The sequence below is a fragment of the Vigna umbellata genome, chromosome 6 (genome assembly GCF_029865625.1).
Source record: "Vigna umbellata cultivar VRB3 chromosome 6, Vumbellata_1.0, whole genome shotgun sequence".
In the NCBI taxonomy this organism is placed as follows: Eukaryota; Viridiplantae; Streptophyta; class Magnoliopsida; order Fabales; family Fabaceae; genus Vigna; species Vigna umbellata.
Genome location: NC_142170.1, coordinates 21,869,508 through 21,941,596, shown reverse-complemented (window position 1 = coordinate 21,941,596; position 72,089 = coordinate 21,869,508). Strand labels below are relative to the sequence as shown.

The 72,089-nt window shown below is 38.4% G+C and overlaps 5 protein-coding genes across 5 annotated transcripts in view; 3 read left to right on the top strand and 2 right to left on the bottom strand.

Moving 5' to 3' along the window:
- Positions 1 to 4,338, bottom strand: part of LOC148196982 (uncharacterized) — a 9,349-nt gene extending 5,011 nt beyond the window's left edge. The window contains exons 1-4 of the mRNA XM_088093560.1: positions 3,922 to 4,338; positions 1,980 to 2,066; positions 1,823 to 1,897; positions 1,632 to 1,712 (exon numbers count right to left, since the gene is read on the bottom strand). Of these exons, the coding sequence (XP_087949686.1) occupies positions 1,632 to 1,712; positions 1,823 to 1,897; positions 1,980 to 2,066; positions 3,922 to 4,338 (660 nt within the window). The remainder of the gene's footprint in view (positions 1 to 1,631; positions 1,713 to 1,822; positions 1,898 to 1,979; positions 2,067 to 3,921) is intronic.
- Positions 4,339 to 38,736: 34,398 nt separating this feature from the next.
- Positions 38,737 to 39,618, top strand: LOC148196981 (uncharacterized). Its single transcript, XM_088093559.1, has 2 exons — positions 38,737 to 39,325; positions 39,425 to 39,618. Exons 1-2 carry the CDS (start codon positions 38,737 to 38,739, stop codon positions 39,616 to 39,618), a joined length of 783 nt encoding a protein of 260 aa, XP_087949685.1.
- Positions 39,619 to 47,851: 8,233 nt separating this feature from the next.
- Positions 47,852 to 48,805, bottom strand: LOC148196980 (uncharacterized). Its single transcript, XM_088093557.1, has one exon. The coding sequence runs from the start codon at positions 48,803 to 48,805 to the stop codon at positions 47,852 to 47,854; it is 954 nt and encodes a 317-aa protein (XP_087949683.1).
- Positions 48,806 to 49,865: 1,060 nt separating this feature from the next.
- On the top strand, positions 49,866 to 51,675 carry LOC148196979 (uncharacterized). The gene is made up of 2 exons (XM_088093556.1): positions 49,866 to 50,764; positions 50,961 to 51,675. Exons 1-2 carry the CDS (start codon positions 49,866 to 49,868, stop codon positions 51,673 to 51,675), a joined length of 1,614 nt encoding a protein of 537 aa, XP_087949682.1.
- A 7,534-nt stretch (positions 51,676 to 59,209) lies between these two features.
- On the top strand, positions 59,210 to 66,926 carry LOC148196978 (uncharacterized). Its single transcript, XM_088093555.1, is given in 6 exon segments — positions 59,210 to 62,233; positions 62,351 to 62,716; positions 63,002 to 64,252; positions 64,254 to 65,382; positions 65,458 to 65,645; positions 66,771 to 66,926. Coding segments are annotated over 6 exon segments (6,114 nt in total).
- The last annotated feature ends 5,163 nt before the right edge of the window (positions 66,927 to 72,089 follow it).

Below are 72,089 nucleotides of genomic sequence, written 5' to 3'. Positions count from 1 at the left end.
AAAGAATGAAAGATAAAACCCTAGAAAGGTGAAGAGGTAGCCTGAGCATCCAAGATCCTCCTTCAAAGGGGTGGAAGAGAGAGTGTTTGCTTCGTTTCTGCCAAAGATACAAACCCTAGGACGTCCTAAAGCTTATATACTATTCTAAAATTACAAAAAATCTAGGTCCAAGCCCATAAGTGTGCCGCTCAGCGGTAAAGTGCCGCTCAGCGGTAAGTGCGTGAGTAGTTTCTTCCCCTCAGCGGCCATTTTGCCCCTCAGCGGTCCTCCCGTGAGCTCCTGAGTGCCGCTCAGCGGTAAACTGCCGCTCAGCGGTAAACTGCCGCTCAGCGGTAAACTGCCGCTCAGCGGTACTTGCGACTTCTCTTTTTTCACTTTTTGATGTTTTTTCTGATTCCATCTCTCTCCTTCTTCACTTCTTTCACTAAATTCACCTTAAAATCTGCACAAAAACACTGAAATCAAGCATAAACCTGTCCAGCTCTCTTATTTCTGAAAATATGGATAAAAGTATGATTTCAAGCTAGTTTCTAAGTATAAAGGTTGCTTTTAGTGTCAATTTTAAGCATGAAAATAACAGTTTTATAACTGTTATCATTATACCAGAAAAATAAAAACAAAGGCAGGAATAAAGGAGCTTACTTAACACCCTCGGAATTGTACTCAACTATAAAGAAATGTGTCATAAGAGAGTACAAAATTACAAGTGAAGGTCCAAGGATAAAAGGTGAAGAAAATAAAAGGATAGATCTTATCATATAAAAGAGGGAATGCTGAAAGCACCAGCTTCTAACCTATGTACATAATTTACTTATAACCTAAGAGCAAATCCTCACCAGCACTAAACACTGACACTTAGGCACACCTAATGTCTAAAATATAAGACACCATACGTGTGTTTGTGTTGGGAACATGTATTGAGAATTGAATTAAGAATTATATTTTCACCTTCGAAAATATAAACTTGTTATGCGTGACAATATTTATGATAATAACATGCAAAGAAAATATTACGAGGGAATGTGTGGTCACTTCACAGTGCAATCTTTTATCAAAAATTCAAGATGAAAACATATTTCTTAAGACAACTAGTTAAGCACACTAACAAGCAGCCTCACAAAAAAAAGTGGCATGAATTTCTAGTTGCTTCAAAAGTATCTAATCTAGAGTTGGTGACCTCCTACATCATCATTATTAAAAAACATACTCTCTAGTTCTGGCTCATCAAGTGACAAATTAGACACTATATTCTAATTTTCTATTTTTATGTTCATTACATTACATTAAATCATTTTAAAATTTTAACAATTGTTTTTACTTCAATACAATTTAAATTAATTTGTTAATTTTTTTTATAGTAGGAGTTTCCTAGAGGTATTGATACAGCATTTCTGAAACTTTTTGCTTTGATAAATATTTCTAACTTCTGGAAGGACAAAACACTACTTTTTAAGAGTTACATTGATTATCATACATTTTTTAAACACATCTTTAATAGAAAAACTTTCTTTTTCTATAAAGCACAGACAGTAATTTTGAAATATTGCACGATGAGGATTAGATTTAAAATTCTTAATAACGTGCGAAGTTGTAACCAGTTTTGAATACTTTATATAACGAAACAAACTTACCAATCCACCTTCATCATCATCTAAGTCTGCCGATTTTGCGGTGGTATCTTGACTTCCAACATGATCCGTTACACATGAGACCTGAATTTGATGAACAACATCAATCAGAAACACATGAACTAGCAGAATTGTCATCAACAAAACTTAAAGATACCAGGTTAAAACTAAAATGTACAACACAATAATTCCACCTTGATAGTCCTGCCAGAAATCTCCAATTTTCCATTTAAACTCTGAGCAGCCTTGGCATGTTCAAGATGGGTAAACTGCCCAGTGAAATTAATTAAAGAGATAAATACAATTATGTCATAGAGCAAAGTTTTGCAAATTTAGGTGTTAGAAACGAACTTGAACAAACCCAAAACCCTTGCAGTGGCCTGTTTCCAAGTCAAGAGGCAGTTGGACAACCTCAATAGGACCAAATGGCTCAAAAATCTAGAACAGAAAAAAAAAAGAATGTCAAGTGGTGATAAAACTGTAACAATAAAAATCAAATTGGTAACAATCTATCAACAAACTAGATCCAGTTTAGAGGAACTTAATTGAAACTACAATGTACTAGTTACCACAATCTAACAGAACAAACAACATCATCCCACCTAGTACAAAAGTATCTTAGTATATGTCTGTATACTGATGAAAATATTGGTCAAAGTAATTCTCCCAGCATTCCTATATTGGGAAAGTTCAAGTGAAGAGCTGACATTACCCCACCGAAAATTTACAATTATGTTGGAACTAAAGAATAAAACTATACATTACATACTTTTGTTATAAGAACCGGTCATTTCACAGGTGCAGATGATGTTGGAGATGAAACCTTGGGAACCGGTGATTTCACAGGTGCGGATGATGTTGGAGATGAAACCTTAGGAATTGGGGATTTTGCAGAACCTAGGGTTCAGGTGAGCGGAGTGAGCGGTCTGCAATCTAAACGAGAAATGAAAGAAGAGGGAGTGAGCGGATGGAATGAAGGGAGAAACTAGGGTTCAGGTGAAATGAAGGGAGAAATTGTCAGAAGATTTTTAGACGAAAATTAACTTTTAGAAAAATAATGGCTTTAGGCAGAGATGAGTTTTAGATCTGGAGGGAATAAAATTTTAATATTGCTAAAATGAAACTTAGTCTAAAATTTTTAGAGGGAAAAATGTAAAAGAATTAGAAGATGATGAATAAAAATATATTTTTATTTGAAGAGGTTATAAACCTCTCTTGAAAGAAATTAAAACCCCCATATATATTGTCAGTTAGATAATTTAAATTAAACATCTTAAAGTATGTTAATTTGAGGGGGTTTTCTATAACCTCCTCAAAATAACCCCCTCTAAATAACCTATTTTTTGTAGTGATAAAACCAAAATGGTAGGTGATCCTTCTTCCTCTTGAATCCTCTTTGCCATGGCTCTAGTAAGAGGTCCAATGTGTGTCTTAGATGGTCTTCCATCAGTTAGTGTAACGGTGACTGATGAATCAATTTCTTTTGGGTTTTCATTCCAGTAGCACATTTCATTTTTAAGTCACGAAAGTGAATATAGCTATCACGTCCAACTTTAGTAGGAGAAGGATTGAATTTTGGCTTTTAGAAAAGCGCTGACTTATTGCATTTTTGTTCTACTGTTCAAGCATTTATTTTTCTTGTTTAATCGATGGAGGTGCAGCGGTTCAACAATTGCAATTTAGTTCACTATTAACGCGTTTTCTTTATGCTATGATGAATTGCTTTTGATGTTTAGCTTACTCTTTGCCTTTAATTTCTATTCCAGCCGCAAGATGCATTTTCTTAATTATAACAACAAAACAGAAGCAGTAAATAGTTCTGGAATTTAACAACATGAAACCAACTTTGCATTGAATTCAAATTGTGCAATAATTTAGTACAGCAAACAAGAAATTAAAATTGAAACATGCACACCACTTTGCCTCAATCGTAGCCCTCCATCACAGTCACAAGCTCCTACTGTTCCAGCACTTTCACTGTCCAGCTCCCTACTGTCCAGCTGTGGACTTCCCCTCACGGCACCTCATCCTTCCAAGCTCTCTACTATCTACTTCTACACTATTCTCTAAGAAAGGAAAGACTCACTTCACGCTACTGAATAAAAAATGTGCACACCAATCCCTATCTAAATCTCCGTACACTCCTTTCTTTCAAGCCAAAATCCATTCTTTATTTTCTCACCAGGTGGCGGCTGGAACAGCTCCAGGCCGAGACACACACTCTTCATCCAGCGTCACGGGTTTTTAAAACACTTCTCCAAGCTGCTGGACGCGTCTGCTACTTCAGGGCCACGTGCTTCTCCTTCCTTCCAGTCAGCAGCCTTTGCTTTCTTCCGTGTGCACCTCCCATTCTCTCCAAGCACACACCTATTGGACCTGCTGTCCGCGCCTCTCCTCTCAAGCTGCTGGATGTTCCATAATTAATTCTCCATGGGCCCTCTCTAAGTGTTGTTGCTGTGCCACGTGAATCAGCTGGGAGCGTGAAGTCCAGCCCATTGAGATCAGCGTGTTGCTGCTGCTGGCTGCTGGTACTTTTCGGATGCAGCAAGTAGGATGTGGCATCAAGACTTGTATTGTTGGGCCGTTTGCTTTCCTTGTGCACCCCTCCAAGCTTGCGGACAGAGCTTCCTCTAGCTGCTGCTGTTGGACGCTGGACTGTGAGCGTTGACAGCACCACTTTCCTCGAGTTGCTGGACCGTTGCACATCCATTCTCTCCTGGATAAATTCAAGAGGTCCCAATAGAAGCCAAACCCGTGTGCTGGACGTGTGTTGCTGCTCATTTCCCTAGACGCTCACGTTGTTGGATCGTGGAAGAAGGTGTGGCCCGTGTTGCTTTGTTGGACGTGCAGCCTGCTGGATACGCTGCCCTCTCCTGGACCGTGCTTCTCTCGGTGTGGGCCGAATACGTGTGCTGATGGTGGGTGCGTGAAGATAGCTGGATGTCACTCCTTTCCTGCTGGACGTGCGCTGTCTTCTTCAGAGTTGCTGGACGTGCGTGCTCTTTCATTTTGCTAGACCGAATCAGCGTGGATCTTCCAATTGAAACACCCCCTTTTGCTGCTGTTACCAAGCTTTCTAATTCTTCATGTGCCAAGCTGCTGTGTGGACCGCTTCCTTGTGTGGGCCGTGGCTTCACTCTGCTGGACGTAGCTCTTCATTTCCCCCAAGTGCACCTTGCTTGTGTGAAGGCCGTGAGCCTCCTTTTTCTTCCAGCACCACTTCTTAGCTTCTCCAACCAAGCTCATCTCCATGTGCACTCCCATAATTTAAATCCACACCTCCTCACTCATTTTAGTTTAAAGTATATTTGATGTGGCATTTTCTTTTGACCTCCAAATGTCCCAAATATTATCCAACAATTTCCCTACAATCAATAATGCAAATAATAGCCTCAGATAATTCAAATTAATTAAAATAAGAATTTCTGATCAAATTAAGCACAATTAGGAAAAATGGGAAAATACTGGACATTCTAGCTCAATTCCCTGATTAAATCTAGGACAATAAGCTAAGTGAAATCGAGAAAATATTGACTCATCAGTATGGTATGTGTTTGGAGCCTCTAAGCTCAGAAAGCCTTCATACTAAGGAAGGAAGCTAGAGGAGAGTGGCTGAAATATAAATTCAGAGGAGACTTAGGGATATAAGAAGTTGAGCAAACAATTCTACAACATTTCATTACATCCAAAAGTGATTTTTACAAGGTATGGGTGATGAGAGGGTCGCACCTCCCAACAAAAGTTGTGCATAAAAGAATGCAGTATAGTACTAGGAAGTTACTCCTAGGTCGTCTCTCAAGGACCAATTTTGGTTCAGTCTCAGATCAAACACGTAGTGGGGGGGGGTTTGAAAGTGTTTTTGTGATTACAAAAGAACTAAATTAAAACTAGGAATTAAACACGATCGAACATAATTGAAAACATTAAAATAAATCGGCAAAGCATGAAGACCGAACGGTCGTACAACGAGATGTGCGAACTTATTAAAATTCAGCAGATAATAAAGAAATACATGGTATTGTATTTAACTACAACGATTAAACTAGAAAGTGAAGAACACGTTGCAGCTTGGAATGAAATTAAATGCAAGATTCCGTTAACCAATTTAATGCATAGAGCAACTTCACAAGCAGCAGGAATTGGAATAAGAAAATGAGACCTAATAAATGAAGTGCTACGAAAAAGTACAAAGAAAATAAATTAGAAAACATTATCATGGCAGCGGGAATAAAAAGAAATGCAACATGCTAATAAGTGAAAGGCACAAGAAACTCCATGCAACTAGAATAAAACTTCAAGAAAAAGTGTGTGAACTTCTCAAATTAAAATCACTGTGTGCTTACTGCTGGAAAAAAAAAACCCGAGAGACCCCTTTCTCCATGAATCATCACCATGTAGTTCTCGTGGATGTGCAGCTTGCACACCAACGCTGCACATTCATTGATAGACTGAAAAATCGTGTGCTTCTTAATTGAAAACGAAACTAGCGCCTTCAATGTGCCATCTCCTGCTTGGAGCTCTCTATTCAGCCGTAACACCCCTTTAAGCTTCTCCAAATTAAATCAGCTACACTTTTTCCTAAGCCAAAAGAATGAATTTCCTCTCCTGCCTGCTACCTCCTTCCCGTGAGCTTTACTAAGCCAATGTAAAATAATGTGAGTGGTGGCCCCCTCATTCCTTCCAGCTTCACGGACTCACACATTTAATTTTCCAAAGAAAAATTCTCCAATGTGGCAGCTTGCACTTTTTCCTCTTAAAGCACAATTATGAGATGTGGAGGCCGTGAGTGCCTCCCAAGCTGTTGGATTCCTTGTTTAAGAGTGTTGGGAGGTTTTAGCACTGTCCAATGATCAATTCCAGCCACCACAATTACTAAACAGCAAGCAAACAATGCAACAGATTAGAAATCACTCAAACAGTAATTACTGGACTGACATATGAGAGTAAAATAAATACTGGGAACAGCACAGAACGAATTTGAACAAAGTAAAAACTATACGTTAAAATAGACATCCAGACGAAACTATGAAAAAAAATTGCATGGAAAACGGATAAGAATTGAACTCAAACGAAGACACACAAGTTGACACAACATTCACGCGGCAGCCAGCGAAAATAAAAATGGCTAAGATGCATTGGCTCAATTTCCATTTCTCATTTAGCTTTCTAATGTCCCAAAAAGTTATCCAAAATTTTCCCATAATTAATAATGCAAAATAATAAGCTCAGATAATTCAAATTAGTTAAAATAAGAATTTCCGATCAAATTAAGCACAATTAGGAAAAACAGGAAAATACCGGACGTTTAAGCATAATTCCCCGACTAATTCTAGCACATTAAACTAAGTGAAGTGAGGAAAATATTGGTTCATCAAAATAGACCACACTTAGTCTTTTGCACTCCTGGGCAAAATCAAGACGCAGATCAAGGAATAGTTCAAAGGACTTTTAGGAAGGTGACACAGACTCAGCATACAGAAAACAAAGACTAACAAGGACAGAAACAGAATTTACACAGTCCTCAAGAAATCTGGACGGAGAAAAGAAGTAGACAATTCCAACACAGAATGAATCAGAGAAAGCAGATACTCATGAAATCATCCAAGCAATTCAAGACATGGCAAAATGATCAATCAGCTCAAGAGGTGAATCAAAAGTAACAAAACCTCACAGATGCACTATCAGTGTTTCTCTCAAGTGTTTAAGGTAAATCCATGTCACTCAATGCACTCAAGAAAGCAAACACAAATAGACTTGGCAAGCCTCTAATATCAACACTCAAAATACATGCATGTTCAAATCAAAAGGTCTTTCATGGATGTAATGGGGCCAAGGACAAGGGAGGATAAATATGGATGAGAAGTTACAAACCAAAAGAAATAGAGGAGCAATGGGGAACAAGTGTAAACACATTCAAACACACCCACAACCTCTACTTCCGTCCTCTTCTTGACTCCATTATTCACAATTATTCACAATTTTTTTTTCATTTTTTTATTGTTTTTCTGCTCTCTTTTTTTTTCATCCTGTCTCTTTTCTTTTCTTCTCTTTTCAAAACAAAACTGTAAAAGACAAGATACACATATATTTACCAAAACAAAACAAGAAGAGGAACCAACTAGCCAACTCATCAGAAACCCCTAAGAGACCACACTTGTTCCCAAAACACTTCCAAAGCTCCAAAATTCCCTAAGGTTAAGGTAATCATGGTTTTTCACTTAGGGCTAGTGTATGAGCTTCAAAACAAAGAAATAGGGGAAAGTATAGGCTCAAAAGGGGTTATCAAAGGATCAAAACAAGGTAAGCTTATTTGGCTAGAGAGGCTCAAGAACAAAATTGCCTTTATCACTTCCAAACATGCATATCAATCAAGAATCATCAAAAAGAGTCAAGCCAAGGCATATGCGCAAGCAATCAAGAGACATATCACACACAAGAAAGAACATAAAGTGGCTCAAATCTCACACAGGGTAATTCTGTCACAATCAATTCAACTCTCAAAAATCATAACCATCTTCCCAAGCAAAGAAAAGCAAGGATTTCAAACAAATCAGAGTATCAATGAAGTGAAAGACACATCTACAACCTAAACAAAGTCCAGAAATCAAGAGAAACATGTAAAACTGTACACAAGACACGACAAAAATAACCTAGAAAAGAAAAAATTTAACCAAGAAAACAAAAACTAACAAAGACAAATAAAAATCTCCCCCAATAGACCACACTTAAACTACACAGTGTCCTCAATGTGTCACAATCAGCAGATCAAACAATCAGAACAATCATCAGATATCGACAAAGTGCAATAAAAGTGAGGAAAAGGGGAGAAGAGAGAAAGAAAACTCCCCTGATCATGGTGGCAGTTGCCAATTTTGGACTTGCAGGGGGATGTCTTCCGCCATTGGATCCAGCCAGGAAGTTTTGAGGAAGAATTGCTTCATCCTCCAGATTTGATCTAGCAGGGAGATATCATCCACAGCTGGATCTAAGAAGCAAAGATTGTCGATGAGCAGGTTCAGCTGGTGCCTATTGATCTTGAAGCTTTTGTCAGTGTTAGCACCTTTATTTTCCACTGTGGGTGCATGTTGGTCAAATTCCTGTGTACCTCCTGCAACATGGTTAGTGCAATGTGGCTCCAAAGAAATGGCATGCAGAGGTATAACACCCAATCCCAATTTATCAGACTGAACCTCAGATACATCCTCAGAACATGAATCAATTTCAAAATCACAAGCAATATCAACTGCAGACTCAGATTCATGTTCAATGCATGGAGAATAAACATTCGGATGCGACAGCAAAAATTGGTTCTCATCATGCATAGAGGGGAAATTAAAATCAGACTCAACAACAATATAATCATCAGTATACCTCTCAACCACATAATCATCAACATAATCAAATTGAGGTATGCTTACCTCCTCTTCCTTGAAGATTGCAAAAGTGTGGGAAGATGAAGGTGGTCTACCTGGTTCAGGGTTACTGCTTATTTCTGCCTGCTCCTCAAAATACTCATCACTCTCCTCAGGTGCAAGAGTAGGGACATAGTATGATGGGAAAGTAGATGGCACAATAGTAAGTTCATGACTCTTCTCCCCATCTTCTATGTTGATGCCACTATCATCATCATCTGGAATCTGAACAGTCTGAAATGGTAACTCTGAATCTTGAGACTGTTCCTCAGTGAGTTGAGTGGCCATCTGCCCTATCTGATCAGTCATACTCTGAATGGCAGCTCCTATTTCTTGCTGGAACTGCATGTTCTCTTGCCGAAACTGAAGGTTCTGCATGGTCATCTGCTCCAACAACTCCTTCAATGTAGGCTGAGAAGTAGAAGGCTGAGGAGCTATTTCGGCAGGAGCACTATACTGCTGACTCTCGTATTGCTGGACTGGTGGAGGCATAAAAGTACTCTGGAATGGTGGTTCTTGATATTGATGTTGTGGACCATCATACCATCCCAAGGTAGGGTCATTCCATCCAAGACCGTTGCTGTAAGCATATTGCACAGGGGAAAATTTGCTCAGAAACTGATGCTCAAGATATCCCCAATCGGTAACGGATCTCAGAGGAAGAGAGTCTTTCCAATCCTTAGCTGCTCCTTGTAATGAATGCGGAAATGCGCTCAAGAAAATGTAATTAAGAGGGACATCTGGAGGCTTCATTGAAGAGCACGTGATGTGGAGCTCCTCCAAATGTCTGTGTGGGCATTCTCCTGCAAAACCATGAAACTTAGGCAGCAAATGTATCAGTCCAGGGGTGAGATCGCAATGAAGATCATCCTCCTTAAGTGAAACCGGCTCACAAAGAGCACTCTCAGAAATTAGAGGATGAGTCATATTGTTCTCAACATAGAAATCAGCAGAATATGAATTACAATCAGAGTAACATGCAGAAGGAGAATAATAATCAGAGGCACTAGCAAAACAAGCAGTATTCACGAAATCAAAATAGGTAGACATGGAAAAAGAAGAATACTAAAAATCACGAAACAAATAAAACACAACACATTTATACATGCAACACGCACACACAAAACAGAACATCACATCACATCACATCACATCACAACACAAGACAAAACACAACACACACAAACACAACAAAAACCTAAGACCGAACCATTGGTCCCCGGCAACGGCGCCATTTTGATGAGAGGGTCGCACCTCCCAACAAAAGTTGTGCATAAAAGAATGCAGTATAGTACTAGGAAGTTACTCCTAGGTCGTCTCTCAAGGACCAATTTTGGTTCAGTCTCAGATCAAACACGTAGTGGGGGGGGGGTTTGAAAGTGTTTTTGTGATTACAAAAGAACTAAATTAAAACTAGGAATTAAACACGATCGAACATAATTGAAAACATTAAAATAAATCGGCAAAGCGTGAAGACCGAACGGTCGTACAACGAGATGTGCGAACTAATTAAAATTCAGCAGATAATAAAGAAATACATGGTATTGTATTTAACTACAACGATTAAACTAGAAAGTGAAGAACACGTTGCAGCTTGGAATGAAATTAAATGCAAGATTCCGTTAACCAATTTAATGCATAGAGCAACTTCACAAGCAGCAGGAATTGGAATAAGAAAATGAGACCTAATAAATGAAGTGCTACGAAAAAGTACAAAGAAAATAAATTAGAAAACATTATCATGGCAGCGGGAATAAAAAGAAATGCAACATGCTAATAAGTGAAAGGCACAAGAAACTCCATGCAACTAGAATAAAACTTCAAGAAAAAGTGTGTGAACTTCTCAAATTAAAATCACTGTGTGCTTACTGCTGGAAAAAAAAAACCCGAGAGACCCCTTTCTCCATGAATCATCACCATGTAGTTCTCGTGGATGTGCAGCTTGCACACCAACGCTGCACATTCATTGATAGACTGAAAAATCGTGTGCTTCTTAATTGAAAACGAAACTAGCGCCTTCAATGTGCCATCTCCTGCTTGGAGCTCTCTATTCAGCCGTAACACCCCTTTAAGCTTCTCCAAATTAAATCAGCTACACTTTTTCCTAAGCCAAAAGAATGAATTTCCTCTCCTGCCTGCTACCTCCTTCCCGTGAGCTTTACTAAGCCAATGTAAAATAATGTGAGTGGTGGCCCCCTCATTCCTTCCAGCTTCACGGACTCACACATTTAATTTTCCAAAGAAAAATTCTCCAATGTGGCAGCTTGCACTTTTTCCTCTTAAAGCACAATTATGAGATGTGGAGGCCGTGAGTGCCTCCCAAGCTGTTGGATTCCTTGTTTAAGAGTGTTGGGAGGTTTTAGCACTGTCCAATGATCAATTCCAGCCACCACAATTACTAAACAGCAAGCAAACAATGCAACAGATTAGAAATCACTCAAACAGTAATTACTGGACTGACATATGAGAGTAAAATAAATACTGGGAACAGCACAGAACGAATTTGAACAAAGTAAAAACTATACGTTAAAATAGACATCCAGACGAAACTATGAAAAAAAGTTGCATGGAAAACGGATAAGAATTGAACTCAAACGAAGACACACAAGTTGACACAACATTCACGCGGCAGCCAGCGAAAATAAAAATGGCTAAGATGCATTGGCTCAATTTCCATTTCTCATTTAGCTTTCTAATGTCCCAAAAAGTTATCCAAAATTTTCCCATAATTAATAATGCAAAATAATAAGCTCAGATAATTCAAATTAGTTAAAATAAGAATTTCCGATCAAATTAAGCACAATTAGGAAAAACAGGAAAATACCGGACGTTTAAGCATAATTCCCCGACTAATTCTAGCACATTAAACTAAGTGAAGTGAGGAAAATATTGGTTCATCAATGGGCCCTCTTATTTATAGGTAAAGAGGATCCAATCTGACCAAGTTTCCCTCCAAAATTCAAATACATTTCGAGCCAAGAAGGCTAGCTAGCTGGTTCATGCATGCCATGCTTCAAACAGGTCAGCAAAGACCCATGGAAAACATGCCACTCGCGCGACTGGTCTTTAGAGGATTTTGGCTAGGCCAAAACCTGTTCCAGAAGTCATTATGCTTCCTATTTTCAATCCGAAAAGCTGGCTTCCAATCCAAAAGTTGTAACACCCCGATTTTTCTTTAATTTTTTTTAGATGTCACGGTGTAAAAATATTTTGCAAAGTATTTACATAAAATAATTCTTTCAGACAATCATACTTTATTTGATTAAAATGCGGAAGCAAAACGTAATTATAAACTTTGTCTATTCAAAACAAATATCTCAAAGAATCCTTTTTTATTAAAGATACAAAGTCTAAAAACTTTTAAATAGCATAATTCATCATTCCCGAAATATAAGTTCCTAACTCTCACGTCAGCTACTTCCATCCAATCTTATCTGCAAAGTCATCTACTCTCGTACAAGTATGATCATCATAGGTGGAAATCACAATCACAACATGCCAGGGTGAGCAACCAGAGATATCATACTACACAACATATCATATTCATATTAAACACAAAGTAATATAACCATGCAACTTATTTCATTATAGCGTTATCATCACAACTAATTCTTTCATGACCCAATGTCGTTTCCTTCTACTGTGTCGTCATAACCTGTTCCACAAAACAAGGCAATTCAAGTCATCTTCCATTGCAACTTCTGACCTATCTCCCCGACTTCTCAAGGAATTACGAGTAAAAACTTCGGTTAGGCGCACCCACCGAGCACTATACTCATACGAGCCGAAGTTAGTTTGGGCGAGACATCCACATCCCCCCGTAGAGGGAAGTGACACTCGAATCACTATCTCTAAACGAGAGTCCAACACATTATTATCGTACCGCAGTACACAAAGTTCATCCATGACCGGCCACAGTACAAGGAAATAACATAGTTTCATATTCACATCACAAATCGATACACATACTTAATAACATGCATTGCTCACCCATCACAAGTCTGATAACCCAATCTCATTACATTCCACCTTTAATCTTAATAACATGCATTAACTCACATTCACAAATCAATACGCATTCTCAACAACATGTATTATACAACCAATCATCAGGTTTAACCACAATTCTCTTTACACTTCACACTTAAAACTCTAAGTTATACACTAACTTATCAAACACAAAATTCTACTACATACCAAGCTTGATCACACACTCCGAGAGCAACAATAGGTAGATAGCATCTCAAATCATTTAATAAATGTATCCAGCGTCACCAATACATATAACATAGCATCTCAGACCTTTCAACTAATATATCCAACGTCAACCATACGTATGAAACAACGATGCTGATAAATATTGTATACCCATACCATCAAATAGTTTATGATTCTGAAACAATTTATACCATTAAATTATACACAACTCGCCATAACCTCTCTACCCATACCAACATTATTATTTAAACAACCCAAATCAGATTCTATTATTTTTCTAACCTAAAAGAAAATGTTTCGGTTTAATTGGGGTCTGAGATTGTCCATCTTCAATCCTAGCCTCTTCTGCCTGCAGATATGCCCTTCACTATGCCAATCCGGTCGTCCAGTGTTTAAGTTGTCAATTAATAAACAAAATAGTACAATCATACAATCAAACAATAATAAGCATTCAAATTATCAATTCAAACATTCAATCATACAATATTATTCATATTTAACCTAAAAAAATTAAAAATGCACAAAATGAAAATTAATAAACAGAATAATATGAACCTGGGAGCGTGAAAAACCACACAATAATGGAGAGATCAAACAACCCGTGTTCTGAACGGAACAAATTTAAAAGAAAAAACACAATACCTACAAAAAATACAACAAAACGTAAGTTTGATAATCCAAATCAATAAAAAAACGTATCAAACCAACGCAAAAACTCAAAACAAAAACGAAAAAACTTCGGCGACCAAAGCCAAATTTGATCGGATACAAACGTAGGTGATGAAAAATGAGGAAGGAAGTCCTTCTATAGTAACGGCGGCGGCGCAACAGTGGCGGAAGAAAGAATGGCGAAAGCTCGCGGCGGCAAAACCTCGTTGCAGAGAAAATGGCTGGATCGCGAAACTGTTTCAGGAAGACAAAATTGTTTCTGTAATATTTTTTTTTAACCTAGTCAAACGTTACTACCGCGGTTCATTAGAAAGCCGCTGTAAAAAGAGGTATACGGCCTTGGTTTCCAACATAACCGAGGTGCTTGTTAGAATTTTTCAGGGACAATAGGTCGCGGTTGCTTGGAGAACCGCGACCTAAATGTATATACGGCCTCGGTTGCTTTGTGAACCGCGGCCTATACTGTCGAAATAATTTCGAAAATGCCACCGCACATTATTATGCTTCGGTTTCTGGTTAACCGATGCATAATGTGGCGGTAATAGATCACTTTTTTACTAGTGATAGTACATTAAGCCCCCCCGAGGAGCTGCTTGCAGGTGCGAAGGGGTTTTATAAGTCAGGCAGTTAACTGGTGGTAGGAACAGCTGGATCGAATGCGATTACGGGTGATTGTCTTCTTCTACCAAGGAGCTTTGTGGTCGAAATAGATTCGTTTGTAGTGTCACTGAGTAAGTCGTCGTTCCGCTCTGAGTAGAGGTGATCTGTATGTGGAATCACCGAGCAGGTCGTAGTTTCGCTCTAGGTAGAGGTGATTCGTCTGTGGAATCACCGAGCAGTGCATTTGCTTCGCTCTTGGTTGAGATGATTCGTCTGTGGAATCACCGAGCGAGTCGTAGTTCCGCTCTGGGTAGAGGTGATTCGTTTGTGGAATCACCAAGCGGTGCATTTGCTTCGCTCTTGGTTGAGATGATTCGTCTGTGGAATCAACGAGCGAGTCGTAGTTCCGATCTGGGTAGAGGTGAGTTTTTGGCTGCAAACAATAAGCTAACAAATATCTAAAAACATCTGGTATCATTTCTTGAATATCATATTATTGTTTCGGTTAAATTGGTCTGAGGGTCGGTCGTTCTTCCGTGTTCTGCTCTCTTTTAATCTTCAATCCTTTCCTAGAATGCAATCCACTTTGATGAGTTGTTGACGTGCAGAAGACACTCCGACGCTCAAGTCAGATATGTTTCATAAAGAGAGGTCACTATTTTATTATGATAGAAAAAGATCCCTTTACCTGGACATTAACCCTATATAATGGCTTATGACAATCAAGCTCATTAATTCATATTGGATATGGCAATAATGTCGTATATTCATATTTGATACGACAATCAAACCATTAATATTTAATAATATACCTCCTAACTGCCCACAAAAATACCGTATATTTTCCACTGATATGGTCAACAAGTGTATTAATTGGTCTTTAACGACATCCATCTTACGTGACTCACAATTACCGGTCGGTGTAGATGGTCCTCTCCTAGGACGATCGGTGTAGATGGTCCTCTCCTAGGACGGTCGGTGTAGATGGTCCTCTCCTAGGACGGTCGGCTACCCATGTATAATACAGAAAATATTCTAAAAACTTAATTAAAATATTAACAATTCTAACAATACTGCCATTTGAACATATTCCACACATAAACCAAACTTTCTTACAATTAAAATCCCACGTGAACCTACTACGTAAGTCCCACTATATTATACCTATATGTAAATTCATACTATAATAATTTACGCACATTATTCCCTGTACTCAAACCAGTAAAATCTTCCCAATATTAAAGTATTAAATTATTTTATACAAAGGTTTCTCCCAGTTTACTAATTTTTTTTAAAATAATCTCCCTTCAATTCTTATTTCCTTTCCAACGTGAACAACCCCTTGTTTCCTCCCTTCTTCCAGGCATGGGCCCACCAGATATTACACCTCCCACAATTTGATTCTAACAGAAGCAAAAGGAAAAGATCTAGCTTCCTAGCTAAAACAAAAACCCAGGGCCTCATCTTCTCTCTAATTCTCTCGCGGATATCTTCTTTTCCTTTCCCCTTCTTTTCAAAACATAAACTTCCTTTCCCTCTCTCATGAACCCTTGGAACGTCACCTATTAATCCAAACTTCCAAAGACATTCTCCTCACTGTTCTTTATCTTCACACTACTAGTTAAGCAAAAGAGGATACCCTCATACTTAATCTAATTCATTATTTTACTTACTCTTATATAAAATCACGTAAACTTTCCCTCTGCAACAGAAACCCATGCAAAACAAACTCACTCACTTTCTCCTTCAATATCTTCCTACCCATGCATGCTACTATTTAACCAAATCTCAAAAACTTACTCGGCATTTAACCTTTACTTATCCCTCCTCTCTCTTATCCCTTTTTCCTTTAAACGTCATACTTCATTTTACTACTGCCAAGACTAAAACACTCCTAAGCTCACTCACCCTTTAATTCAACAACACACTATATCTCACACAACCCTATTCTTTCATTTCAACCCCAATCCAGTTTCTACTCACTCTTCCTCTTTATTCTCTTTCTCTACCCTCACGTGCATACACTTCTCTCGCCACACATCCTCGCTCACATAACAACTCACACTATGCATCCATCAAACACCTCGTAAGATCCTTGGACGTGAACTTTCCCAAACAAAACCTCACCATTCTAGAATTACTTTCAACAAACCCAAAAACACCCTCTACTCTCCTGGATATAAACCCGAAACCACAGCCCCTGTGAGACTCCCTTTCTCCTCTTCTTTCATTCCTATTATTCTTCGACAGAAAACCCACTACATATTGTTTCATTCTCTTACCGTAAGCACTGTACGCAACAGCCCATTCTTCTTCCACTTACTTACTATCCAACTCAACCAACACACACATTCTAACTCATCTATTGATCACCACCCTTTCGTCACTTCTTTCTCAAAGCTATTGACGTGAAATAACCCCATGCATGAATATCATTCCTCTTTCCTTCATTTTAACTACCAAGGAAGACATGTCCAACCTGTGCTTCAAAGGATTCCCTCACATTGTACAAACCCTGAAATACCCATGAACGTCTTCGGTGTGCACTCGATACATTGTTTGAAAATCTCCTTCATTGCTAGCCTCACTCACACTCAACTCACGCTTTCTCTTATCACCCTCCGGTCTACCTAGGGTAGAACCGTGACAATCACAAGATACAACTCATATGTAAAAGCCCTCACCATTCCAGCCAAAGCACACAGAAGGACAACGTACTTAGGGCAATGCATATATATCATCTCCAAAAGATGAAAACAGCAACGTAATCACCCGATACACATATGATATACTAGCCACTCCCCTTACCTAGGTGTTTAGAGAGTTCTCTACGGTTCTTTGGATTCCTAGAATGCTTGGAAGGCCTCCTCCCTCCCGTGGCAGTAGTAGAACCTCTCCCTGCGTCCACAGTTCACTCCACCAGGCGATAAGATCTCTCCCACTCCCTCACAAATATTTGGTGTTGAAGCAAGCATCTAGGGTTACCACTCTACGCTCGCGGCTGCTGCCCGTCCTCCCTTTCTATCTTAACCTAAAATACTATTTATATATCACTGCTCCTCTCTACTCACAGCCACGGCCCAACACCCTTTAAGTTTAGGGTTAAATACCTTTCCTAAAATAACCTGTGTGATTCATGGGATAATCATGTTGGTGGTGTACCTATGATGATGATCATGGTATTGAAGATGGTTATGCTATGTTATTAATGGTGTTACTATATGTGTCAATGAGTGGATAGACCAACGGTCCAAGTGTGAGATATTAGTGATGACATCAAGGGTTTGAGATCGAGGATCGAGGATCGAGAATTGAGGATCGAGGATCGAGGATCGAGAATTGAGGATCGAGGATCGAGGATCGAGAATTGAGGATCGAGAATTGAGGATCGAGGATTGAGTAATTCATTTGATTGATTTGATATGTTAGAGGATTAGGAATCTTATTGTTACTACTATTATGTATGCATTGTTTGATTATTGTTGATTTAATCAGTATGTTTATATCATGTTATTATGATTCTTTTACCGGTAGCTTACCCATACATGTTTGTGTATATGTATGTGAATACGATGATCGTATAATGTGTGATGTTATACGTGAACAAATCATATTGCAGATGTTCTAGAGGCATGATAGATTCGTGACATGACGAGTGTTAAGACATCGACAAGTGTACCGAATCGTATCAAGTAATAATAATTGGTAAGACCAAGTATCGTTTCCCAAGAGACTCACGACACTAAATAGTCATGTAATTACTTAACTAATTAAGACTTTGAAGAACAATTTAGGGTTTTTAAATGCAAAAACAGGAAAGTAAATTCACCTAATCACTTTCATGCATATATGAATTCTTCTTCTTTATTCTTCTTCTTCTTGTTTCAGTTCAAGATTTCATATCCCATCCCTGGCTTAATGAAACCCCAAAATCAAGTCATGAACGTCCCCATTACATGCAAGCTTTAAGATCGGAAACAAGAATACTAGTAATAGATAGAAAAGGCATTTATAAATACGGAACAATCATTCATTACACAAGAGTTCATAGGCTACATCTAACCCTAACAAGATGAATTTGGTTCTCCATTTCCATGGAGAACCCTAAAGCTTACAAACATGGAAGATGGAAGAAGAAGGAGACCCAAAGGAAGAGGAGGAGATGTTCCCACAAGCTCCTCGCGCCCTCCATGAGCTCCAAACGTGAAATCGCGCCTCCAAAGAACCAAAGACCCCTTTTTTCTTTTTGCCTCGTGAGTATATATACTGCCCGAATTCTCGCTTAAGCTAAATTATTCTCGCTTAAGTGAGAATAAACTTCTTGGAGAAGATAGATTCTCGCTTAAGCTAAATTATTCTCCGAGGCTCAAAATATAGATAAATACTAAAACTAAATAAAAGAGAGGATTTAAGCAAGTAATAAGCTAAAGAAGAGTTGATTTTGCTACTAAAATGATGCTTAGATAATGGTAAGAATTAGCATTATCACACGTTGCATATGGTATTTCCCAAGGCCGGGTAAGTGGAAAACTGAATTTATAATTTTTATTCTTTATTTTAAATACAATTTATATGAAATATCATTGTGGAGGATCAAGAAGTTGATCTCCCACGGTAAGAAAATAAATAAATTAGGACCATGCGATGAGGGAATTCAACGGATTGTGTTGAATTCTACTTTGATGCCTCTCTCGCACATTTCTTATGAGTACATTGATAAGGGATTATTGTTTGGATTCATTGAGAGATGTCTTTTCGAGACTAGTAGTTCTCATCTTCCTATAGGTGAGATGTTTATTACTCTTGACGATGTCTCGACGTTGCTTTACCTCACAGTGTTGGGATAATTTTGTGATGTGGAGTAGTTAGAGTTTGAAGAAGCTCATGCAACCCTTGTCCAACTTCTTGGAGTTTATCGTGGCACAGTTGGTGCTGAGATGGAAGAAGCACAAGGGCCGAAAGTCAAGCTCATTTGGTTGAGACAAATTTATCTTCAATGGTGTGAGGCACAATAGTACGAGTATGCAGCCAAAGCATATTTATTGCATGTGGTTAGATGCACAATATTTGCAAATAAGAGTGTAACCTCTATTTGTGTGTCATACTTCCTTTGTTTAGAAACATTCACACATGTGGCAGATATGCTTGGGGCATTGTTGCACTTTCCCATTTATACGAACAACTTGTGGATGCGAGCCTGGCTTCCACGAAGTAGATGGCGGGATGTCTGACTCTGGTATAGGTAAAATTATACCTTGATATTTCATTTCATGTACTTCTTTCCATGTTCTAAGATGAAAGATGTTTTATTGCAAAAAAAATTTTTAGAGTTGGATATACGAGCATTTCGCTAGGATGGAAAGGAGGCGATTGGATTCTACTTATGATGATACGACATCGCGTGCCTCCAGGTGGCAGATATCCAGGCATAGTTCCAGTCTTGCATAGGTTCGATCACAGTTGCATGACCTCACATATAGTGGAGTTATATGGTACCTTTATGAGGGACATCTAGGCAACCGTCCTTTCTTCGACATTTGTATGTATACTGGTTGGATTCAGATTGGTGACGTCCTATGCCGTCATCTACCAGAGCGTGTGCTTAGGCAGTTTGGGTTTCAGCAGGTCATTCCACGATCGATATATGTGGTTGCACTTCCAAGATCACGTTCTGAGGGATGTCAAACTTGCGACATGTCCTTTTGACTTTGTAAATGGATACATACAATGGTTCAGGAGGGTTTCACATCTGTATATTATTGCTATTGCGGATGGGGACCGTCCGAGTGTTGTTCCTACATAGCGTCAAGATGTTTCACGAGAGGCGTCACCTCCTCGTAGATAGTCTCCATCATCATCATCTGGCTTGGTGGTATGTTATCGTTCATTGTTTATGTTATATCATTTTTCTATGAATGTAAACTTAATTATTTTTTACAATTATAATGCATGCTATCAAGAAAGGCGTCAACATGCTCAAAATATGATGGCTTCCTTGTTGTACAGCTTTCTCTTCGTTGAACTTTACTTTTTTTATGCACCCTTTGTCTTGATTTTATGTAATAAAGGTGTCGCAACCGTGACCGCGATGGGGATTGGTGGAACTCTTAAAAATAATAAAGAGTTTGAAAATTAGAGTTTGGAGTCGCCACCATAGTTTATTCTGAAAAGCTACAAAAAAAAAGCATAAAATAAAGACATGGTCTACGAAACAAGAAATATGCATTCAAGAGTCGGTTACGCGTAGGGAAGGTATTAGCACCCTACAACGCCTGTCCTAAGGCAGAACCTATAATCAAATGTGAAAAATTGATGTGGTTTTCAAAATGGTTATTTTCCCCGAAAATAACAATGCAAGACAATACAAATAAAAGAAATATATTTTTTATTTTTAGGAAGCTCGACAAGGATTGACCTTGCTCCTATGTATTCTCATGTGAGAAATCAGGGGTACGTAGTTCTTTTGAAAATATGTTTGGAAAGATGTTTGAGAAATTGATTTGGGAAATTGTTTGGAATATTATTTTTGGATTTTTGGGAAGTGAACCTGACACGGACTGACTTTGGTCCTACGTATCTCCACTTTTGATGGAGAACCAAGGTTCACGTAGTTCTGGCTTCATCATTTGAAAAAGGTTGATATTTTCTATTTTATCATTTTATCATTTTTTTGGTATTTGTGAATTATGTAAAAAGTGTCACGACATGGACAATATGCTAGATACGAAAAGAATAAAAGATAAATATATTTTTTGTGATTTTTGAAGAGTTTTTGTATTTTTTATGATTTTTGACATAATTGATATGATTGAGAAAAATGAAGAGGACAAAGGAATCATACAAATGTTTGCACTTATTAACAAGAAAACTATTTTTGTTTAATTATCAAACAAATCCGAGCGAGACTTGACATGATAATCAAAATGATTAAAAAATTGTAGTCATCAAACAAGTCCGAGACTTGACATGACAATCAAAATTATTACTATGAAAAATATAATTCTCAAGCAAGTCCGAGACTTGACATGACAATAATTATTATTATGAAAAATTGAATTATCAAGAAAATTCGAGACTTGACATTATAATAGATATTTTTGTGATTCTTTTATGAAAGAAAAAAAACAAAATGTAGAATTAAAAACAGTAGAAACAAATAGGGAACAATAAAACAAAGTTTAACAAGATAATTCAAACTAAAAAAGAAGAGGTGAAAGGATAAGAACCTGAATGAGAAGATAAGGATAGTCCAATCGAAATGCAAGTGAGAATGGAAGATTTGGGAGATGAAGATGTTGATATGGAGGAGAGGATATGTATTGAAGTGTTTGATGATCGAGTGGGGGAGAGAAGATAAGAGTATATGTGAAGATATATGGTGTGTGTGTGGAAGAGTGATAGTAGGGGAGTGTGTAGAAAGATATGTAGAATGAGGGAGAAGAGATGTGTGTTATATGATTGTGTGTGTAAAATGGAATGAAGAGTGTATGTATATTTATAGAGTTATGGATGGAGAAAGTTGATGAAAAGAAATAATATAAAAAGTTGGTCGAGAAAGTAGGTTAAAAAAAATATAGTAAATAGTAAAAGTTAATGTGAAAAATAAGTGAAAGAAATAATATAAAAAATTGGTGGAGAAAGTAGGTGAAATAAAATATAGTAAATAGCAAAAGTTAATATGGAAAATAAGTGAAAGAAATAATATAAAAAGTGGGTTGAGAAAGTAGGTGAAATAAAATATAGTAAATAGTAAAAGTTAATGTATAAAAATTGGGTGGAGAAATGTCAGAATCATTAAAAACGCACCCAAAAACCCTCTGAATGGACGCCAGTTGTCAAGTGGAGGGGATCCGGAAATCAGATAGTGGAATGCAGGTGTCAGTAGATGAGTAGATGTTCGTTTGACGTGGGAAGCAAAACTGAGTTTTGGAAAAATTTACGTCACACTCTCTACATGCACCTTCTTCCCCAAACTCTGAAAATATCATTTCTCCTCCTTTTCACTAAAAGCTCTCCCTTCTCTCTACGAAATCTCACCCTTTCTCATCTCCGATCTCCGTTCAGGGATCGTAGAAGCACTTCCGGCATCGAGAGCTTCAGTTTGAACCGATCGGTTTCGAATTCTGAACTGGTAAGTTCTTCTTGCCCTTAGCCGTTCGTTCTCCGACACATGCAAACCAAGTTCTGGTTGCATGAGTTCATAGTCTCATTCTGAACCATTTTGGTATGTTGTTTGATTTTGGTTTGAAGAGTTGTTGAGCGTTGAGGGTAGAAGGAAATTGTAGTCAGGCGAACCGTATTCTGTCTCTAGGAATGTTCGTTCACGCTCAGAGGTAAGGGAAGCTTATCTAATTTAATTTGTATGTTTTTGTGCTGCATGAACGTTTGTTGATTTGATGATTGGAAATGAAATATGATTGTGCTATGTTCTGATGTATGAAATATATGAAATTTCTATGATATGGATTGTATGAAGTATGAAAATTGATTATGATATGAATATACGAAATTATGAAGATATATGTTGAGAAATTTAATTGAGATAAATGATTTCGAAGTATGAAATTCCCTATGAAAGTGTACGTTCGTCACTGAACGGTTCTTGACCGTTCGATTTTTCTAGTGAACTTGGTTAGAATTGGATTCTTTCATTTGAGAAGAATCCTAGTTGAGGACGAGCGTCTTCATTTCAAAATACTGTGCATGAGAGCTCGGCCAAGCATAGTTGGTTCTTGGTATTCAGTTATAAACTTAATTATACATATATGTATTTGTATATTTTCTTTTATTCTTAAACACTACTCCAAATGGTATCTTATTATATTTATCAAGCCTTCTACTATAAGTTTAGTAGTGCTCGGTCTCACACCCAGCGCTCGTACTGAGTAGTGCTCGGTCTTACACCAAGCGCTCGTACTGAGTAGTGCTCGGTCTCACACCAAGCGCTCGTACTGAGTAGCGCTCGGTCTTACACCAAGCGCTTGTACTCGTTTCTTTTATAATCTATCTTGAGGAAAATAGTGTTCGTCCAACTTCAATAGATGTCTCTCTCTACCGTGTTCGGTCATTTACTGACATTCGATGTTCTTGATGCTAAACTCAAATAAGCTAAGTATTCATAAGTGTTTGGTTTCTTCATGTGAATTCTCCTAAGTATTATTATTGGAATGTCTTGAAGTGTCTGTATCGATTGGTTCCAGCCTAGAGTCTTAGTACTTGGCATGGTCTTTTCAGCGTTCGGTTGGGGCTCTCAAGATTCAGTTCATCTAATTGGCTCACTTTGTAATTTACGTTCGTTCCATTCGTGTCTTGTGATACATGATTGTACTCGGTTTCTTTCTCAAACTGATAGTAACCATCTTGGTCTAAATCCATTCTGGAACTAGAGACCTCTTGGTCTTGCTCCAAGTGTTCGGTCTCGTTCTGAGTCAGGGTTGAACGTTCGGTGTTTGGTATCCGAACGGATCTTTGTGTGAAATGTTTAAGTGAGATGATTATTAATGAAAGATGAAGAGAATGTGATATGGTTTGAAATGGTTGGATTATGGACGAGCGTTCCGGGGAGGAACGACTCATGAATGAATATTGGAATTCGTAAAGTATGAATGTGGGCATGCTAAGTTGGCGGTTCATCCTGATGTTCCCTGAGTACTCGTCCTCACTTAGAGGAGGGTAGGTCATGTGTGGGAACGGCAGGAGGTCCTAGTCCTTATGGTTAATTTGGACAGATAGGACTAACCTCGGGTGGCAACTGTTGAGGGTATCCCAGTTACTACATCACCCGGGTGCACGAACGCCTATAGCTACACAGCTTTCATACAGTCCGGACAGTCAGTCTAGTATTAGGCTTTGTATGAAACATATGATGAATTATCTTGTTTGTTGATTGTGTGAAATGTATGTTTATATATGAATTAAATTACATAAGCTTACCCTATGTTTCCTGTCTTGTCTTGTACGTTCGTCTTTGTCTTTGCAATGATCATCCGTGTGGATGTGAGCAGAAAGAGACGAGCTGTTGGAAGAGGCGTTGGAGGAAGAAAACCTAGTTGAGGTTGAAGTTAAGACGGAACAGTAGGACGTTCGGTCAGTAGTTTAGTTTATAGTAAGGTGGTCGTTCGATCACCTTCCCTTTTGTTTAGTATGATCGTTCGATATATTCTTTTGTAAACCGTTCGGTCAGATTTGTACCTTTGTTCAGTTTTATTTTTCTCGTACTGCTTTGTAAGGCCGTTCGGCCATAACCGTACGCTCTTTTTAGTGTAACACTGATCTGAATTATTATTAAATGTGATTATTCTATTATATAGTTTCAAGCTGTATTTTTGGGATGTTACAAGAAATTAGGTGAAATAAAATATAATAAAGAAAGCTAAGTGGAAAAATTAGAAAAGTTTAGAAAAAATTAAATAAAAATAAAAATATAAAAAATGTAATAGTAAATGAAAAATGTAGGTGATGTGGAGGGTGATGTGGAGAGTGGGGTGTGATAAGAGGAAAAGGGTGGTGAGGAAGTAAAAAAAGTGTGAGATTATTTTGGGTCATTGGGTTAAAGGTTAAAAATTTAATTTGGAGGTGCAAATAGTAGAACAAATAAAAATATTTATTTATTTATTATTATTATTATTATTATTACTTTTTTGTGATGGATTTTATTTACCTAAACAAAATTGGGTGTTGACAGAAGACTTCATGGATGTCATTGCAGGACAAGCAATGTCAAGTAACTTCTACTTGATGGTGACTTTACCTCCAATATCAACCTCATTGAATCGTTCTTGAACGATATTAAGCTTACGTTCTTGAACCATATTAAGCTCTCTTTGTCTTGGCCATATTAACTTGGTTCGATTTCATTTAATTCAACATTTGAAAAACTCATGCTCTTCCACATGATATGAATTTCACCCAAAGGGATCATCCTAGGGTCATAGCGTGCTAATTCACAAGCAAAGGGGAGATCGAATGTACGTCTCACTACGCATCCACACATTGATGAATCCAATCCTATATGTTGCATTCTTTTGAATTCCTCATCAATGAGATCCAATGCATATCGAGATATACGTTCAATAAGTTTTTTGTATCTGTATCCTTTAAAATGGTCACTCGTGAGCAACATACTTCTTTCAAATGACGCCTTAATCTTGTTGTATTGTTGGATAACGACGTTATGAATACCATCCCAACAAGAACAAAAATCCCCCATACTAGTGCCCAAAACTCTCTTCAAGTTCCAATGAGCAGACTCAACCCCGAAAGAAAATCAAACCATTTATAGTAGCAAAAAATAATTATAAAATACAACTAAATAAAATAACATTAAAACATACCTATTTGTGATTGTGGTCCCTAAATGCATTACTTTATTCATACAGGCCTTTACAAAGTATGAACTGCATGGAATAATCCAAGTATGATTCACATATTCAAAGAATAAATGCCATGAACTCAAGGCATATTGAAGACGATTGACATATTCACCAAACATGGTCTAATCATCACAATCCATCATGTTTTCCCATGCATCGATCAAGACATCCCAAGCATCAATAGAATCAACTAACATTTTGCATTTAGCTTTAACATTTTTAAGGATGTGGAACCGACATAACATCTGATATGACTCATGGAAAAAATTTGCAATGACATTCATCAAAGCCAAGTCTGATCATTAACAATGACTTTAGGTTCGCCCTCAGATGTCAAAAGTAAACCTTTAAGCCTTTCCAAAGCACAAGTGAAATTGTTTTGTCTTTCACTTGACAAAAATGCAAATGCAGCTGAGAAAGTTAACCTCGTGAACGTTATGCCGATAATCTCAAGCAATGGAAGTCTATATTTGTTTGTTTTGTAGGTCGAATCCATCAACAATACAATATTAAATGCGTTTAGCAATTTCACCGCATCTGGATATGTCCAAATTAGGTCACTAACATCATCTGATTCGTCGACACACCTACTCCAATGAATGTACTTATCCCGATCCATTAACATCATAAGTTATTGTAGTTTAGTGCTAGACCCTCTCAATGATCTTTTATACGCATGCCTTGCGTTGTAGATTTGTTTAATCGTTGTGACATTACGATCATTATTTTCTTTGAGGGTTAATAAGATAGTTGCAGGTGTAACTTGACTCTTTGTCATATGAAAGAGTAATGGCTGCTTTACATATTTAACCTGCCAGCATAAGGGTGACCAACTAAAGTTTCATCCAACTCATGGTTGTGATGTCCACACATCACCTTCAACACCCATCCGTCGCCATCCACTACAAGAAAAGCGTGAATTACCGAGGGTGTTTTTCCGAAGGCCTCTGTACCGTCGGTAAAAGTGCGTTACCGAGGAGAAAAAAGTGAATCACCGACGGCCTAGATGAAATCACATTTTCGATGGTCAAAAAGACCTTAGCAAGGGTTCTGAAACCTTCGGTTAGAGCGTCGAGCAATTAAAATCAGTGATTGAGGGTCGTCCCCACTTTCGTCAAACAAAGCCCTCCCTCCCCTCTACCGGTAAGAGCTCCGATTATGGCCCTAGATTCCCATTCGCTCCGTCTGTGTTCCCTTTCGCTTGCTTTCGGTCATTCTCTCCCTATCCCTCTCCCTGTTCGTTCTGTCCGGTGGCATTGTGTGCGTAGGGTTCGTCATGTCACTATGGGTGTTGCGGGTGGGGTGGTGGTTCGTGGTTGTGCGCGTCAGACTTGTGCGGCGAGTGGGGTGGTGATTCATGGTGATTAGCGTCAGGAGGTCCTTGCGGTGAAGCCCAAGGTTGGCTGTTGGGTTGAGAGCTCGCAGTGTGGCTTGGCTTCCATTGAATTGGGTGTTCTGGAGTGCGAGGTAAGTTCTCTGTTTTTGAACGCTACTTGAATAAATTGATTGCCTTGTTCTTCCCTAGTTGTGTGCAATGTGTCCATGTAATTGGGTGTTGCCCTGTTCTTACCAATATGCGTGAACTTGTTTGCACTGTCGATATTCCTGCTTTTGGCACCTTATATGCATCATGTGATAATGTGAATTGTTTGGCTTATACTGGAATTTTGGGTTGAGACTGTGAGCACAATGGGAAGACCAGGCAAGTTAGTACGTTCCACGTTTTCTGTTGAATTCCTATATGGCATTCTGTGTAGTAGAACTTCTTATGGTATTGCTGGCAAGTTAGTTTTGATTCCTCTTGATTTTGTTTCGAGCTTGAAATAAGTTTTGGTGATTTGTTTTGGTATAAGAGAAACTTTCAGTAGTTCCCTTATTATTAATCCAGTGCCTAGTTTATTATGTTGTTGTTGTGAAGTGTTTAAAGTATACATGTGTTACTATAAGGTTCCTAATCCAAATGCTTCGTGGTCAGATTGTTCAGACCAGTGTTCCAGTTGCTCTAAGGACCAATTTCAGTTGCTTAGTTGCTAAGAATCAATGTCTTTTTGCTAATTGAGTTATTTCCAACGTGCCTTAATTGTTTTAGGACCTAAGTTAACAATTCTAGTTGTTGCAAGCCGTTATTTGGAAAGAGAATGACAGAGTCTGTAAAACACATTTGTGTAATAGCTAGGTCCATGAGGATTAGTCTATTGTGCATCTTAGTCGGAACTGGGACTGTTTCTTCTGTCACCCCGTTTTTATCTCTATGTAAGTCTGACAAGTTGTTATATATTACCTATGGTGAATTAAATACGAACATGGAGATTAATATTTAAGCCACGTTAAGATAAATGATCAGAACTTGTAGGGGATTAAAAGATTAAGAAGTGCACCGCTTTGAGTTTTATTCCAATTTTGTATGAATGCTGATCACTATACACATCACAGCAGAAATATTTGAATTCATTATGGTTCTGGATACTTATAAATTTGTATAAAATAAATTTTTTTATCTTATGAATTTTTAAATAAAAAACTAACAGAAGACCCGGGTCACAGACTAGTTGAATGGAGAAAATATTAGACTAGGATATGGTGGTGACAGTTAGTATGAGTACTTAATTAAAGTATGGGTTCAGAGTGGAGATATTAGCTTAGTAATACATAATGTAAACATTTAAAACACTTTAATATTCTCACAATTTTATAAAAAAAATGTATTCATTTAAAAGTGCTTTACAAAGAGATAAAGTGGCTATTATCATCAAAGTTTTTCAAGACAAATTAAAATAAAAGGAAAATGAAACTAAATGACAAGAAATTTGAAACAGAAGATTTTGAAAAATTGGAAGCTAGGCGTCAAAATTGAGAGGCATGTTTTATATTTGCTTCATTGCTTATGTTATGTCCTCTTCTTAGATTTTGACTAAAATATTCAACTGAAATCAGCTCAGACAAAGATTACAATTTTAATATATTTATTTGTCGGGTGTCTTTTGAGTTTAACAGGAATATTTTTTTATGCAGTGATTGATTTTAATGGTATTTATCTCAATTAACTCAGTTCATAACCTTTGTAAAGATGAAAAAGTAATTTTGAAAGTTAATTCTTGATCGAGAAATTTTTTAAAAGTAAAATTGTGAGAAAATGTTTCAAACTCAAACAAATGATAATAATATCTATATGGTTTGGCTTCTTTTAGAAGAAGGGTCAAAAGCAAATAAGGTGGATGACCTGATTTGTTTTCACAAGATAACGTGTTAATTGAAAATTTAATAAGCTGTGATGTTTTGATTCCTTATAAGATTTGAATATTATACTTTTTTTTTGACAAACTTCCAATAAACAAGAGAAAATAATCAAACCCCAAAATTTTCCTATCAAAGTCTATACTAAAATTGATCCAAAATAAATAAAATGGTGTCAGAGAAAAACAATGAACAAAAATAAATAAGTTTAAGGGATAATAAAAGTATAACCACTAGTAAAAAAACAACTTTTAAAGGCGCCCAATAAGCTTCGGTTTTAGAAAAACCGAAGCATATTCAAACGTGGTGGCGTTTTGATAATTAATGGAAACTTATATGTTTCGGTTAATGGAGAACCGGTGACTGAAAGTGCTATTACCTCGGTTGTCTAAGCTACCCGAGGCATAAAACTGTCATGAAGGGGATATCGCCTCGGCTCGACACAGAACCGGTGCCTAAACACGCTATTTCAGTTCCTCTTCTTTTCTCTCACTCAGATCTCCTTCTCAGTTCCTCTTCTTCTCTCTTCTCTCTCGCTCAAATCTCAAAGCCACCACTCCGCTACTCCGCCTCTCCGCCGCTCCACCTCTTCGCCACTCCGTTGCTCCGTCATCGTCACTTCGTTGCTTTCACGGTACCCTTCTCACTCTTCCTCTTTTTCTCAAACGCTCAGATCTCCTTCTCACAGTTCCTCTTCTTCTCTTTTCTCTCTCGCTCAAATCTCAAAGCCACCACTCCGCCGTTCCGCCTCTTCGTCGCCACCACTCCGTTGCTCCGCCGTCACCACCTCTCCTTCAACGCCGCCGCTCCGTTTTCGCTGCCCAAAGCCATGGCTGCATCCCACCCGCAACCCCAACCCGTGACGCGATCTCAGATCTCACTCCACCACCGGATACGATCTCAGATCTCAATCCACCGCCTAGTGCGGCCCGTGCCAGTGGTGGAGCCGCTGGCCTAGCACCCGGTCCAGCCCTCTTCTGGTGCCAGTGGTGGTCACGGCAAAGCGTCTCTGCAGTTGTTGGTCATCCGATTTGGGGGTTAGGTATTTCAATGGGGTTTTGACTGGATTTGGGGGTTAGGGATTTGAACGGGGTTTTGACTGGATTGGGGGTTAGGGATTTGAACGGGGTTCATGTATTGCTGATTCAAAAACATTCATCTGTGATGAAGATGACAAGAACAATCAATCTGCTTGTTCCCTATTTCCTGATTCAATTTTTATTTCAATTTTTGGGTTTCTGAATCTGTTTGTTCACTGTTCAATTTTTGGGTTTCTGCGTGAAAGTTCCAGGAACAGAGGCTCAGAGGCTTGGGGAAAAAATTAAAAAACAAATACGTTACTGCCTCGGTTATTCAAAAACCGAGGCATAAATCCTATCTTTTTTAACCCAGTTCACAACCGAGGCATAAAACCTACCCCTTTTTACCTCGCTGGTATATACTTCGGTTGTAGAACCAGTTCCTATAACCAAAACTAACCGGTGCCATATCCTCTTAGTGTACTAGTGCAAGTTGCATGATAAGCCATTTTAACTTTTTAAGCAAAAGATGCATTCATTGAATCTCTAAGTTGCATACCTTTCATGAAGGGACACTTAATCTCTAAGATGCATTCACTAGTCATTGTTTTATCATTTTAATCAAGAATATATTTCCTTCTATATTAAAAGTTTTAGAAGATTTAATTTTTTTTTAACAATTGGATCATATAGATTGATTACATATTTTATTTTAAATTTTGTAAAGTTTTAATAGTTATGTAGAAATAAATGTAGTTTTTTTTATTGATTTATAACAGAAAAAATTATATGAATGCTGTATATTTTCTTTTAACAAAATTAATAGAGTACGATTATATTCATTACTATGATTATAAAAAAAATAAAAAAAGACTTCTACAATGAATAAAAAAAATTGTATACTAATTGTATTATGAACTATACTTGAAATAAAAATATTATCCTAAAACTAAAACTTTATATATATATATATATTAAAATAAAAATTATTATATATATATATATATACATACATAAAAGTAAGATCATATTAATACAATCTTGTCCATGTAAAAAATTGAGATTTTACCTATTAAGAAATATTATTATTGGTTTTGATATCAATTTTCTCTTCGAATAAAATAAGATATCATTTATGAAACATATAATTAAGTCTACAAATAAGAAGAGTTAATTATAGATAAAAAAGTATAAATAAAAATCTTCCACTCATATATATATATATATATATATATATATATATATATATATATATATATATATATATATATATATATATATATATATATATATATATATATATATATATATATATGAGGTTTGCTAACGTGCGTACGCCTGTTTTTCAGTTGATACATTTTAGCAATGTGTACCGGATTTTAGTAGACAAAAATACTCTTATATATCATGGATTCTAAGTTTTAAGGTTAAGGGTATTTTAATAATTTTTATTCTCAAAATTTAAAAAAAAGAAAAAGAAACCCCCCAAACCCTTACTCACCTCTCTCATTCCTCTCAATCTCTTATCTTTCATCTCTCTCACTCCAACCTTTTCTCTATCATCCTTACTGTAGCCCCAATTGAAAAAATCATAAACACTTTCCTTTAAAAAAGTTGCCTTTGTAAAGAGTTGAGTCATTGACATATTCACCTTCAAGCAAAGGTTCATTCAAGATCTCTTCAATTTCACCATCTTCACTAACCTCTCTAATTTCATCATAAATTAGATAAAATTATATACGACAAAAATTATAAAATAAAAACTCATTATAAAGTCATTTTTTTGTAAGAAATTGTTTAACAATGAGTGTTTCTGATTTTTTTTCCAAGCTAATTACCAATTCCTTTGATGTCATTATGCTTGTGAAAATTATATAAAATTTAGATAACACAAAAATTATAAAATAAAAACTCATTATAAAATCATTTTTTGTAAGAAATTGTTTAACATCAAGTATTTTTTATTTTTTCCAGGTCAATTACCAATTCCTTTATACTTGTGAAAATTGGATAAAATTAGATAACACAAAAATTATAAGATGAAAACTCATTATAAAATCCCTTTTTTGTAAGATTATTTAACGACAAGTGTTTCTGATTTTTTTCAATTGGGGCTACAGGAATGACAGAGAAAAGATTGGAGTGAGAAAGAGGAAAGAGAAAGGGTTGAGAGGAATGAGAGAGATGAGTAAGGGTTTCGGAGGTTTTTTTTTTTTTTTTTTTTTTTTAGTTTTGAGAATGAAAATTATTAAAATACCCTTAACCTTAAACTTAGAATCCATGATATATAAGGATATTTTTGTCTACTAAAATCCGGTACACATTGCTAAAATGTACCAACTGAAAAACAGGCGTACGCGCGTTAGCAAACCTATATATATATATATATATATATATTGTAATATGTAATTAAATTTATCTAAAAGAAATTAAATTTATCATGTTTGTATTCAAATACATTCTCTCTTTAATAATTAAATAAAATAATATCCCTTAATTATTTTAAAAAAACGTACCTTAAATATAATTATTAATGTAATTGTATCATAATTATCTATTTTACAAAACTATCGTTATATTATATTATCAAAATGCTAAGTATAACATGGTGAATTATCTAAAAAATATATGTACAAATCAAATAAAAAGTTGAATTGTAATATTTTATATATATGTAATTAAGAAAATAAAATTTATCTTTTGTATATAGAGATACAGGGCACTTTTAGTTATATGTACGTCTTGTTTGTTACAATTTAATTAAAATGTAATGACTAAATTAAATAATAACCCAAATATATAGATATCAAAGGGTAATCTTTCCATTATTATATAGATACACGGTTATATTTTTTCATATATATTTCTTTGCTTTTACTCTTAAATTATAAATACATATATATAGTTTTATTTTATGGAGAATAATCTTTATATCTCCTTTTTTGTCAATTATTTGTGGTAAATCCTAATGCCACTAATATCAAATATAGTAGATATTTAGAATTGAATTTTAAAAATTGAATTTATCTTTAACAATGAGATTTTCTTTTAATATAATAGTTCATATTCATGTTACATTTACAAATGACACACTATTAATATTCCTTTCTCTTACTTACTCAGCCTTTAGTATTTTTTTTAGTTTCTTATATTCATATGTTATTTCTTCAAAAAGAGAAAACTCTTTCCGAAATCTACACAAATTGTGATTTGATCACGAAGTAAGTCTCTATTATTTTTATTTCATGTTTTAATTTATTAGTGAGATGATCTTGGCTCCATTGTTTTGTCTTATTTCTTTTAATTTTCGGTTTTTCATCAACGGATTACTGTTGTTTGCTTTCAAATTTAATACTTTTCTTTTTGTACTTTTAGGTTACGTGTGGGTGAGATGACATTTTTTGGCTTCATTTTTGTTTTTACTTTGAATTTTGGATCAACAATTTTATATAATCTTTTTTATTATCAAAAAATTGGTTTATCCTAATATTCACAAGCACTTAGTACTTGTGTGTACGTGAATATCTAGTTCTCATTTCTCATCTTGTTCTTTTAAATGGTTAATTTCTCTTATTATTTTAATATTTTAATTATTATTTTCAAGGTAATTAATTTTATTCGCAATATTTGGTATAATAGGATTAAATGGCATCATCAAATATGTCTGTGGAGGTGACAGTGTCCGTGAGAACAACTAATCTAGATTCTCATTACATTCTAGATGGTTACGAAAATGAGATAATGCACATAATGACAGAATACGATGGACACCAACCTAATCTTAACATAGATGTTGCAGTTTCATCTAGCTTGGTTGAATCTTTGAATCCACATTTCAGTGCTTCGACTGCTAATTTTCCAATTTCTCCCTACAATGCAAGGCACACTTACATTAGCAATCCCTTGTTCCCATCCTATTGTGTCGAGGGATATATGATGACACATGACTCTAACAGTTTGATTCTAGGAAATTATTTTGGTGATCAACACTATCAACCCGTTTCACCTATCTGGTCAGACCATCTATAGTACCATCCCTTTTATTATCAAACACAACTAGTGCAGGAGGCCAGAAGTGACTCAATGAACTTTGATGCTCTAGTAATTGCTCCATCATTTGGAATTCCAACAAATCTTGCAAGAAGTGTTTCAATACCCTTACAAAATGCAGCATTCACGAGTACACATGTGAAGGCCTGAAAAATAGAGTTTAAAATAGCAAAAAGGTTATGGGTGTTACTTCCTCCACCACCACTCCTTGCTCCCTCCACCTCCCCATTCCTCTTTTGTCCTTCAATAATTATTACTGAGATTAATTTTCACGTTTATCCATTCACTTTTTAATAAAATATTAATGGTCCCCCTACATGAATGCACCCCCACACCCTTTCACTTCCACGAAACGCATCCCCACATCCGTGGATGGATGTTTAGATTTTCCATATCCGTTCATTTTCCATGCTTTCTTTTCACCACTAACACAGTATGCATTTTATGAACCCTTCTTCCATTCTCTCGACGCACACTCATACATATATGCACAACCACACTTTCTTTTCTATAGCCGTGGACCCCGACTCCATCACCTGCAACTAATAAATGTACAAAATTAACCAACTAAATATAACTAAATTAATAACCTAAAAAAACAAGAAAACGAAAAGCGAAGCAAGGAGATCCGTTGGCCCTTCTCCTTCATCGGATGTCGACGTCCGTTAACGGATATTGACATCCGTAAAAATCACAGAGCACATATCATACAATGCAGAACACATACAACACATATCATACAATCAATTACAATGAGCAAAGAAACACTAACCTCTTAGAGACCAAACGAGAATGAGAGAAAGGGAGATGGGGTGGGGCTGCAGACAAATAACCAAAGGGAGAAAAAGAAAGGGAGAGAGGGGGGTTGCGGAGAAAGAAAGTGATAGAAACAAAGAAAGGGAAGGGGAGAGGGGGTGCGGGTGGGTTGCAGAGAAAGAGAGAAAGAGAGAAAGAAAAGGAAAGTGGGGGGTGGGGTTGCAGAGAAAAAGAGAAAGAAAGTGAGGGTGTTCGTGCTGCTGAATGTGAAAATGAGAAATGCAGAAAGAGATTATGATTTTAACATAAAAAAGTTAAAAAAGTAAATAATAAATATGAAAAAGGGTAATTTTGAAATAAAAAAAAATGAGGAGGTGGAGGAAGTCGTTTGGGGTGGTGGAGGGAGCAACTCCCAAAGGTTATTAAGTTAATAGGACCAGACTTTAAAAAAGCCCATTTAAAACATCCTGGTCCATTAGCTTAAGCATTCTGTCTCTCTCTAAAACTCAGTTTCAGATTTTCTCTACCTTCTCTCTACCAAATCTCGTCTCTGAATAGTTTAATCTCCGCTCAGGTGCCGCCAAAACGTCCGTAACGGAGTGGGCTTAGAAACTAACCGATTCATTTCGGGTTCTAAGTTGGTAAGTCCCTCCATGCAACCTCTTCTCCGTTCTTGAACTGGGACATGCATTTTGCTGGTTGCATGTGCCTTAAGCTTTCTCCTTTTCCATTTTTCAACTCCATTCTAGCTCTAAGAGTTGTTTCTATCACCATTTTGGTGGGTTGTAGGGTTTTATTGAGTTCTTGCGGTGAAGGAAATGTTGGGGTGTTCTTGCGAGCTATCCGGTCAAGTTACTCTAAGGTAAGGGGAGCTAGAATACTTCTTTAAGTTGCTTGCATGAGGTGTATGTATATTGGATTCTGAATGGGTGCACTGTTTGAAGTTGTATTTTGCGTTTTGAGTATGTTGTATTGTATGTGTTGATGTGTGAAATCCATGAATTTGTGCTGTGATGTTTGGAATTATTTTTGATGAGTTGGAATTGATAAAAATGGTTAGTTGGAGGTGATTGAAGGGTGGAATCTGGTCTGACTTTGGTTGGATAGAAAATTTGGAGTTTTAGTAGTTTTTAGGTCATTTTGAGAGGAAGTGAGGTACTGATGTTGAGCATTTGAGGTCTAGAGCATAATTGGGCTGTTGGGGAAGTCTTAGCTAGTGTATTGTGACTTGTTTGAGTCACTAAATTGATCAAAATAGGAGCAGAGCAGTGATATTGGGTTTTGGGTCCCTAAGTTGGGAAAATTGGTGTGTTAGAGTTGAAATTTGAGTTTTGATTACTTTAGAATGGTAGTAGGAATGTTTAGAATCATTTAGATAAGTTTAATTGGTATAAAACAAGAATTAAGGGTGTTAGAAGTTAGTGAAAATGGTTAGAAATGGTCATGTTGGGTTCTGTCCGCAGTTATGCAGAATTCTGCAGAATTATGCAGAACGATGCAGTTGACTGTTCGGTCTTGTGCTACTCTCGGTCATAACTGGGTTGGTCTCTTTTGAGTCTTACCAGTTCATACCGTTTGGTCTCTCAAAGAGTGTTCGCTCTTGTACTGGAACTCGGTCTCTCAAAGAGTGTTCGGTCTTGTACTGACACTCGGTCTCTTAAAGAGTGTTCGATCTTGTACTGGCACTCGGTCTCAAAGCTCTAAGTGCTCGGCCAAAACTCTAAGTGTTCGGCCAAAGCTCATAGTGTTCGGCTAAAGTTCTAAGTGTTCGGTTAAAGATCATAGTGTTCGGCCAAAGCTCTAAGTGCTCGGCCAAAGCTCTAAGTGTTCAGCCAAAGCTCATAGCGTTCGGCCAAAGCTCTAAGTGCTCGGCCAAAGCTCTAAGTGTTCGGCCAAAGCTCATAGTGTTCGGCCAAAGCTCTAAGTGCTCGGCCAAAGCTCATAACGTTCAATTGATTTTCTTTAGCTATTGTTTTGTGTAAATTGAGTGTGTGTGATGAGTTCTGTGTAAAGTATGATTGTTGTAATGTGATTTAAGTTGAAAGTATGTGAAGGTATGAAATATTTGTCGTGTTGAAAGTGAAAAGTATCAGTATTGGACGTAATTCCATAATCCTCAAGGGGGGATACATGGTGGTGCCCTTCCAGTGTGTTTAGAATGAATTGCATGGTAGCTCAGTCTTGGGGGTTTTCTTGACGCTCCAATGGTGTTTCATTCTCAAGTAGAGAGGAGTGATTCATGTGGTGAGGAGTAGCAGGAGGTTTTAGTCTTGTGTGCTTCCAGTATGGCCCAAGGTGAGTGATAACGGACTAACCTCATGAGTGTGGTAAGGTGAAACCCATTGGCAATGAATTTGCAAAGCAGTAGAGGCCACCATGAGTGTATAACCGTCCACAGCTCGGCAATCATTCTAACTCTAGACGAGTCAAGTGTAAAGTGTAACAAGTGGTGTTGTATGGTTCATTAACGTTGAATTAAACTTGCATGTTATGTGTGATTGTTATAACATGACTTTTATATATCTAGCTCACCCTTCTGCTTGTGTTTGTCTGTTGTGTGTGTTGTGTTTCTATTGCAATGCATCCACTTGGATGTGAGCAGAGATGGATGAGGTACCCCTGGAGCAGGCCCTGGATGGTAATGATGCTGCAACTTGGTTTGTTTAGGAATTTCTTAATTAAGTTCTATTGTTTTGAAATACTCTGTTAAGTAGGAAGTTTTTAAATTATGGCTTATTTTGGATGACTGTAAGCTTACCAACTTATTTGTATGTCTACTCTAATTGTTCTCTTTATTAAAAATGTGGAGCTACTACTTTATATTTCTATATAATCTGGGATGTTACATTTATGATATCAGAGCAGTTTCTGTCCTTAGAAAATCCTGTAGGGTATGTGTGGGCCTTGCTTATGATTGTGTACTCTTAGTCATGTTTAAGTTGGTTGTCCTTGTTGATTTTAGTTGGACTGATGGTCTTTCCTCTCTATGTGAACAGAAGATGGCACCTAAGCTTCCTCCTCCTCCTCTCCCTCAGGCTGAGCCGTCTGAATCTAACCAGATGTTAGGGACGGTACTTTAGGCATTGCAACAACAAAATGTTGCATTGGTTCATCAAAACACCGTAGCCTTGTAGAATTTGGAAGCTGCAAGAGTGTCTGCTCACTAGAGAATTGGTTGATACCACTCAGAGGCAATTCATGGATATGATGGTAGGTGGTAGGACCGCGACAGGAGCGTCTTCATCTGCGGGTCCGGTCCCAGAATGGAGCTTGGAAAGCTTTCTACAACACCATCCAGCCAGGTTTGATGGGAAGTGTAACCCAGATGAAGCTAACCATTGGTTTCGGGACGTGGAGAGAATTTACCATGCCAAGAGGTGTTCAGATGAGAACAAACTGGCGTATACTGAGTACCTGTTGACTGTGGAAGCAGGGCACTATTGGAGCAGCAGGAAAATGATCCTAGATTGGAGTAGAGCTCCTATTACTTGGGAGTTGTTCAAGGAGAAGTTCTACCTTGGTGGAGATGGCCCGTGTGATGGAGAAGACCAAGCGGGAAGCTGAAGGGCAGTAGAGTCAGCTTGTTAGAAGTGGAGGACCATCTGGGTCCCGTGGTGGATTTAGTTCCAGGAGGGCTCCTTACCCTAGATCGTCAGCATCTTCTGAGTCTAAGGGTTCATCCTCCCAACCCTCGGTGCATTCAAGGTAGTCTAGCCACTCAGGAGGGTTGCGGTGTTATAAATGTGGAGGGCCACATCTACAGTTTATGTGTCCTCAGATGAGCTGTTATCGGAGGTGTAACATCTACCGTGGCGAGGGTCATTTTGCTAGAGATTGTCCTATAGTCAGGAGGACTGGACCACAGAAACACCGTGCTGGGAGATCCGTTCAGAGGGGTGGTGCCAGACCTCAGGCGACTGGACGAGTTTATGCCTTGACTGGAGCAGAGGTAGTTAACTTAGGTAACCTCATCGTCAACTGTTGTTTGTTGTTTGGTATGCCTTGTGTGGTACTGTTTGATTCAGGGGAAACTCATTCCTTCATATCGGAGGCGTGTGTTGAAAAGCTGGATTTGTCGGTAGAGGAGTTAAACCTTGATCTGGTGGTGTCTACACCAACATCGGGGTTAGTCAGGATGTCATCTGTTTGTACCCGTTGTCCTGTTGTTGTAGAGGGACATCGTTTTAAGGTAAACCTCATATGTTTACCTTTGCAATGGCTAGAGGTAATCTTGGGAATGGATTGGCTATTTGCCAATCGCATCCTTATCGATTGTGGTAACAAAGAGTTGATATTTCCTAGTGAAGATGAAGATATGTCCCTGTCGATTGATGTGTTGAGACAAGACATAATGGAAGGCGCCAATTGTTTCTTCGTGTTGTCACATGTGGAAGTGACATAGGAGTCAGATCGTTCGGTTCGTGAGAATCAGAGTGTAGACCTCTTAGTTGTAAACGACTTCTTAGATGTCTTTCCTAAAGAAGTTCTTGGTTTACCTCCTTCCCGAGAAGTGGAGTTTTCTATTGATCTGGTCTCAAGAGCAGGGCCAATATCTATAGCCTCTTATCGGATGGCTCCAACTGAGTTGGCCGAGTTGAAGGAGTTGATTGAAGAGCTGTTGATTGAAGTGCTTGGCCATGGGGAGCACCAGTGTTGCTAGTGAAGAAGAAGGATGGTAGCTCAAGGTTGTGTGTTGAGTATCGGTGAATAAGCTGACCATTAAGAATAAGTATTGGTTGTCGAGGATAGATGACTTGATGGATCAGTTGTACGAATCTACGGTGTTCTCTAAGATTGATCTGAGGTCAGGTTATCATCAAATCTTGGTTAAAGTAGATGATGTGGAGAAGACGGCGTTTAGGTCTAGATATGGCCACTATGAGTATGTAGTTATGGCTTTTGGTGTGACTAAGGCTCCAGCCATTTTCATGGACTATATGAATCGAATTTTCAGACTGTTCTTATATAGGTTCGTTGTTGTCTTTATAGATGACATACTTGTCTATTCTAAGACTCGGGAAGAGCATGAAGATCACCTTAGGGCAGTGCTTGGAGTACTGAGAGAAAGAAAATTGTATGCCAAGCTGTCTAAGTGTGAGTTTTGGATGGAAGAGGTTCCGTTTCTTGGGCACATGATTTCAGCCGGAGGAATTTCTGTTGATCCCGCTAAGGTGCAAGCATTACTTCAGTGGGAGAAACCTAAGACTGTGACTGAAGTCAGAAGTTTTGTGGGTTTGGCGGGCTATTATCGCCGTTTTATTGAGAGTTTTGCTCGGATTGTGGCGTCGTTGACGTAGCTAACTAGGAAGGATCAACCTTTTATTTGGACAGACCGGTGTGAATCTAGCTTTCAAGAGCTAAAGCAAAGGTTGACTAGTGCACCAGTTTTGGTTATCCTTGACAAAGGTAAATCTTTTGAGGTTTTCTGTGATGCTTTTCATCAAGGATTAGGGTATATGCTGATGCAGGAGAAGAAGGTAATGGCATATGCTTCAAGACAACTCAAGGCTCATGAGAAGAATTACACCACTCATGACTTGGAGTTGGCAACTGTTGTCTTTGCTTTAAAGATCTGGAGACACTACCTGTATGGTGCACAATTTCAGGTGTTTAGTGATCACAAGAGTCTGAAGTATCTCTTTGATCAGTGCATATTTCCGCGTTGATGGTCAGAGAGTTAGAGTTGGTCGAAAGCTTCAGAGATTTGAGATTGCAGGTGGAATTCGAAGTTGATAGTATCAGATGCAGTAATTTGGTGGTGTCCAATGACTTGTTGAGACTTGTCAAAGAAGAGAAGTTGAAAGATGTTGAGCTTCAAAAGTCAGCGGGTTTGATTGGGACTGAGCAAGGTAAGGATTTTACCTTGGGGGCTTATGACATTTTGAGATTTAGAAGCAGGGTCTGTGTCCCTAGCAATTCAGAGTTGAAGAGGTTAATCCTTGAGGAAGGTCATAAAAGCCGTTTTAGCATGCGTCCTTGCATGACTAAAATGTATCAAGACCTCAAGGAGTCTTTTTGGTGGTTTCGTATGAAGAGAAATGTAGCTCAGTTTGTTGCTTCTTGTCTAACCTGTCAGAAGGCTAAGATAGAGCATCATAGACCTGGAGTTTTGTCGCAGCAGCTCGAGATACCTGAGTGGAAATGGGATAACATAGCCATGGATTTTGTTAGCCATTTGTCACGCACAGTTAGTGGTCATGATGCGATTTCGGTGATTGTGGATAGGTTGACCAAGAGTGCTCACATCTTAGCGATTAATTTGAGGATGTCGATGTCGAAGTTGGCATAGTTGTACATCAAGGAGATTGTGAGACTGCATGGAGTGCCTTCTAGCATCGTATCAGATAGAGATTCGCGGTTCACATCCCGCTTTTAGCAAACACTTCAGAGTGAGATGGGCAGTAGGCTACAATTGAGTTGAGCGTATCATCCCCAGACTGATGGGCAATCAGAAAGGACGATCCAATCACTTGAGCACTTGCTAAGGACATGTGTTTTGGATCACTTGGGAGTCTCGGATGAGGTGTTGTCGTTGGTGGAGTTCACCTTCAACAATAGCTATCAGGCCAGTATTGGTATGGCGCCGTTTGAAGCCTGTATTGAAGACGCTGCAAAACACCTTTGTGTTGGTATCAAGATGGAGAAGCAATGTTAACTGGGCCAGAGTTGATACAGTAGACTACAGAGAAGGTGAAGCTGATTCAAGAAAGGACATGGGCATCTCAAAGTCGGCAGAAGTCCTATGCTGATCAGAGACGTAGACCCTTGGAATTTGAAGTTGGGGATCATGTCTTCCTCCGAGTGACTCCTACTACTGGTTTAGGAAGAGCTATTCGTGATAGGAATTATCTCCTAGGTACCTTGGTCCTTATCAGATCCTGAGACGTATAGGATCAGTTGCCTATGAGATAGCCATGCCACCCCAGTTTGCAAACATTCATCCAGTGTTCCATGTCTCACAACTTAGGAAGTATGTGTCTGATCCCTCACATGTGCTTGAAGCTGAAGACGTTCAAGTTAGAGAAGATCTATCTATGGAGGTGCAACCTATCAGAATTGAGGAGAGCCAGGATAAGCAACTTAGAGGCAAAACCATCAATCTGGTCAAAGTTGTCTGGGATAAGAGGACCGGTGACTCTACCTAGGAGTTAAAGGGAGTCATGAGGGAATCTTATCCTCACTTGTTCTCTGGTAAGTCTAATTTTCGAGGTCGAAAATTCACTACAAGAAAAAAGTGAATTACATACATCAAAAATCCGTATATAAGACCCAAAATCCGTATATAATATTTGGTTATATACGGATTACATATGGGCAAAAATTCGTATATAATACTATCGTAGCTAGGTTTATATACGGATAAATCCGTATATAACTTATATACGAAAATTATATATGGATATATCTGTATATAACGTATATACGGATAAATCCGTATATAACTTATATACGGAAATTATGTACGAATATATCTGTATATAACCTATATACGGATAAATCCATATATAACTTATATACGGAAATTATATACGGATATATCCGTATATAACTTATATACGGATAAATTCGTATATAACTTATATACAGTTAACTCTGTATATAACTTATATACGGATAAATCCGTATATAACCTATATACGGATGAATCCGTATATAATGGTTTAAGAAGAGCTAAATAAATACCTTGTATATAGCAGTTCCCCATGCACAATATACAAGCAGACCTGGACATTATAGTGAATATTCACAATTGATATAAGCAAACCTGGACATTATACATTGCACATTGACATATAAATCCAATAAGCTTTTCATATACACTTAATCCACAAAGGAAACATTGTATATGAATACATAAATATTGTTTACATCAATATAACTGCAAGAATAAACATTAGGTAAGTTCATAAACGGATTGTGGTTGGGGTTCTAAATAAGTTCAACAGTAATGGAAATAAGTTCTATAAAATGCCTAATAATGCATATAATCATTTCCATCTTGTGGTTGTTCATCTGGTGGTTGCTGGTGTGATGGTTATTGTTCTAGAGGTTGCTGTTCTGGTTGGACATCATTGGGTACTTCATTTTGAACTTGAGGATTTTGAAGGTTTAAAAAGTCTTGTGCAGCTGCGGCTGCTGAAGGCGGAAGGAATGGCAAGAGGACGCCAATAAATCCTTCAAACTTTTCAAGCTGCTGATCATATTGTTGTAACTACGATTTCAGGTTAACAATTTCTTCTGAATTTTGTTGTTGAGCAGTAGAAGATGCCTGTGTCTGTTGGATGTAACTATCAACACAGTCATCTTGGGAAGTGACATTTCCAATGTTGTATACGCATCCCTTGTATTTTCCACCAGCAGCCTCTAACCAACATCGGTTTCTAAATCTTTCCTCCTCCGCAGGGTCTAGAGGAGAAGATGTTGAGACACCAACAGATGTAGTCTCAGATCTTATTTGAGAAAATTTTGCAACAAATTGTTCCTGTTAAATGAATAAATATTATCATTAAACATGAGGTTTAAAAACCGAAAATTTATAATGTGATAGAGTTAGTATAAACTTACATGGGTCCGCCTAGACCTTTCGTCCACAAATTCCCCTAATGATTGACGAATATGTATCTGCTGGAATTTTTAAAGTTTATGATTACAAATATAAGAAAAAAAATGTACAAGTTACATACCAAACGAATAGCATGCTTATGCACGCTTATAGATCCTCTAGTGTGCAAACAACCACCCTTTTCAGATGTCCGATTCTTCTTTGCCATTTCACACTTTTCTCTATAAAGTGGCATGCTCCACTTTTCCAAAAGAGCATTCCAAGTATCGTCCCCCAATCAATCAGGTCTTTTTCCTAGAGTTCTAGCTTTTTTATACATCTTTGAGAGTCTATGAGATTCCTTGGTGTGATAATTTTTTTTTACCTTTTCCTCATCTTCAGGCTTCCATGAAAACCTTTCTCTGTTATATTAGAAATAATAGGTTTGAATAAGTAAACAAGTTCAAAGTATAAAAGTGTATCAGTAACATTTTCTAATTCAAGAAATTAATCTTATTGATTGTTAGAAATGAATGTTCTGGTTGTGAAGGAAACAAAACAAATTATTTTTCTGTAGCTGCACCAAAGTAATCCCTTCCTTGGAATGGCAGCAATGGTTATATCAGGAATGCACGAGAGTTGAATCACGCAACAAACAAGGGGCTGGAAACATGCATGCATTTGATTATTTTGTATTTCAGCTAGCTGATGTTGTTGCAGTACAAATTAAATGCAGGACACCAACTATTGACTTTGTTCCAGGAAGATTGCAGTATTCTATTATCTTTTATACACATGAATAATAGGTTTGATTTACACATACAGAGAATAATTGCTCAGTGTAACAAGATTGGGATTGAAAAATGTGTACCTTAAAACGTTCGAAGAAGACATCTCTGGTTGACTTAGGGATTGAGCCCCATGTTAGCCATGGCTCATCAAACTGTTGCTTGATGGTGGCTGTGATTGCCTTCGATGCAGTTTTTGTAGGACAAAACCTAAAACAAAATTAAACTCAAACATTAAAATAATACAACAATGAATTTTCTATATATTAATTGAGTTAATTTTTTTCTTACCCTCCAATGGGTGTAATCATTGGACGACTATTGGAACATTCTTCCACGTAATTGGCGGTTGAACTGGAATGTGGATCTGCATCCTCTATACCAGGTGATGGTGCAATATTTATGGGAGTTGATGGGTTAGAACCAACATTGGGAGAGAGTGAAGCCATTCGATGAGGAGGCACTTGGTATGGAGTGGGTGTCAAGCCAGGCACTTGTATCGGAGGTGGAAGAGATGTGCCAATGGAGGTAGGTGTAGATGTAGGAACTTGATGTGGAGTGGGAGTCAAGGCAGGAATAACTAATGGAGGTGGAATAGATCTACCAGTGGAGGTAGAGGTAGGTGTAGTTGGCTGACTGGTTGAACCAATTTCATTATTGAAACGTGTCATCAACTTCACTACATAAGATTTCTTCCCCTTCCCCTTATCAAAATTTCCTGAAGGTGGAATAGGAGGGCCAGAAGCACCTGATGCCATATTCTTGAACATAATACATATTTTTATACAATAGAAGAAAAGAAAATTTTAGAAATAGTACAATCAGAGATAAAAATGTGTAACAAGTAAACCAAAAACAATATTATACTCCAAAAACAAACAAAAAACACGAGTAAAAACCAAACACATCAACAACAGATGAAGTCGCATTGGTTTTGGCTTTCCAATAAAACTCTATTAGTAATAGTTTAATCTTAAGACTTACATTGATAAGTCTTAAGATTGTGGACAACATTATAAATGCAACAAAAATAAGGAGGAACACACCAACTCTATTGAGTGCTAGAACTATGAAATTAATCTTCATTGTCATCTTCACCCTGTTCCTCTACATTGTATTCTTCTGATTCCGTTGTATCTTCATCTATTTGCCCTTGAAATGATGAAATATTGTTAGGGTCCACTTCTTCAAGACCAATTTCTACATCTTGTAATCAGACTACTTCTTCAACTTCAATGACGTCATTAACATGTGACATTTCCGCCACTTGGTATGGCACATCGACTTCTACATCATTAGAATCAATGCGACCTCTAGGCTTCGTTTTTATCGCAACACACCAACCTCGTTTGTCCGTGCGTGATGTAGGATATGGTACATAATACACTTGTTGTACATTATTTGCAATTATAAAAGGATCAAACAACACATATCTTTTATCCATTCGAATATCCACAATGCCATACTTTGAATTCACCCTTGTACCTACTCTCGATGGATCAAACCAATCACAATAAAATAATACAATTTTCTTTTATGTGGTTGTTGAATTGTATTCCAACTCATAGACGTGTTTAATGACACCATAGAAATCATCTTGACCTCCTTCTGTTAGCCCTTTAACATGAACCCCACTATTTATTATCCTCTTGCCCTGACTCCATGCATGGGTATGAAATTTGTATCCATTAGAAAAGAAGGTGTGCCATTCCTTTACACACCTTAAAGGAGCAAGTGATAAATCTCTAAGATGTTGGTTCCTCACACTTAAAGGATCATTATGAACCTACAACCATTCAGGATATGAACCTATTCAACAATGTAATGATTAAAGAATTAAGGAAAAAATGAATGTATAAGAATGATAGGAAGTCGTACTTTTTGCCTGAACCACAATGGGAAATTAGCATGTATGTATGTCGAACTGTTTGACTCAGATAGTTGATAGGTCTGTAAGAATGAGCTGTCGACATGTATGACGAGATTAGATCAAAGACAATTAATTATATTAAATCAAAGAATTGGGAAATATAATTGATTTTGGAGGCTTACTCAAGGTAAGGTTCAACTTCATTACAATTGATCAATACGTGAACATGAGCTGATCTTAATTCTTCATCACTTAACCAATGTGTTGATTCCCTTCTAGAATGACGGCCAGGTTGGTCAAACACTGATAATGTTGTCGTAAAGCTTTCTATTTGAATGTCTACTTCATTTCTACTGCTTTGTGGTGTTAACATGAAGTTTTTGAAATAGTGGGAACAAAAATGAGTTGTTTCTCTGTGCAAGTATGATGAGCAAATAAATCCTTCAACCCTAGCTTTATTCTTTATTGAACGTTTAACATATCTCATGAACCTACAAATTTGAAACTGATATGTTAGGATTTTTGAATTATGCCTAGTAAATTGAACACTAAGATGTCATATTGTCACCTTTCAAATGGGTACATCCACCTATAGTGGACTGGTCCACCAAGTCGTGCCTCATATGGAAGTAAGCATTCCATAAACACATGACAGTCATGGCTTTTCATCCCAATGAGCTTTCCCCTATTCACATCAACACACCTTGACAAGTTAGAAGAATATCCATCAGGCATCCTAAGAGCTTTTACCCAATGACAGACTTGTTTTGTTTGGTCTGCTGAAAGTGTATAATTTTCTTTTGGCTTATACATGTTTCCATTGGTATGACTTCTAAGCTCCAAATCTTTTCATCTACAGTACAAAGCTATATCCATTCGGGCCTTGTCATTGTCTTTTGTCTTCCCCGCAACATTCATCACAGTATTAAAGATGTTGTCAAAGAAATTTTTTTCAATGTGCATGAAATCAAGATTATGCCTTAACAAATTATCCTTCCAATAGGGAAGATCCCAAAAAATGCTTTTTTTCGTCCAATTATGCCACTCACTGTATCCATCAATTCTTGGTGCACCATTTTCAGTTATTTTAGGATAACCATTGATTTTGTTCCAAACTTTTGCTCTCGTAAGATATGGTGGTGCGTCATCCATCTCCACTTCCACCTTCTTGAAATCATTCCTATTCCTCCTAAAGGCATGGTCATTCGGTAAAAACCTCCGATGGGAGTCAAACCACAATTTTTTTGCCCCATGATATAATCTAAAAGCCTTTGTATGCTCCATGCAATGTGGGCATGCCAGTTTACCATGAGTGCTCCAGCCGGACAACATACCATTAGCACATCAGCATGGCCCTCAAAATAAAGTTTTGTTTCCTTGAAATATCATATGTTATCACACCCGTCCACAGCTTCTTCAATTCGTCTATCAAGGGCTCTAAGTACACATCTATGCCAACCTTTGGATTGAATGACTTGGAAATGAGACATGTCAAGAACATGTAAGGTTTAGAGATGCAGATTTCTGGAGGAAGATTATAAGGGGTGACAATAACTAGCCAACATGAATATGGTATATTTGATGCCTGTACATATGGGTTAAAACCGTCAGAGCATAAACCGAGTCGTACATTGCGTGGCTCGATACCAAAGTCAGGATATGCTCTATCAAAGTGCTTCCAAGCCTCTCCATCTCATGGATGACGCAAAACACCATTCGTCGACATGTTCTGATAGGGCCATGTCATTTGTCCTGCAGTTTGTGTTGAGGCATACATTCTTTGTAGTCTGGGAATTAATGGCAAATAGAACATTGATTTCATAGAAACTTGTTTTGTAGTAGTTGCTCCCGTGTTACGTGGTTGATATCTTGGCTTTCCACAAATTTTGCATTCAAGCAACGCACCATCATTCTTACCATATTCATTATCATAGAAGAGCATGCAACCATCCACGCAACAATCAATCCTCTCCGATTGTAATCCCAACTTTGATACACACTTTTTTGCATCGTAGTATGTTTTAGGCAAACCTGATTTGATGGGTGTTGCATCCATAACCATTTTTGCAATAAAATCTATGCATTGGTTAGGAATATTCCAATTTGACTTGCAAGCTAATAGTCTGACACACATTGGTAATTTCAAATATGATGCTCCTTCATACAACGGTTGGTTTGCATCCAACAAAAAATTAAAAAACCTTTGTGTTTCTTCATTCGGAGCCTCTTCAATGTTATTAGAAGTAGATGTTTGGCACGACTCATTTTGCCTAAGAGCATCATGCACCATGTCTTCCATTGTTTGAAATTGATTAATTTGACCATGTTCTGTCTCTACAACCATCCAACTTTCATGATTCTGTACATCATCTTCTAGCATTCTTTCCCCATGATCCTCCCAAATGAAATAATTAGGCTTGAAACCGTTCTTGTAAAGGTGAACCTTCACAATTCTTTCGTGCAGAATCTTTGTATAATCGCACTTTAAACATGGACATCGAAGACCCCCATCTCTACGATAACGTTCTTGTTCACAAGCTTTACTTATAAACTCTTCATCACCCAATACAAAAGACTCTTTCAAAGCACCTCTTCCTCTATGACACCTATCGTACATCAATGAACGATTTGGTTGAGCATGATCCATGTTCTGTACATAAATCGATTACAAAACAATTAGCCAATGGTTAATACATGTCTCCATATTAGGACACGTGCCCTATCAAATGGCTTCCTAAACTCCATATTAGGACACGTGCCCTATCAAATGGCTTCCTAAAGAATAACCTAAATTAATTTAGATCATTAACAAATGTGTGACCTATGAGTGATTTCTAGTGGAGTGAACCTCCTAATGATTAATAAAATCAACCTTTCTGCTCGAATATGAATTCTTATGATATATGAGAAATTTAGTAAGTTATTTATGAGCAATGATGATAAATCTCTTACCCAACACTACTATTATTGTGTATTTTATTCAATTTAAGATTTAACCTCACATTTACAAAACTAACATGTATTATTAAACTTTTATTGAGTTAAGTCTTTGTTTTTTGACTTCACAAAGAACTTAATTTTCTTAGTGAAGTGTATATAGTGTGGCTGAAGAGGACAACAATGGCAGTAGAATGTAAGTGTGAGTGGACGTTCCAATCTTGACAACTCACTAACCTTTCACATTTCCCCGATATTATCAAAATTAATTACAACTACATAATCACACCACCCAAGATTCATGCTTACGCGGATGTATACTTCCCTACTTTATACTTTGTTGCATAAAACATGTTGTCCTTTAATCATTAGTTGGCACATGCATCTTCATGCATCGTATGCATTAACAACATTTTTATCATTTTCCATTCATTTTTTTTACGTAACAATAAATGTGCATGTTTTTATTTAAATAAAAAGCAAAAACGAAAATTTCATGCTTTAATGAATAAATAAATAAGGTAAAATAAAAACCATTTAGTCTAATAAATAAATAGTTTAAACTTATAAAACTTTCATCATTTTCAATTTCTATCATAACGATATTAAGGACTTGTGATTTCCGCCTATTTTTAGCATGCATCATTTTTACATTTTCGCATATTTAGTTTTCATCTAATTCAAATTAATAAAAACAGTATAAAGTTAAATAAAAAACAACGGCGGGACTTCCACGACATCCTTATAGGACTCGAGTGAACTCTGAGGCTATGGAAGTTTGGGAAGAAGAACGTGAAGCTATAAGGGCCGATATTAGCCAACTAAAAGATCAAGTCGGTCAAATCTTGGAGGCTTTTAAAACCATGAAGAGTGCAGGAGAGACTTCGTCTATAAAGGCCGAGGATAATGCTCACCCTCCAATACATAACGCTGTAGGCACACAATTCACGTTTCCAATGTATGGTTTGCCACCAAGTTACACACCACCCACTGGACATCATTCAGAGGCAGAGCACACTTCTTTGGCATTTCCCATAACAAATGGTTTACTTCCAATTAGTACTCAAGGGCCTATCCTCACGACAAAGACGAAGATGAATGAAACGTCCAAGTCTCCTCACACAGTTGTTGCACATGATGTTTCGACTAAGGCCACCATACACACACACACAGAAGAAGACAAAAGTAAACTTGAAGTACTGGAAGACAGGCTAACAGCCATAGAGGGGTTTGAAAGTTATGGGTTTGGTGACGTGGCGAAGTTGAGTTTGGCCCCAGGAGTGATAATTCCACACAAGTTCAAGGTGCCAGAATTCGAGAAGTACAAGGGTAACACATGCCCTAAGAACCACTTGACCATGTATTGCCGAAACATGGCTGCTTACGCTCATGATGAAAAATTACTTATCCATTTATTTCAAGACAGCTTGGCCGAAGCAGCATTGAGTTGGTATACACATCTGGAATCCTCTCATATCCGTTCTTGGGCAGATTTGGCAGATGCCTTTGTAAGGCAGTACAAATACAATGTGCACGTCGCGCTAGACAGGTTACAATTACACCACATGGCAAAGAAAGAAGGGGATTCTTTTAAGGAGTACGCGCAACGATGGAGAGAATTGGCAACGCAGGTTAAGCCACCTCTATACGACAAAGAGATGGTTGCAATGTTTGCGAAAGAATCGAGATCGGGCTGAAGAATGGGAAAGTTACATCTCAAGCCACCACTCCAAAAAAATCCATTTTAGTCCAGAAAAAGAGAAAGAAGGGGGAGTACATGCAACGTCAACAATATCCATATGGGAAGGTCATGCGCCCACTCATGTCTATCAACCAAGTCTAAGTTACCCTCCTTATGTGAACAGTACAGTGTCTAGTCCCCAAACAATATCTCAACCGCTAGGATATTATCAACCACAACAGGCTTCGAATAATGCCTGGGGCACTCGAGCTGGCTTGGGTTCCGATCATAACGTTGACCAAAGGGATCATCCTAGGAGGAACCCAGAGAAAAATTTCACTCCCAGTCCTATGACATATACGAAACTGTTACCCCATCTCCTTAAGAAAGGTCTGGCCAGTGTTCGTCCCATGAAACCCTTACGACCTCTATACTCCAAAAGTTTTGATGCAAATGTGAGATGTGATTTTCACGGGGGAAGCATTGGGCATTCAACGGAAAAGTGCATGTCCCTTAAATTCAAAGTACAATCTCTAATTGATGTAGGATGGTTGATGTTCCAAGAGGATAAACCTAGTGTTGGAGTAAATCCCCTTTCCAAGCATGGAAATACCTCAACAAATGCCATCGAGGTTGGACGACACAAGCTAGTAAAGAATGTAAGTGAAATTCGAAGTTCTAAAAGGTTCGTTTTTGAAAATCTGGTAAAATTAGGTTTGCTAAGGAGCAAAGGTGACCTTGAGAAGGCATGTGGAGTACATCCAGGAGCCGAGCATTTCATTAAGGAGTGTACCAAGTTTAGAAGAATTCTTCAAGATCTGATCGACAGAAATTTCCTACAAATATACTACAAGGATAAAGAAGAAGATGTATTTGCAAACCCAAGGGCTAAAAGATAAAGAATTTGTTTGTGATGCTTATTGAAATGTAATCGTTTTTAATTAACCTCACTGCTTTGCCCAGAGCCTTGGGGTTCGTGCGTTACGGGTTGACACTTTCTTTTGCATTTGGTTTAATATTAAATCATGTTTGTTTTGTTTTTTTTCATCATCTCGTGTCTTAAATTTTTTTAACTCAAATAATACGGATATGACAATGAATGTTTTGAAAACAATAATGTTGATTTTCCTAATTTTGAGCACCCTATCAATAACATGGAAGATGATTATGATTGACCCATAACCCTCTTCAGTGTTAATGAGATTTGTGAAGTAAGATTCTAAAGAAATAAAACCCCATCAAGGAGAGGTTGAAATCTTTAATATAGGAGAAGAAAGCGAGAGATAAGAGGTAAAGGTTGGCGCTAGCATGAAGAAAGAGTTCAACACGAGTTACTACTCAAGCTAAAATGTCTTCAGAATCAATGATGAAGTACGAAAGTAGTTCGATGCGAGATTCTTAGCCGGGGCAAAATACTCCCAATGGGTGGCAAGTATCGTGTCGAAGAAGGACGATAATGAGCAAATGTGTGTCGATTATTGTGATTTAAAGATAATTTCTCATCACCGCAAACCTGAACAATCAAACTTCACATCGTCCCCCAAAAATGAATGGGGCAATCAAGGCCATTAATAAAAAATATCAAGAGGATTGTACCTTCGATTTACTCGGTTACTACACATCGGTACGCATGTCGACTGGGGCAACACCTTTCTCTTTGGTATATGGAACAGAAGCAATACTACACTTCGAGGTAGAAATCCCATCCCTACAAGTGTTAGTGGAAACCAGTTAGAAGAAGCAGATTGAGTTCAAACCCGGTTTGATCAACTCAATCTCATTGAGAAAAAAGATTGACCACAACATGCCATGGGCAACTATACCAGCAAAGGGAATTCCAAGAAGGTGAATTGGTCCTTAAAAAGATTTTGCCAATACTAAAGGATCACAGGGGCAAGTGGACTCCAAATTATGCAGGCCCGTATGTGGTAAAGAAGACTTTTGGTGGTGGTGCACTTATTCTCACCAGAATGGATGGAGAGGGTTGCCTTTGCCAGTTAATTCTGGCGCAGTAAAAAAAATTCTAATGATTCCATGATAGGGAATGCTTTTAAAGTGGAATTGACAATACTATATTGTTTTATTCAATAAATCTTTTTTCATCTCTTTCATAAGGTCATTCTTAACTTTCAAAATGCCTCCCGAAAATAATAAGCATCACAGGCAGATTCACTGGGTGCGAGTGTATTCTTAAAGGATGTCGTGGAATTAAAACAAAACGGAAAGTATTTGGGTCTCACATGAATTTTCACCTATACATTCATGCATTCATCATAGTACAGGCATCATCATAGGAAAAGCATGGCACACCATGCATCGCCAACATTCAACAGGAATTCGTGAATTCGATAGAATACAGTTCAAGGAAAATACATCAATGACAAAATTTAGAATTTTCAAAAAAAAAAGAACAAAAGAAAAAAATATATTTGTTTCGAGATTGTCAAAGCCCAGTTTTCATCTTGGCACCAAAGCCTAGTTTTCATCTTGGCACCTAAGCCCAATTTTCATCCTAGCACCTAAGCCCAGTTTTCATCCTGGCACCAAAGCCCAGTTTTCATCCTAGCACCTAAGCCCAGTTTTTATCCTGGCACCTAAGCCTAGTTTTCACCCTGGCACCAAAGCCTAGTTTTCATCCTGGCACCCAAAAACAAAATTATATGAGGTTTGTGTGTCTCCCCCATCAAGTTTTATGAGGTTTGTGCGCCTCAGCATCAAGTATTCACGAGGTTCATACACCTCTCCAGCAAAGTTCATAGGGTATGACACACCCTCCATGGGTGTCACGGCTACAAAGTCCATAAGGTTGCTACATTCTCTACCAGGTACGCTTCGAGGTAATCTCTTTCCTTTTCTTTAGACCCAAACGAAATTAGTGTTTATCTTTATTTAGCTTTTACTATGATAACACAAAAACTCTAAGGTTCATGTTATCTAGCAAAATCCAAATAAAGAGGGCAGCTGTCAACACCCAATTTCGTCCGGGTAAGTAAATAATTAAAAATAAAGAATAAGAGAATAATAATTAATGGTGGGTAAAAAGGGATAAATAATAACTATAATACCGGATACAATATTTTTGAAATGTTAGTTTAATATGGTAATTATTTGAATCAATATTATGCTAATAATTATAAACAGTAATTAAAATATATATTAATATAATTTGCTGCGTCAATTGCTTTTAAAGAGGAAATATGATTTTTTTTAAAATGGACAAATTTTCTGACAATATTGATAATCAATGTTTTGAGTATTATTTAATGTTTTTCTGGAAACCAAGACTATTTCTTTCCCTATTTTGTTTTATTGTCATTTAATTCACAATTAAGGCAAGATTGCCATAATATTACAGTGTGTGTATTTAAATACGCACTCTGTCATAGAAAGAAGGGGACGAAAGAATAGAGAGAAGGAGAAAGAGGCAAAAATAATAAAAAGAAAGAAAGACAATATAAAGAAAAATAGGTTCTCACCTGTAAGGTTCTGTCAACGGCAATCACCAAAGAAGAAATACAAGAGTATTGAAAGCTAAAGAGGTATGTCACCTCTACACCATTATGTTTTTTCCCTTTTTATTGTACTCTGAAGTTTTTCCTAAAGGTATTATTTTTCCTACACACAAATAATATTTTTTTTAAATCATAAATTTTTTTATAAGTATGTGTCGGCTTATGGCCAGTTTCTTTCTTTTTCCCACCATTCTTAAATAATAAAAAATATGAGATCTTTAAAACAAAAAAAATGTCAATCTTGTTAAACCAAATCTTTGTTGGGTTCGCTTTTCAAAAATATAAATCAATCTATAATAATTTTTAAAACAAACTCACAAACCTTTTTCTACATAAAGAGCTACGCGATCCCTGATTGTCCATCTTAAATGGATATACGTAGGAGCAAGGTCAATCCTTGTCGGGTTCATAAAACAAAAAAAAAAACTATTTTTGTTTCTTAATAGTTTCTTTATTTTTTTAAGGGAAAATTAAACATTTATCAAAACCACGTCAACTTTATACATTTAATTAAAGGTACTGCTTTTAGGCAGACGCAGTAGAGTGCTAATATCTTCCTTACTCGTAACCGATTCCCGAACCTAAAATCTACTTTTCGCAGACCATGTCTTATTTTTTGGTTTTCCATAGTTTTTCCATAATAACTTATGGTGGCGACTCCAAAATCTTTTCTTAATCCCGTTTGTTTTTCGGCTCGTCATCCCGTCGCTATCCCAGTTGCGACAAAGCTGCAATCACCAAAGCAACTTATGGCTTCTCAATTAACAATGTAAATGGTAATCACATCAAAACCATTAAACTAAATAGAATAGCTATTTACTCATTAAACAAAACATAATAACTACTTGCCCTTTTGTGGTGCTTTCCTTTTTGAATTCCAAAAGCTTCCTCCACTTATCTTACCCTTCAAATACTTTGCAGTCCTATATCACACAAATTCAACCGGAGAAAACCATATAAAACATATATATAATTAATAATATAAATTATATGTTATAGTCCTTAAAAATTTCATAAACATACCTTAACATGCCTCTTAATGTTCACTCAATGTCGTAACAATGCACCAAAGTAGTCCACAACACACCAACCAAACCAAACCCCATTTTGTGCCGAAATACCAAAGAACAAAAGGGTTTAGGATTTTCTCATTTTACAAATGAAATCACTTAGGAATGAACAAAATTTACTTACCACAACAATCACCAATTCAGCATATTGATGGACAAATTTATGATCACCAAAATATGATGTCACAAACTTGTTTTACAATCGGCAAGTATGACCGAATCGTTCAAGTAATAAACTTGGTAAGACCAAGTATCGTTCTCCCAAAGGACTCACAGCCTAGTTTAGTTATGTGGTTTGTTGATTAGCTAAGACTTAAGAACGAAATAATTGAAGTTTAATATGCAAAACAGAAAATAAACATGTATGCATGAGGTTTTGATCAATGGCAAAAGCAAAAGACAAGCACTTTCAATGAAATATATATGAATATGTTGTTGGGGGTCAATTTCATCTTATCCACTCTCATATATTTTAGGAATTCAACATTCAAATCATCATTGTTAATGCCACTCTCTAAAGTACCTTTCAAGAAGGCTTCTCCCTAATTACGAGTTCATACAATTCCTAGCATTCCTAATAATTAGTTCATCAAGTGCAGGAGCTTAACGACAACCAATATAATATTGGGAGAGATTCCCCGGATCTAGACTTCCCCGTACGTTCCCATATCGACAAAATCAATAATCATGCATTGAATGAGTTAAACAAAGCAAGCATTAAGCAAAGAGGAAAAACCCTAACTAATGATGAAAGAAAGCATAAATCTTAGATTAAGATGCAAGCACAAATTCCATATATGAGAGCTTCAAAAGATTGCATTGATTCCCCAACAAACATACAAGGTTTAGTTCACCATATTCATGGTGAACCTAGATGAACAATAATGAAAGAATGAAGGATAAAACCCTAGAAAGGTGAAGAGGTAGCCTGAGCATCCAAGATCCTCCTTCAAAGGGGTGGAAGAGAGAGTGTTTGCTTCGTCTTTGCCAAAGATACAAACCCTAGGACGTCCTAAAGCTTATATACTATTCTAAAATTACAAAAAATCTAGGTCCAAGCCCATAAGTGTGCCGCTCAGCGGTAAAGTACCGCTCAGCGGTGAGTGCGTGAGTAGTTTTCTCCCCTCAGTGTGGAACGAACGGTCGTCCAGCGGTAAGAGGTCGACGAGCGTTCGTTCAGTGGTGGACGAGCGTTCGTTCACTGGTGGACGAGCGTTCGTTCGTCATCTTAGCATCTCACTCATCAATTTTTTTTAACGCCGTCCAGCCAACTTAACGGAAAGGACTCAATTGATATGAATTTTCAAAATTAAGGACCATTTTGATACACTTTAAAAAACGAGGACCCAATTGAGACATTCGTACATAAATAGGGATGTAGTAAAGGATTAAACCTTATTTTTATTTACTTATTTGTTTTTTTTTTATTTCATTTATTTTGTTTATCTTATTTCATTTGTTTTTCTATTTTATTTTATTTTTTATTTATTTATTTTATTTTTATTTTTTTATTTATTTTATTTTAATTTAATTTTTATTGTCTTATTTTATTTTATTTTATTTTTATTTTATCTATTTATTCTAGATATCTACTTATTCTAAAATATATGTTTAATAATACAATATTTATAGCTTAAATAAAAGAATTTACAAAAATACGCTTTAAAGGTTAAGCACACGTGAGACCGCTCGCGTCGTCCTTGTGCTAGAAACCTTCCCTTCTTCCTTATATAAAATTTACAAAAAATACGTTTTAAAGGTTAAGCACACGTGTGACCCTCGCGTCGTCCTTGTGCTAAAAACCTTTTCTTCTTTTTTTAAAATAAAATTACAAAAAATACATTTTGAGGGTTAAGCACACGTGTGACCGCTCGCGTCGTCCTTGTGCTAAAAACCTTTTCTTCTTTCTTAAATAGATTTACAGAAATATGTTTTAAAGGTCGAACACTCGTGAGATCATCCGCATCGTCCTAGTGTTCGATACCTTTCTCTCCTATTTACATAAATTTAAATAATGGTATGAGTGCTCGTGTGACCGTCCGTGTCGACCTAGTGCTCTTTTCCTTCTTTTCTCGAAAATATTAAAAAAAAAGCATAAAATCTTTAGGAAATTAAAAACATCTGCTTTTTCAAGCAACGAACAATCTTTTGAAACCCAGAACTACGTGATCCTTGATTCTCCCTCAAGAGTGGAGATACGTAGGAGCAAGGCTAGTCCTTGTCAGGTTCACTTCCCAAAAATCCAAAATCATTTCAAAACAAATTTTCAAACAATTTCCAAACAAACTTCTCAAACAGTTTCAAAAAGAACTACGTAACCCTGATTTCTCATTTTGAATGAGAATACGTAGGAGCAAGGTCAATCCTTGTCGGGCCCAAAAAACTAAAAAATATGTTTTGTTTATTTAGTATTTTATTTTAGGGGATAGTGAAACATTTTGAAAACCATATCATATTCGTGCATTTAGTTAAAGGTATTGCCTTAGGGCAGGCGTTGTAGGGTGCTAACACCTTCCCTACGCGTAACCGACTTCCGAACCCAGAATATGGTTTTCGTTGACCGTGTCTTATTATTTTATGGTTTTTCTGTAGTTTTCCATAATAAACTATGGTGGCGACTAAAAATCTCTTTTTCTAAAACCCATTTTCTTTTTTGGATCGTCGTCCCGTCGCGATTCCGGTTGCGACAGATGGCGACTCCACTGGGGACTTTTAGAGAGTCAAGCCATTTAATTAGATGCACGATTCTGATGTGGTTTTGCTTTATGTTTTCCTTCCCATTTTCTTTATCTATGTTTGATATTTTGAATAATTGCATAAGTTGCTTGGATTGTTCTATATTGAAACCTAGGGTAGAAAACATGTTTATATCTGCCTGGGAAATTTTCTGGTTGTTTTGCAGGTGAGGGTTTGGGTTTGCATTGCATTCTCCCTTCACACACACACATTATGCATATCATGAGTGGGACCCTATGCCCGGGTCTGAGTGAAACTTAGAAATAGAGGGGTTGTGTAGCGGTGCCACTTGGGACATACTTCCTATTTGGCTATCATGAGAACCCCAACTAGAGTTTGTTTTCTTCATTTGTGTCTTCACACCTAGTTGATTACTCGACTGTTGTGGAGATGCTATGAAGGGGGTCATAGCTCTAGTGACCATTGATCTTTAGGTTCAGGGTACCATCCTTGTGAGATTGCATATACTTGACCTTGAACTCCAAAGCGTTGAACCTCTATTAGGGCACAAAGGGAGAAATGTATATACCTGTAACTCTCACACTGTTTGTTCTTTTTCAAAAATAATGACTTTGCATTCTCATACCATACATGCATTTTTTTGTTCGTCATATTGTTTTACTTCACTATATTTTCATGCATCATGTTCATTCATCATTTGGTAACATGCTGGTTTTAGGGGAAATCACAGGTATTCACTTGATCTCATACAAGATGGAAGTTGATGCAAGATCTGGTGCTACACAACAGACCGACTCTGCCGTGTTAAGAAAGAAATCTCGCCTGAGGACTCACAGTGGAACTCGAGCTCAGGGAGTGATGTATAAATGAGATCGTTGTATTTTGTGCCTTTAGGCAATGCATTGAACTGGATTTCCTTTAAATGAAAGATGCGGGATGTTTATTTGGTACCGACTTGTGTTAATTTCCATTAGTAATGTTATCGTGATCCTGTGATTTCCACCTGTCACTAGCATGCATCATATTTTTCTTTTTGTTTAGCATATCATTCCCATCTAATTTAATTCGATTAAAATAATAAAGCAGTACAAGTGAGGGAAACAACGGCCAATTTTCCACGACATCCCTACAGGACTCGAGCCAATTCAAGAGTCATGGACAGTTGGGAGGAGTCGCATGAATCCATCAAAGCTGATGTTAGTTTGTTGAAAGACCAGGTTGGCCAGATCTTGGCAGCCCTCGAATCCCTAAAGACTACTAGGGAGTCTTCATCTGCACGAGTTGAGGGGAATGCTCACTATTATCCCCTGGTGTTCAACGCTGTAAGCCAATCGGTCCCTTTCCCGATGTATGGTTTACCTCCAGGTTACACTCCTCCCACAGGAGAGTACGCAGAAGTAGAACAGACTTCGTTCTCCCTTCCCCCAACTGCTAATGTAGTACCGACAGGCACTCAAGGACCTGTTTCGGTGACGACTCCCATGGCGAGTACAGGGATGACTGGGGCAAACACAATTGAAGGAACGCGAGTAACTGTAACGCCCCACATGGTTACCGGAGAGGGCTCTTCAGCCAAAGTCATACCACACACCGTGTTGCAGGGGGTAGTTAGTAGTGCTGATGGGGCCAAGAGTAGGCTAGAGATTCTGGAGGAGAGATTGAGGGCCATTGAAGGAGTCGAAAACTATGGGTTTGGAGATGTTGCGAGGCTGAGCTTGGTTCCCGGGGTGATGATACAACATAAATTTAAAGCGCCGGAGTTCGAGAAATACAAAGGTAATACCTGCCCGAAAAGCCATCTAACCATGTACTGTAGAAAGATGGCTGCGTACGCTTACGATGATAAGCTACTCATCCATTTTTTCCAAGACAGTTTGGCTGGGGTAGCATTGAACTGGTACACCCACCTTGAGCCGTCTCGAATCCGTTGCTGGGCAGACCTAGCAGACGCCTTTGTAAAACAATATATATACAACATGCATATCGCTCCGGACCGACTGCAGCTACAAAATATGTCAAAGAGGGACAATGAAACTTTCAAGGAGTATGCCCAACGGTGGAGAGAGCTAGCTGCATAGGTTGAGCCGCCTTTGTATGATAAGGAGGTGGTAGCAATGTTTGTGAGCACCCTCCAGCCGCCATTTTACGAGCACATGGTCGGGAATGTTTCTGCCAATTTCGCCGATATCATTATAATAGGAGAAAGGATAGAAATTGGGGTTAAGAATGGGAAAATTGCATACGGCCCACCCGCAACTGCAAATTACAAAAAACCCAGTTTCAGTTCAGGAAAGAAGAAGGAGGGGGATGTGAATGCGGCATCGACAATGCCTGTGTGGAGAGGTCAGGCTCCCACTCACAGTTTTCGACCATACCTGGGTCAACCCCCTTATGCAGCTAACGCGGCGTTTGCTCATCAAGCCAGGCCTCAACAACAACAAGGGTATTATCAACCGCCATTGCCCTCAGCTGATACTTGGAGGGCTGGGACAATTGCGGGTCCAAATCAGAATGCGGGCCAAAACACTTATCAAAGAAGGAACCAGTTTGTTAATTTCACCCCTATCCCTACAACTTACACAGAATTGTTACCCTATCTCGTCAAAAGGGGTTTGGTTGCTATTTGTCCAATGAAGCCCATGCAACCTCCGTACCCCAGAGGTTATGATGCAGAGGCCAAATGTAGTTATCATGGGGGAGGCATTGGTCACTCAACTGAGAGGTGTCTGGCTTTTAAACACAAAGTACAGGCTCTAATCGACTCTGGGTGGTTAAAGTTTCAAGAAGATAAACCCAACATTGAGACTAACCCGCTTTCTGGGCATGGGAGTGCCTCGACGAATGCCATCGAGGATGAAAAACATGAGTTGATAAGAGATGCGGGTGAAATCCGAAGTTCCAGAAAGTTTATCTTCAAGGCGCTGATAAAGGTGGGCCTTTTAAAAGGTGATTATGACGAGGATGTAACGTGTGCGCTTCATCCGAATGATGGGCACTCTATTGAGGAATGTGGTGAATTTGAATATGTTCTGCAAGACCTGCTGGATCGGGGTTTGATGCAAGTAGGCTACAAGGATAAGGAGGGGGAAGTGTTTACACAGATTGGTGGGGATTCCGACGTAACTCTGCCTGAGCCGTTGGTGATCCATTTCACTAGAACCACCCCTACACCAGTGGCTGAAGAAAAGCCGTCTGTCGTCATCCAGGCGCCGTCTCCCTTTCCTTACAAAAACGAGAAGGTTGTTCCTTGGATGTATGGAGCACATGTGCTAGATGAGGGAAAAGGCGCGGCTTCAACCATTGAAAACATAACAGGCGTAGGTGAGATGACGAGAAGTGGTCGAATCTTCACGTCACCGATGGTGACAAGAGAGGGAACCAATAATAATGAAACAACAATGGCCGCAAAAGCCAAGGAGGTCTTAAAAGGAAAGGGTGTGCAAGTAGAGGAAACCCTTGACAATGAGGAGAAAAAAGAAATATCCGAAGAAGAGGCTTGCGAATTTTTAAAATTCATTCAACAGAGTGACTATAAGGTGGTGGAACAGTTGAACCGCATGCCTGCTCGGATTTCCTTGTTAGAATTGCTTATGCATTCTACCTCTCACAGAAAGTTGTTGATGAAGGTACTAAGTGAGGCTCATGTTGAGCAAGGTATTTCGTTGAACAAGTTTGAGGGCATTGTTGGCAACATCATCGCTAATAATTACCTCACCTTTACTGATGAGGAGATACCCACTGAGGGGAGAGGGCATAACAAGGCTCTTCATGTCTTTGTGAAATGTTTAGATCACGTTATAGCGCGTGTCTTGGTGGACAATGGCTCCTCTCTGAACGTCATGCCAAAATCGACATTGGAGAAGCTACCCTGTGATGGAATGCATATGAAGCCGAGCTCTATGATTGTGAGGGCGTTTGACGGCAGTAAGAGGGTGGTGATGGGAGAAGTTGAATTGCCGGTTCAAGTCGGTCCTTGTGTCTTTCAAGTGACCTTTCAAGTTATGGATATCCTCCCGGCTTATAGTTGTTTGTTGGGTCGCCCGTGGATCCATTTTGCAGGAGTTGTGCCTTCCACACTACACCAAAAGCTGAAATATGTTATGGGAGATAAGCTGGTGATAGTATCAGGAGAGGACAACCTCCTTGTGAGCAGACCATCATCCACGCGTTATATTGAGGCGGCTGAGGAAGCTCTTGAAACAGCTTTCTAGTCATTGGAGATTGTGGGAAATGCCTATGTGGAGCCATTCCCAGTAAACCCGCATTTGTCACGTGCTTCTATCATGATGGCCAAGGTCTTGCTGAAAGAGGGGTATATACCTGGTAGAGGTTTAGGCAAGCATGGGCAGGGGCAAACTTTCCCCCTAAAGGTCGTTGAGAATAGAAACAGATATGGTCTAGGGTACAAGCCCACCAAAGAGGACAAGAGAAGGTTGATGGGAGAAAGGAGAGAACGTAGTCTGGCTCATGTAGAAAGGCGAAAACCCAAGGTGGAAAGGACTCGTATTTGTAACATCAGGGAGAGCTTTCGTAGCGCTGGATGGATCAACGCGGGCCATATAGCAGCCGTGGAGGATGAAGATAGGTCTGAAAGCTCAAGTTTCGTGCGGGCCTGCTCCCTAGATGCACCACTCGACAATTGGGAAACTCTGAGTTTACCCGTGATGCTTAATTTGAATAAAATGTAATAGTTTTAATTAATCCTATAGCTTCACCCGGGGCTTTAGGATTCATGACTTACGGGTTGACGTTTAGTTTTTGTGCTCAGCGTGATAATCAATCGTGTTTGTTTGTGTTTTATCATCATTTCGCATTCGTCATCTTTTTTCCTTTTTTATTTATTCTTTTTTCATAAATTTAAATAATGCAGATATGACAATGAAACTTTTGAAAATAACAATGTCAATATTCCTAATTTTGAGCACCTTGTCGATAATACGGAAGATGATTATGAAGATGATCCGGAACCCTCTCCAGAGCTCTTGAGATTAGTAGAACAAGAGTCTAAAGAGATAAAACCCCATCTGGAAGATGTTGAAGTACTCAACTTGGGAGAGGAAGAAGAGATAAAGGAAGTAAAAATCGGTACTGGCATGAAAAAGGAAGTGAGGGAAGGGTTGCAAGCCCTATTGAAGGAGTTTAAGGATGTGTTCGCTTGGTCTTACAATGACATGCCAGGTTTGGATACCGATATTGTGCAACACAAGCTCCCACTTAAACCGGAATACCTTCCAGTCAAGCAAAAACTAAGAAGAATGAAACCAGAAATGTCATTGAAAATTAAGGAAGAGGTACAGAAACAATTCGACGCAGGATTTCTGCCTGTGGCGAGATACCCACAATGGGTAGCAAACATTGTACCAGTGCCTAAGAAAGATGGTAAAGTTCGAATATGCGTTGACTATCGTGATTTGAATTGTGCAAGTCCGAAGGATAACTTCCCGTTACCACACATCGACACTTTGGTTGATAATACGGCCAAGTACTCGCTATTTTCGTTCATGGATGGTTTCTCAGGGTATAATCAGATCAAGATGGCGCCTGAGGACATGGAAAAGACGACCTTTATGACGTTGTGGGGAACCTTTTGTTATAAGGTGATGTCTTTTGGGCTCAAGAATGCTGGGGCAACCTATCAAAGGGCGATGGTGACACTTTTTCATGATATGATGCACAAGGAGATCGAAGTTTATGTGGATGACATGATCGCAAAGTCTGAATCGGAAGAAGAGCACATTCTCAACTTGAAGAAATTATTTGAGAGATTGAGAAAATATAAACTCAGGTTAAACCCCGCCAAATGCACGTTTGGAGTGAAGTCTGGGAAATTATTAGGTTTTGTGGTTAGCCAAAAAGGGATAGAAGTGGATCCTGACAAAGTGCGAACAATATCAGAAATGCCTACGCCTAGAACGGAAAAGGAGGTTCGCGGTTTTTTGGGTAGATTGAACTACATTGCTAGATTCATCTCCCAATTAACCACTACCTGTGAACCAATGTTCAAGTTGCTACGAAAGAATCAGGCTGTGGTTTGGAACGAAGATTGTCAGGCCGCTTTTGAAAAGATCAAACAATACTTGCAAGACCCACCTGTGTTGCGTCCACCCGAGCCAGGAAGACCACTCATTTTGTATTTAACTGTATTGGAAAAGTCAATGGGCTGTGTATTGGGTCAACATAATGAAGCTGGAAAAAACAGAGCATGCAATATACTACTTAAGCAAGAAATTCACAGACTGCGAACAACGATATTCGTCGTTAGAGCGAACTTGTTGTGCATTGGCATGGGCTGCTCATCGCTTAAGACAATACATGTTGAGTCACTCTACTTGGTTGATATCCAAGATGGATCCTATCAAGTTCATTTTTGAAAAGCCTGCTCTCACTGGAAGGATAGCTCGGTGGCAGATGCTATTGTCAGAATATGAGATCGTATATGTTACTCAGAAATCCGTCAAGGGTAGTGCTCTAGCAAAATACCTGGCTCATCAACCCATTAGCGATTATCAACCAATGCAACCTGAATTTCCCGATGAAGACATCATGGCTCTACTCGAAGAGAACGGAGAAGACCGAGACGAAAAAGCATGGACGGTATTATTCGACGGAGCCTCGAATGTGATGGGACATGGAATAGGGGCAGTGCTTGTTTCTCCAGGGAAGCAGTACATACCAATGACGGCAAGGTTGTGTTTTAATTGTACGAATAATATCGCAGAATATGAGGCTTGTGCTATGGGTATTCGAGCGGCAATCGAATCTAAGGCAAGAATTCTAGATGTATACGGAGATTCAGCTTTGGTCATCCACCAGTTGAAGGGAGAATGGGAGACTAGGGATGCAAAATTAATTCCCTACCAGGCTTACATCAGGGGATTAATGGAGTATTTCGATTCCATCACATTTAATCATATACCGCGAGAGGAAAATCAATTAGCAGACGCTTTGGCTACCTTGTCGTCAATGTTTGAAGTTGGCCAAGATGCAAAATTACCAACGATTAAAATGGAGAGTCATGCAGAGCCAGCATATTGTCATTTCATCGAAGAGGAATTAGATGGTAAACCCTGGTATTTTGATATCAAGCATTATCTTAAGACCCGAGAATACCCTGAGAAAGCATCTGAAAACGATAAAAGGTCGCTAAGGAGATTGGCTGGCAATTTTATCTTGAGTGGGAACATTTTATACAAGAGAAATCACGACATGGTCCTCCTCAGATGCGTGGATGCAAAGGAGGCCGAGCTGATATTGAAAGAAGTGCACGAGGGTACCTTTGGCACGCACATGAATGGGCACTCGATGGCCAGGAAGATATTGAGAGCCGGTTATTTTTGGCTGACCATGGAAAGTGATTGTTTCACACATGTGAGAAAGTGTGAGAAATGTCAGAAGTATGCAGATAATATCAATGTGCCACCTACGACTCTAAGCGTGTTGTCTGCACCGTGGCCATTTTCGATGTGGGGGATAGATGTCATTGGAGCTATAGAGCCGAAGGCGTCAAATGGACATCGTTTCATACTAGTTGCAATTGATTACTTCACCAAATGGGTGGAGGCTGCTTCTTACGCCAACGTGACTAGAAAGGTGGTGACCAGATTCATAAAAAGGGAGTTGATCTGTAGATACGGGCTCCCTAACAGAATCATCACTGATAATGCCACTAACCTAAACAACCAGATGATGGCGGAGTTATGTGAGGAATTCAAAATTCATCATCATAATTCTTCTCCTTACCGTCCAAAGATGAATGGGGCGGTAGAGGCTGCCAATAAGAATATCAAGAAAATTGTGCAAAAGATGGTGGTCACCTATAAAGATTGGCACGAAATGCTTCCTTTTGCTCTACATGGATATCGCACATCGGTACGAACATCAACCGGGGCAACACCTTTCTCGCTTGTGTATGGGATGGAAGCAGTACTTCCATTTGAGGTGGAAATTCCGTCCTTACGAGTGTTAATGGAAACCCAACTAGAGGAAGCTGAGTGGGTTCAAGCTCAGTTTGATAAGCTCAATCTCATTGAAGAAAAAAGGTTAACAGCAGTGTGTCATGGGCAATTGTACCAAAGAAGAATGAAAAATGCATTTGACAAAAGGGTGCATCCAAGAGAGTTCCACGAAGGCGAGCTGGTGTTGAAGAAGATCTTGCCTGTACAAAAGGATCATAGAGGCAAGTGGACCCGAATTATGAAGGCCATTCGTAGTGAAGAAAGCATTCTTTGGGGGCACAACTATTTCACAAGGATGGATGGAGAGGAGTTACCATTACCGGTTAATTCGGATGCGGTCAAAAAGTTTTACGCATGATGATTCTGTGATGGGGGATTGCTGTTAAGGGATACTGACATGATCTTTACAGTTTGTTGTACTCTGTGTTATTTCATTCAATAAATACTGCATGGTTTCATTCATAATTTTTGTTCGCACGCTTCTTGAAATATTGCATGTCGCGTTGAGCTTTTAGGTAATAAGGGAAAATAAAGGCAATGATAATTAAGCACACATGAGTAAAAGCATCGTGGGTATATTCAGTTGGCACAAGCTCGTTCCTGAGGGATGTCGTGAAAGACTAAAAAAGGAGAGAATAAAAATGCACATGTTGAAGTTGTCTAGGGCATAGTACGTTAAAAAAAAAACAAGCAAATAAATAAAGTTTTGAAAAAACAATAACTGGAAGTGGCAAAGATGTGGAGTCTTCTCCTGATTCAGGGTTTCGGGGGTAACCTGTGTTCATTTCTCGTTAAAGCACCCGCTTTCTTATCGCGTGAATCCCTCACCTTTTCATTGCCCTTTAAAACAAAGGATTGTCCTGGATATAATACTGGGGCAGTTGTCATCATGGTACCCGTGCCCAATGATCCGTGATCGGGGAACAAGAAAATAAAAAATGAAGTCGATGTGTCAACCGCTACAGAATTTCGTCTCATGGTTAAGGTTGTGGAAGGCAAGTCAAGCAAGCTTCAGGATGACGTGTGGCCGTTTTCTTTATCCAAATGATAAAAGAAGTTTAATCAATTGCACTCACTTTGAGCCATAAGTCGTAATCATTTTTCATCACCCTAGACAAGAATCATTCGCATATCAACGTCAACCTAAAAGGTACATCAAGGACATCCAAAAAATCAATGAGAAAATTGTTGTAAAAAGGATAAGAAAAAAAGCTCAAAAAGGGGCTATAGTAGAGGCAACAAAACAAGTGACCAAAAGGGAAACTGGTTGACTCAGCACTTTGCAGATGATTCTTGTTAAAATGGTTTAACCGTTAAACACTTATTTGAGCTTTCATTATCCGTTTCTTTCATAACCCGTTTGCCTCTTAGCCACGTTACAAGCCGATTAAAGTCCACACCGACTGAAGATTGTTCGTCCTGATCTTTCTCACGAACTTAACTCTGGAAAGGAATGATGTGGTGACTGACATCATCACTAGAAGAAAAGAAAGGACATTGAAACTGAAAACTGAAAATATAATGTAAGGTCTCCCCGTCAATCGTCATGTCAAGAAGGAACCCTCAACTGGGGCAATCCTTCCTACCCCAAACCTTTTCACCTCCCTAAATCGTACTTACTATGCACAGCAAAATTGGGGCAGTCTTGTGGGCCCTACATGTTTCTATGTTAACCATACCTCCCCAGATGAGAAGAACACAAATGTTAGCTCCACATACAATCATTCAGTTATCTACTTCTCGTCCCTATTTTTCCCTCACCTTCTCGGGTTCAGGCCAAATCGGATTGCAGGAAGCGATAAAGAGAACTTGAACTCATGGTTACACCCTTCTCTTTCTCATTAGAGGGCTCACTGTCTCTTGACATTTTTATGATTACGTTTTGAACGTACATGAGGTTTGATGACGATGTTGACAATGAGTTTCAAACATGGGCAGTCTAATTAAGAGAGAGTGGCAAAAAAAAAACAAGGTAACGGTTTCATGTGTTTTTTCATTCATGCACCCTCATGACATTACATCATACATTTCATAATAAGCAAGGTATTTCGTTTGAAAAATCCTTGAGGCACAAGAGAAGTTGTGAAAAGGTTAATACAACATTTGCTTTTAAGTTTATTCGATGTTTTGCTAAGTGTTTACCAACGTTTCAGAAAGTTTCAAATCCAAGCTTTCGTTGTCGTTGGCCCTCTGCAAGGCAATGGTCAAGTCCAGATTTTAGTTTTTTAAACAGCCCTCCGCTTCGCAATGGTCGAATTCAAGTGTTCTTCTGCGATATTGGCCCTCTGCAAGGCAATGGTCGAATCCAGGTTTTCGTTTTATGTGTTGACCCTCTGCTAAGCAATGGTTTAATCCCATCTCGTTGTCGTATTATTGGCCATCTGCTCGGCAATGGTCAAGTCCGATTTTCATTTTATAATGTTGACCCTCTGCTCGGCAATGGTCGAATCCAGCTTGTTATTCTACGTGTTGGCCCTCTGCAAGGCAATGGTCAAATCTAGGTTGTTGTTCTGCGATATTGGCCCTCTACAAGGCAATGGTCAAGTCCAGATTTTAGTTTTCCACCGGCCCTCTGCTTGGCAATGGTCTAATTTAAGTTTTCTTCTGCAATATTGGCCCTCCGCAAGGCAATGGTCAAGTCCAGATTTTAGTTTTTCTAAAGGCCCTCTACTTCGCAATGGTCGAATCCAGGTTTTTGTTTTATGTTGTTGACCCTCTACTCGGCAATGGTCGAATTCAGCTTGTTATTCTATGTGTTGACCCTCTGCTAGGCCATGGTCAAGTCAGGTTTTCATTTCGTGTTGTTGGCCCTCTACTCGGCAATGGTCAAATCTAGGTTCCCTTTGGTAAATCGACCCTCTGCTACGCAATGGTCGAACCCTCTGTGTTGCATCAAGACACTTTTCTTTGAATTCAATTATCGTATCTGCTTGGATAAGTTTTTTTTTTATTCTTCCATTTTTCTCTTTTAGAAATCCAAACGAAATTAGTATCTCTATCTTTACTTATCTTTTACAATATAATATGAAAACATCACCTTGTCATATTATCTAGTAAAACTTAAGTAAAGAGGGGCAGCTGTCAATACCAAATTTCGTCCGGATCGTTTTTTGGCTTTACTGTAGTCTATTATATTATTACTCATTTTTACTTCTTATTTTTATCTTTTATTTTCGTTTTTTATCTTTTATTTATTTATTTATTTATTGTTATTTATTTATTTCTTTTCTCATTATTTTTTAGTAGGCTTAATTACCTACTTAGTCCCCATGTTAGGAGGTAATTTTCTGTTTAGTACCCAGTTTTAAAAATGTAGACATTTGGTACCTATGTTTTGAAATTTGTATCAATTCAATCCTATCCAGTTAACGGCGTTATAATTGATGCGAGAAATTAAGGACGTTAATGATAGCCTGGGTGGAATAACTATCAAATGTTTGAATGCATCTTCATTAACGTCCTTAATTTCTCGCATCAATTATAACGTCGTTAACTGGATAGGATTGAATTGATACAAATTTCAAAACATAGGTACCAAATGCCTACATTTTTAAAACCGGGTACTAAACAGAAAATTACCTCCTAACATGGGGACTAAGTAGGTAATTAAGCCTTTTTAGTATTATTATTATTTTTGTATTATCCTAGTTTTATTTACATATATTATCTTATTTTTCTCCATATATGTGTGTGTGTGTGTATATATATATATATATATAAAGAAGAAAAAATACGAGAAAACAGAGAATGTTTTCGGGTTGGGGACAAGAAAAAAGAGCAGGGTGTGTGCTGGAGGGGGAGAGGCAGAAACGGTTTTCTACAGAGGGCGAGTGGTGGTAGATGCGTTTGGGGCGTACGAAATTGGTACAAGTAATTTGGTGTATACGGAGTGGCAAAAAGAACAAAAGCAGAGAAAAGAAGGAGTGCCTTCATCTGTGTGGATCCATTGCTGAGAGAGATCATTCAGAAGAAAAAAGAAGAGAGTGCAAGGGTTGGAAGAGCGGAGGAAAGGTGGAAGCAAGTCCATAGTAGAGGAAGGAGGGGCTACTCGTTCATTGAAGGTAAGTATCTTAGCTGCATCCATAGCCAATACTAATGTATGAATTTTCGGTTATTTGTTTCATTCACTGTTTGATTCACTTCCACCCAATATCACCCCTTATTCACGCTCGTCTCACCTTAATGCGAGTTGAGACGCTCCATTGTCTTCCTTCGGTTTCTGACCGAATAGACTGCTACTCGTAGAGCTTTTGCTCCAGCTTCTATTTACATCTGCATCGTCAACAAATGCAGACTTCACTTTCTTCATTCCCTCCCATCATCTTTAATCCATGCACTTCGAGCCTTTGCTCTCCCTCGCCACTCATTCATCCCCAACTCCAACACCATAAACATGGCTTTGCTGTATCCCTTCACCTGAAAAGCAGAGAATCAACATCCACATTCACACTCATACGCACAAAACACGTTCCAATCCTGTACAATGAAGTTGTGAAAATCCGTTCTCGGTTTCTCCTCTTCGAAGACATGGAGCAGCGCGAGCCTTCTGATTTTCCATAGCCTTCAACGTTGACACCACCATTCGTCGGAGCGGGGAGAAGATCATCAACCGAGTAGAAGGTGGTGGAGCGGGGTCGGATTGAAGAAGTTGTGGTGCACGTGCAGCGGAGGCAGAACCCTCCCTAGGGTTGCCGCTCTCGAACGCGGAGAAGAGGGAAAGGGATTGCCCCCTTTGCAAACGAAGAAGAGAAGGAGGACGGTAGAGGAGCGAGGGCTTGGCGCGGCAACTGGCAGGATCTGTGGCGGCCATCGGCGCACTGGCGGCGGCCGGTCTTGGCGAAGGTGGGGCCACCGTGGGGCGAGGTCTCGCCGACGGCGTCGAGACGAGGTGTCGCCAGTGGCGCGGTGGCCGGTTCCGGCTGAGTAGGTGGTGAGCCTGTGGAGAGAGTAAGAGACCTTGGGTCTCTGGACAGTGTGTGAGCTGAGGGAGTGAGCTTACGGGAGAGTGCTGGATCTGAGTGGGTGAGGAATGGAAGGGGAATGCTGAACCCCTAGGGGATTCTAGGTCAGAAAAGCCACCCCGGGCCAGTGCTATGCCAAGCCCAGAAATAAACGCACGACCGGGAACCTTAAGCCTTTTTCGAACGCTCATTATTCAGCCTCCTTTCCCAACGTCCGTTCGGCCACTTCTCGGATGGACCGTTTGGTGACCATCTCCGTAACGAACGCTCGTTATTCAGCCTCCTTTCCAACATCCGTTCGGCCACTTCTTGGACGGACCGTTTGGTGACCATCTCCCCAACGAACGCTCGTCATTCAGCCTCCTTTCCCAACGTCCGTTCGTCGTCTCCCAACGAGCGCTCGTCATTCAGCGTCCTTTCCCAACGTCTGTTCGTTTTCTCCCCAACGAGCGCTCGTCATTCAGCTCCTTTCCCAACGTCCGTTCGTCCACTTCTTGGACGGACCGATTGGTGACCATCTCCCCAACGAACGCTCGTTATTCAGCCTTTTTCGAACGCTCGTTATTCAGCCTTTTTCTAACGCTCGTTATTCTGCCTCCTTTCTCAATGTCCGTTCGGCCACTTCTTGGACGGACCGTTTGGTTACCATCTCCCCAACGAACGCTCGTTATTCTAAATCCTTTCCCAACGTTCGTTCGGCCACTTCTTGGACGGATCGTTTGGTTACCATCTCCCCAACAAACGCTCGTTATTCTGAATCCTTTACCAACGTCTGTTCGGCCACTTCCACGGACTGCACGGTAGCCTGCGACGGACCGTTCGACACTCCCTTTCTCATTTGGGCCCCCCATTACTTGCTTTATTTTTATTTACTTATTTGTTTTTTTATTTCATTTATTTTGTTTATCTTATTTCATTTGTTTTTTTTATTTTATTTTCTTTTTATTTATTTATTTTATTTTTATTTTTTTATTTATTTTATTTTCATTTAATTTTTATTGTCTTATTTGATTTTATTTTATCTATTTATTCTAGATATCTACTTATCCTAAAATATATGTTTAATAATACAATATTTATAGCTTAAATAAAAGAATTTACAAAAATACGCTTTAAAG

Coding starts and splice junctions, on each gene's coding strand:
- LOC148196981 (XM_088093559.1), top strand. CDS start 38,737: ATGAGCTGTTATCGGAGGTGTAACATCTACCGTGGCGAGGGTCATTTT. Junction 39,326..39,424: donor CATAATGGAAGGCGCCAATT/GTTTCTTCGTGT, acceptor ACGACTTCTTAG/ATGTCTTTCCTAAAGAAGTT.
- LOC148196980 (XM_088093557.1), bottom strand. CDS start 48,805: ATGGATCATGCTCAACCAAATCGTTCATTGATGTACGATAGGTGTCAT.
- LOC148196979 (XM_088093556.1), top strand. CDS start 49,866: ATGGAAGTTTGGGAAGAAGAACGTGAAGCTATAAGGGCCGATATTAGC. Junction 50,765..50,960: donor GACAAAGAGATGGTTGCAAT/GTTTGCGAAAGA, acceptor TTATGTGAACAG/TACAGTGTCTAGTCCCCAAA.